The sequence below is a fragment of the Hyla sarda genome, chromosome 12 (assembly GCF_029499605.1).
Source record: "Hyla sarda isolate aHylSar1 chromosome 12, aHylSar1.hap1, whole genome shotgun sequence".
Lineage (NCBI taxonomy): Eukaryota > Metazoa > Chordata > Amphibia > Anura > Hylidae > Hyla > Hyla sarda.
The window spans coordinates 67,943,622-68,015,710 of NC_079200.1; the positions used below are offsets into that span (position 1 = coordinate 67,943,622).

Here is a 72,089-nt window from a genome sequence, read left to right on the forward strand (position 1 = left end):
CCATTTAGTGTCAGTATTCATGTTTTTGAGGACATTATCCCATTTTATATTAAGGGCTTCTGAGTTGATCAACTTTGCCTTCCTAATGTTGGATAAAGAATTGATGCTATGTCACAAATGTCCCCAGTGATGGTGACCTGTAGCTCACAACTCCATTAAGCTGCAGCACTCCTACAGGCAAATCAAAGTATTACACAAATTTCCAGTCAACAGGCTGCCCATGTGATCCATGGAAATGTTGGGTCCTCTGCCACTACAATAGATAGCTTTAGCACAAATTTGAGACAATTGTGTTTTTTTTTCTTTCCAAAATTGAATGATTTTAAACACTACCAATAGACTCAAGTTTGTGTATTCTAGAGTCGGTATACTCCAAGGATTTGCCTACCCCTCACCATCTCGGAGTTGATCCCTAAACGAAGAGAAATTGTGAAAACTGAGATGCTTGCACAAGCGTTAAGTAAAGATTTCCCTGGGCACAAGGTAGGTTCTCTAAAATGGATGGGATTATGGCCAGCTCTGTGGAAGTTCAATGAATTTTACTTGTGTTCCAGGCTTGTTCAAGCTGCTACCGGAAAAGACTCTTCTTCACCTGGCTGTTCTCATGCAAATTATGTGACAGGTACAAAAATGTCAGTGGAATGAATTAAGGGGCAATTGGTTATTTCAGATCTGTATTCGGCAAGATTGGCAACCAATGTTAGATGGGTACCTACTTATTTCTATAAAGACTAGTACCAACGTTCTTGCCCACTAGAAGAGCCATAATGGGGGAGGGGTTGAATGGAGGTGCTTCATACTACTATGCTGGAGTTATGGGAAAAGCTGGATTCCATAGCACCTATGGGACTGCTTAAGCTCCAACATCAAAGGGTGAAAAAAAAAAATTATGTAGATCTCATGTGTAAATCAAGTTGCAGTGTAAATTATTATTTTTATTTTTTTTCAGGACTATTTGCCCCGATTGTAATGTTGAGGTAAGATGATATAAAATTTTATCTACCTAAGGGTTGAGGGCCCACTGATTTTAGGGATCCCAGGAGTCTTTCCCCTGCAAGCAATGGTTTTCCAAAACTGCGCCACACCTGTCCACGTGTGGGGTGTGTGGCATTGCAGCGCAGCCCCATTGTCTTCAATGGATACATGCTGCAATACTTCACACAACCATAGACAGGCATGGTGCTGTTTCTGGAAGAAGGCAGCTGTGCCCTAGACAACCCAAACTAATTTCTGGGATAGGGCAATAACTTCTGTGTGTAAACGTGGCACTTACATTGTTCAGGGATTTAATTCTTATTTAGAGTACCTGTCATTAAACCATATTTTCTAAACTAACGCAGATTATATTCCCTATCTACTCCTACCCCTCCTGCACATTGTGTGATCTCCCGGCAGGAGAAAGTGGGCGTTCCCAGTGGGTATAACATCACTGAAGCTTGTGAGAGCTGTTCCTCCCCATGCCCTGCATGCTCTTCCTGATTTTGGTCTCCTGCAAGACTGAGAAGACCAAACTGATTTGTGGCAGGGAACAGAGTCACCTAGTGGTCATTCTTTCAATCACATTAAAAACCTATGAAGGTTGAGTATTTTAACTGCAAATAAATAGCAAAGTGTCTTTATAATTACACAAGGAACCATATATTGAACGTTTAGTTTGGTGACAGGTACTCTTTAAGCAGAGTTTTCAGTTTATATTTTATTAATCTGACAGACATTGTTCCAAACAGTGGACAATTTAAACCTGCCACTTGCAGTGGCAAATACCATGCTTTTTTTGGGGGGTGTACTGTTCTAGTAACTGTGTGCTCTTCTGTGCAGATGTTGATGCCTTTCAAACAATGCATGCATCTGCCAGTCAGCTTCTTTAAAGTTCTAGTGTTGTCTGGAGGCAATGATCCTTTCTCCCAAGCACAGAAAAAACAGATGTTGTATCGGGAGGTCATGCACTGGGATTGCTCCAGGTAAGTCCTAATGCATTTTTTACACATCACATTGGAATTCATGGAGATTGCAAGATGTTCCCAACTGTTCAGCCTTATATATCAAGGTGTGGTATACTCTGCTGAAAATCTTACAAGGTCCCCTTTCTGTTGTGGCCTAGCACAGCTGAACCAGTTGCTTCAAGGAGTTCAGCTCAGGTGGCTGTACTCTTCCTAAAGTGCATGACAGCCCTAAAAGGTCTAGAGCAATGTTTCCTAACCAAGGTGCCTCCAGCTGTTCCATAACAACTCAGAGAATTGTTCAAATGTACATGTATTGTTTATGCAGCCAATGTTAAGAGAAACAGGAACACGTTTAGTTCTGTCAAATAGTTTAGCTCCACCCCTATCTCCAGGATAGGGAGTGCAAACCCAGATTCTAGTCAGTCTTGTTAGCCCTGGTTCAGCCGGAAGCCCAGCTCCTCATCTCTGCTATTCTGAGGTCTGAGCCACAGGTGTAGCACAGGTCATGCACACCTTTACCTAGAGAGGACACAACATCCCCACAAAATATCAAGAAAAGCTTCCTGCTTAGAAAGCCCTGCTACAAGGGTGGAGGCATTCGAGAGAAAATATTTGAGCCCAATTGCAGTGAAGAACTAGGTGTGTTATCCTAAAGACCTGATAAATGATAAACTTGCCCTCTAATCTCCATTGGGATATCATGCGGCTGTGTACAGGGGTCAAGTCCTGGGAAAAAGTGTTTGGAACTCGCCCAATGTGTCCCTTTAAGGGCCGATCCTGCTGATGGGAACAGTGTTCCTGCTGTGGACAAAGGGCAGGAACTACATTCCCATGCATGCAGAACTGCCCTGATTGTGTATCATATTGCCCTTAAAATGAAAGGGATTATTCAGTGAATTTTTTTTTTTTTTACTTGTGCCATAAAGTTACAGTTTTGTAAATTACTTCTATTAAAAAAATTAAGCCTTCCAGTACTTGAATCTCCTTTGTCTGACCACAGTGCTCTCTGCTGACACCTCTGTCCAGGTCAGGAACTGTCCAGAGCAGTAGAGGTTTGCTATGGGGATTTGCTTCGACTCTGGACAGTTCCTAAAATGGACAGAGGTGTCAGCAAAGAGCATTGTGGAAAGACAAAAAGGAAATTCCTCTGTAGCATACAACAGCTAAGTACTGGAAGGGTTAAGATTTTTTAATAGTAGTAATTTACAAATCTGTGAACTTTCTAGCCCCAGTTGATTTAGAAAAAAAAAGTTTTCCAGCAAAGTACCCCTTTTAAGCTACATGCCCAGGCTTGGTTAAAAAAAACCTTGTACATGACTCCCTCGCTTCCCACTGGGCTCCTGTATCAGTGGCCGCTGACACTTCCCTTTTTGGAGCTTGCAGTGCTGCGCTGCCAATCACTGTCCACAGCAGTGTCCCGCCTCAGTCATAGACTGGTAAAGCAACACTGAGCTACATCATCTGCAGACTCTATGCTCTGCAACTCCAAGAAGGGAAGTATCAGCAGCCACAAAGGGGACCACCTGATACCGGGGAGCAAGGAAGGTGTGTAATTTTATTATGCAGCCTGGGCACATAGTAAGAAGAAAAAAAATTAAAAATTAAAATAAATCGCAGGATAACTTATTTTTTAATAAAAATAAATAAATAAATTAAATAAATAAATTCATATAGAAACAAGAATTTAACCCTACTAGAAATTAATTGTGGTAAAGGTCTTCTGCCCTAAAGGCTTTTGTATAGAAAGTACTCAACCCTGCTATTATATAAATTCCCTTCATTACGCTTGCCAAAAAGTCTACTTTCAAAAATAACACTTTCTTTTATGGTCCAAGTCACAATCTTGTTTGTTCTTTAGTGTCCCCCTGATCTTTGACCCCAAAGACGAAGCGGAAGACCATTCCTTTCGCAAAAGGCTCACTCACAACTGGACTTCCATGGACATTTGTATAAAATGTGAGGAATTTATCTTGGATGTTCTAGAGAAAAGCCACCAAAGGGAATTCCCAGACAGCTTCTGGAAGTCTCGAAGCATCTCCGAATCTTCTGCCATCCTGTTAAGACATTAACAAAAACAGTCAAGAATTGGGGCCTTCACTTCAAGTGTAGATTTGTTCCAGAGTAACCTTGTTTTATGAACTCTACTGACCTTAATCAACTCAAAAGATGAAGGTGACCTGACCACAAGGGTCTTTTTAAAGAACTTTGTAGCTTTATTTGTCACGTTCTGATGAGGTCCATCTGAATAAAATTTTGACATTTTTACTTCAAGATAGTCAGAAAACCCCAAAACTTTTTTTTTTTCTTCTTTGACATTCCCTACACCCTGGTGGGTTGAAGGGTCCATAATTCCAAAATGTAAATTATTTATTTATTTATAGCCTAAAGGTCCATAATGGCTACTTACTGACAACACATGAGGGTGGGGTGGGGGTAATAACCTGGTGATGGGGCGGATAACGTCAGCAATATATTCACAATATTTAGGAAATGATAATAATAATTTGTCTAATATAATATAAACGCAAATTCATTGTTTTTTTTTTTGCACTTAAAGTCTGGTTCTAATGTGTGAATCGCTGGACACAACACCTGCATGAGGGGGGGGGGGGGGGTGCAATGGCAATTGGAAGGATTTTGGATGTAACTTTTTTCCCTCTTTTTTTCACTTTTTGTTTTATGGCTGTTTTCGAAGTATTTCTACTGCTTTTATTCTGACCTTTATGGTAAATGCTTGAGTAAGAATGTATATTCTGTTAACTGCAATCTGGGAAAATAAAGCGTATGATGAAGAATATGACGGTCAATGTGTGGAGTTGGTACCATGTCAAGGTAAATAAAAATTGAGGGTAGGATCACATGTGACAAATCCATAGTGTTTTATGCTGCGCATCCGCCGGAGACCTGACCCATATTGTACCTCCAGCTGTTGCCAACCCCTTGCCTCTCCTCCTGGCCTGCTCGCAGCAGCAATCCGCCACTCCAAGCAGCCACACTGGGGGTCTCCAGGTCGCCAAGTGCACTCAGACATTGCAGAGCTTTTCCTCTGGACAGGTTTTTAGAAATCCTTTTTTTTTTTTATTTGGGGTCTTTCCTCAGGAGAATGGTCTTTTTACCAGATCACTCTCTAGTGGGGTATGCCATAGGTCTCATGGCAACAAGATTTTACAGGGAGGACAACCCTGGCATGCATATTCCCTCAGATTTCCTTGATACCCAAGATACTGATGAAAATCCATCACACTCTGGCCGCAGAGATTTTGCTTTGCCCAACTCATGCAGAGGAGTCAAGGGCAATTTTATAGGCTTCCCATACAGCAATTGCTTTTGTCGAGGGACACTCCCAGATCTTCGCATTTTAACATGACAGCCTGGTGGTTGACCGGTCCCTTCTAATAACAAAGGCTTTCTACCATTTAACCCCCTTCCCGCAAATGGATATAAATGTACATCCACTGCGGGCTCCCGCTGTATGACGCGCACTCAGCAGGTGAGCGCGCATCATACCCAGTGGGTCCCGGTTGCTATCAGCAACCAGGACCCACGGCTAATGCTGGACCTCACGGATTTGGGCTTATGTCTGGCATTAACCCTTTAGATGCCGCAATCAAAGTTGATCGCTCAATCTAAAACGTGAGAAAACAGTTGCCTGATAGGCTCCTTTCACACTAGTGACTTCTCGGTTATAGAAGTTCCGTCGCATGTTCCGTCACGATTTTCGGCGAAACCCGGCCGTTACAAAACCCCTGACAGCCGAGACTAAATCGCATTGCAGCCTATGGGATTTTGTAACTGCCCGTTTGCAGCCGTATATGCCCGTAATTCATTGCGGACGTTATACAGTGACGTTACATCGTGGCGGAAAAATTACTGCATGAAGCAACTTTTCCGCCACGATGTCCCGTCACTGTATAACGTCCATAATGAATTACGGGCATATATGGGTGCAAACGGGCAGTTACAAAATCCCATTGGCTGCAATGCAATTTAGTCTCGGCCGTCAGGGGTTTTGTAACGGCCGCGTTTCGCCGAAAATCGTGACGGAACATGTGACGGAACTTCTATAACGGAGAAATCACTAGTGTGAAAGGAGCCTTAACTCAGTGGGCTTTTCAGGACCACCACGATGAAATCGTGGTGTCCCGGACAGCGGGAGGCTTCCTACTTTTGCTCCTTGCTTTCCGATCAATCTATTGCTCCATGCCTGAGTGTAGGCAGTCTAAAGACTGCATAGTATATTTTTTTTATTTTTATTTTTTGAAAAAAAAGCCTTCCCTAATAAGTTTAAATCACCACCTTTTCCCATTTTTCAAATAAAAGTGAAAAAAATAAAACCTAAACATGTGTGGTATTGCAGTGTGCATAAATGTCCTAACTATTAAAATATAATGTTAATTTAATTGCACGGTCAAGAAATGAGCATCGGTGGGGTCAGAAGTGGACTATTTTAAAAACACAAATTTTGGTGCATGTTTTATTTTACCAAAAAAAAAAGGAAAACCTATATAAATAGGTAACCTAGTAACCATATGGACCTACAGAATAAAGATAAGCTGTCATTTGTAGAGATGAGCGAAGTTAGGGATTCAATTCGTCACAAACCTCGCGACTCGGCTGTTGCTCGGCCTGCATAAATTAGTTTAGCTTTCAGGTGCTCCGATGGGCTGGAGACTCTCTCCTAGGACTATATCCACCTTTTCCAGCAGTCCGGAGCACCTGAAAGCTGAACTAATTTAAAGGATAAAGTCAGTAACTGCCAAGCCCCGAGGTTCGTGACAAATCGAATCACTGTAACTTCGCTCATCTCTAGTCATTTGTACTGTATAGAATTGGAAGCCCCCAAAATTTACATAATGGCGGGTTTTTATTTTATTTATTTTTTCCTTTTTCTATTTTTTGCCCCACATTTTTTTTTTTTCTGCTTTTGCCATAGAAATTGTGGTGAAATAGTTAATGGTATTACAAAGTAAAATTTGTGGCACAAAAAACAAGACGCCCATATGGGTCTGTGTAGGCGGAAAATTAAAAGTGTTATGGTTTTTTAGAATGTGGTGAGGAAAAAACTAAGTGCAAAAATGAAAAATGGCCCAAGTGGGAAGGGGTTAAAGGTACATTCTGTGGCAATTTCTGCACTACTTGACAGACCAATATCTCAAGACCCTCTCATAAGGAGGTTCCTAAAAGGAGCCATGAGACTAAGACATAATGGGGAGATTTATCAAAGGATTTAGACTGGTTTTTCCCATCTAAAATTGTTGGACAGAAAGTTGCAGTCTAAATACATGCAACTTTCTCTTTTAGAGGATGCATATGCTATTTTAGATGGGGGGGGGGGGGGGGAAATGAATTGGTGCTGAATCTATCAATAGCAACTTTTTATCGAAAATCCGCATCGGGCGAAAGTACGCTGAAATGTAAACCTGCTTCAGTATTGTCTAAGTACAATCTAAACCGTAGATCCCGAAGTCCATGCGCAGAATATATCAAGAGCCTTGCAACTTTTGATAAATTAGGCACACAATAGACCGGCCTTACACTATGCAGGTTGGTCTACATTGATCCGGAAAGTAGACAACTTTGATAAATCCCTCCCCCACTGTCTTAAAGCCTATTCCAGAGTGTGACCTATCAGTGGTTCTCAGGGGGTTGTCATGTCCCCCCTTTAAACCCTTGGAGGAAGTAGACTGGAGATTTTTAGGCTGCTAGATACTGTTCTTTCTGGCAGTGACTTAGAACTGTTCACCCAAAGGCCACTCTTCATCGAAGTTTAACCCTGCATGAGAGCCCCACATAGGGATTCTTGCTGAAGTCCCATCTGTGCTGCTGGTAGGATGCAAGGGAATAGTAATTTTCTTGTTTGTTTTTTGTTTTCCCTTACCTCTAACAGCAGGACACAAACTTCCCTCCCTATTCTATTCAGTTTACTATAAAGCACTGGAATGGGGTTGGTTTCCCTTTTTTAAAGAAAGTTTGTTTATGTATTTCATTGCCTTTACTACTTTTTATAAGTTCTACCAGTTTACCGAAGGTAGATTAACCCAATCTGTGCTGCTGTTAGAACTAAAGTAAAACAAATTATTGTTAGAAATTAATGATTCTATCCTGGGGGGATAGAAATATACTGTTTTTTTTTTTTTTTGTTTTTTTTTATAATCCTTTTCATAAGTTACTACAGTTAAAGGGTACTCCACAGGAAAACTTTTTTATTGTTTTGTTATTTTTATCAAGCGTTGCCAGAAAGTTAAACAGATTTGTAAATTTACTTCTATTAAAAAAAATCTTAACTTCCTCTGTAGTATACAGCAGCTAATGAGTGCTGGAAGGATTAATTTTCTTTGAATTTTTTACCATAGTGCTCTGTTGACACCATTTTGGGAACTGTCCCAGAGCAGGATAGGTATTTGCTATGGGTATTTGTTCCTACTCTAGACAGTTCCTGACAAGGACAGAGGTGTCAACAGAGAGCACTTTTGGTCAGGCAGAAAGGAAATTCAAAAAGAAAAGAACTTCCTCTGTAATATACAGCAGCTGATTTGTACTGAAAGGATTAAGATGTTTTAATGGAAGTAATTTACAAATCAGTTTAACTTTCTGGAACTAGTTGATTTAAAAGAAAATGTTTTCCAGTGGAGTACCCCTTTTAATCTTTGGGTCAGGTCCTCTGACCTGACCGTCTGGTCACTCCCTGTGAAGGATAGGATAAGGCTTTCATGTTATGTGTAAAGCTCTTTCATACTGAAACATTTATGATCTTAGGGAAAAGCAGTTACTAAAAGGGCCGGCATTGGAGTCAGCAAGCTGGGCAATATCCCAGGATCCCCATACCCAGGAGGAGGTGCTCTAGGAAACTTGGACATCAGCCTTTTGGCCCTAAGACCTGCATGAAGTTGAAATCTGTCAAAGCAGGAAACATTTGGGGACATTTTTAAACCTTTGCAGAGGAAAAGTTGAGATCAGATTTGCTTTTAATTTTCGGAAGCCTTTTAAAAAATTGAAGTAATGTGGTTGCTTTGGTCCACTTTCCTCTACACAGGTTTTGATACGTATCTCCAAATAAGCTTCCTGTCCTGCAGTCTATAAAGAACATTAGGCAGGATTGTCTATTCTTTCTGTAGAGACCTGAATCAGGATTTCTGCAGCAGGTGTTTCTTCCATGGAAATTCCACCATGTGTGCGGTAGCATAATCCCCCTTGAAAACAATAGGACTATGCTGCAACACTTAGCTTGGAAACTCTGTTGCGTGAGCATGGCCTTAAAGGGGTTCTCCTTGGGGATGAAGCCCATTAAGACCTTAAGGACCCGGGCATTTTTTGCTAATCTGACCACTGTCACTTTAAGCATTAATAAAGCTGGGATGCTTTTACTTATGAATTTGATTCAGAGATTGTTTTTGTTTTTTTTCGTGACGTTCTACTTTGTTAGTGGTAAATTTTTGTTGATACTTGCATAATTTCTTGGTGAAAAATTCAAAAATGTCAAATTTAGAAAATTTAGCATTTTTCTATCTTTGCAGCTCTCTGCTTGTAAGGAAAATAGACATACCAAATATATTGATTCACAAATACAATATGTCTACTTTATGTTGCCATCATAAAGTTGACATGTTTTTACTTTTTGAAGACATCAGAGGGCTTCAAAGTATAGCAGCAATTTTCCAATTTTTCCCGTAAATCTCAATCTGAATTTTTCAGGGACCAGTTCTGTTTTGAAGTGAACTTGAGGGTCTTTGTTAGAAATACCCCATTATGAAAACTGCACCCCTCAACATATTAAAAATGACATTCAGAAAGTTTAACCCTTTAGGTGTTTCACAGGAACAGCAGCAAAGTGGAGGCGAAAATTCAAAATCATATTTTTTTTCTTTTTTTTCTTTTTTTTACACTAACATGTTACTTGTAGACCCATATTTTGAATTTTTACAAGGGGTAAAAGAAAGACAAAAAGATAATTTCTCTCGTAAGGAAATACCTCATATGTGGATGTATAGTGCTTTGTGGGTACACTAGAGGACTCAATGGGATGGAGCGAATTTTGCTGTAATGGTTTTTGGGGGGCATGTCACATTTAGGAAGCCCCCCTGGTGCTAGAACAGCAAAAAACACCCCCCATGGCACACTATTTTGGAAACTACACCCCTTAAGGAATGTAACGAGGGGTACAGTGAGCCTTAACACCCCATATGTGGATGTAAAGTGCTCTGTGGGTGCACTGCAATGCTCAGAAGAGGAGTGCCATTGAGCTTTTGGAGAGAGTATTTGGTTGGAATAGAAGTCGGGAGCCATGTTTGTTTACAAAGCCCCATGGTGCCAGAACAGTGGACCCCATTTCGGAAACTACACCCCTCACCGAACATAACAAGGGGTGCAGTGAACTTATACACCCCCACTGGCATTTGCCAGATCTTTGGAATAGTAGGCTGTGCTTACATTTTTCATTTTCACGGACCACTGTTCCAAAAATCTGTCAGACACATGTGGGGTGTAAATGCTCACTGCACCCCTTGTTAGGTTCCGTGAGGGGTGTCGATTCTGAAATGGGGTCACATGTGGGTTTTTTGCATTTGTCAAAACCCCTGTAACCAGCAGCCACCCCTGCACAAGTTTAGGCCTCAAATGTACATGATGCGCTCTCACTCCTGAGCCCTGTAGTGCACCCGTAGAGCATTTTACGTCCACATATGGGGTATTTCCATTCTCAGGAGAAATGGTTACAAATTTTGGGGGGCTTTTTCTCCTTTTACCTCTTATGAAAATAAAAAGTATGGGGCAACTCCAGCACGTTAGGGTTAAAAAAATAAAAATAAAACATTTACAATAACATGCTGGTGTAGACCCCAACTTTACCTTTCCATAAGGGGTAAAAGGAAAAAAAGTCCCCCAAAATTTGTAGCGGAATTTCTACTGAGTACAGAGATACTACGTATGTGGGACTAAACTGTTGCCTTGAAATACGACAGGGCTCAGGAGTTAGAGCACCATGCGCATTTGAGGCCTAAATTAAAGATTTGCATAGGGACCTCCGCCACAAAAAGAATACCCTACGGCAGTGTTTCCCAAACAGGGTGCCTCCAGCAGTTGCAAAACTCTCAGCATGCCTGGACAGTCAATTGCTGTCTGGCAATGCTGGGAGTTGTTGTTGGGGGGCAAACCTGCAGCTGCTGCAAAGCTACAACTCCCTGCATGCACTGACAGACCATCCATGATGGGAGTTGTAGTTTTACAACAGCTGGAGACACACTGATGGAGGGGCTCAGTTTGGAGACCACTGTATAGTGGTCTCCAAACTGTGGCCATTCAGATGTTGCATAACTACAACTCCCAGCTTGCCCTTCAGCTGTCAGTGCATGCTGGGAGTTGTAGTTTTGCAACAGCTGGAGACACACTGATGGGGAAACACAGTTAGTCTGTTATCTTAGTGTTTCCCAACCCTTGTGCCTCCAGCTGTTGCAAAACAAACTCCCAGCATGCACTGACCATGCATTCTGGGAGTTGTAGTTTTGCAACAGCTGGAGGTACACTGGTGCGGAAACACAGAGTTAGGTAACAGACCCCAACTCAGTGTTTCCCCATCAGTGTGTCTCCAGTTGATGCAAAACTACAACTGAAGGGCTACAGCGCCCAGCATGCCCAGACAATCTTTTGCTGGGAGTTGTAGTTTTGAAACTACTAGGGGGCCACAGTTGAAGATTAGTGATGAGCGGCATTGGCCATATTCGAATTCGCAATATTTTGTGAATATATACACAAATATTTGTCCTATATTTGTGAATTTCGTGTATTAGTTATATTTGCATATTCAAGGAAGAAATCGGGGAGGGGGTGGGTACCTTTATTATTGGTTGCTAGGGATGTTGTTGAGAAGTGTGTATTTGCATCTTTCGAATTGGCCCACAAGTGAAAAGAAGGAATATGCGCATATTCATATGTGGAAAAATGAATATTCGCAATTTCAAATATATAGCGAATATATTCACAATATTTGCGAATTTGCGATATTCGCAATAAAAATTTGAAATGCAAATATTCACGCCCAACACTATTGAAGATCACTCACCTTGATCTTCAGACTGTGGCCCTCCTGCGTCGTCCCCGCCGGTGACATGCGCCGCTCCTGGTGGTCACTTGCACCGCCACTGCCACCACCGCAGCCAGGTACACCTGCAGCCAGCCATTACCACGGCAACCCCACTCTGCCCAGACTTCCAGGAGTGGGCAGAGCGGGGGATTATGACTTTTGACATATGGTAGGGGATAGGAGAAGGTGGCACCCCTGCCAGCAACCCGATCGGACTGAAAAAGCTGTGATTCGCAGGTAAGAATTGATAAATATCAGCAGTCATCCCATTCCGATCACTGCCCCGTGTGCCGTAGGGACCGGAATTTCCATGGGCGTACAGGTGCGCACTTGGTCCTTAAGTACCAGGGAGCAGGGCCGGCCTTAGGTGTTCAGGCGCCCTGTGCGAGTTAACCTTGTGGCGCCCCGCCCCCCTATTACCCCATAAACATACACAAAGAGGAAAAAAAATCTTTGTAACAATTTTTTTTTATATTTAATCATTCCCCTGCCCCCTTAATCAGTCCCATGTCCCCCTTAATCAGATACAGTATAGTTCCCCCCACAATAGGTGCCGTATCGTTCCCCACGTTAGGAAGAAGCAGGTTCCCCACATTAGGTGCAGTGTAGCTCCCCACATTAGGTTGGCAGTATAGCTCCCCCGCATTAGGTTGGCAGTATAGTTCCCCCCACATTAGGTGCAGTATCGTTCCCCCACATTAGGTGCAGTATCGTTCCCCCACAATAGGTGCAGTATCGTTCCCCACGTTAGGTGCAGTGTAGCTCCCCCACATTAGGTGCAGTATAGTTCTCCCCACATTAGGTAGTAGCAGGTTCCCCAAATTCGGAAGCATTGTCTGGTTGGAGCACCCTTCTTCAGATTGGTATCTGACTAAGACTGAGCAGAAAATACAGAGAAATATCAAGGTAAAACTAACAAATAATAAACAACCCCCTACCTTTATTTTTTATCATGGTGGGGCAGTGAACTGGGAGGATTATAACATTTTACAAGATCATGACAGGTACTCTTAAAACAGATTTGTAAATTACTTCTATATAAAAATCTTAATCCTTCTTGTACTTACCAGCTGCTGGATGCTCCACAGGAAGTTCTTTTCTTTTTGAATTTATTTTCTGTCTGACCACAGTGCTCGCTGCTGACACCTCAGGAACTGTCCAGAGCAGGAGCAAATCCACATAGCAAGCCTCTCCTGCTCTGGACAGTTCCTGACATGGACAGAGGTGTCAGCAGAGAGCACTGTGGTCAGACAGAAAAGAAATTCCTGTGAAACATACAGCAGCTAAGTACTGGTAGGATTAAGATACTGGCTCCAAATGATTTAAAAAAAAAAAAAAAAAAAATAGTGTTCCACCGGAGTACCCTTTAAGCTTGCAGCTTCTAAAATTAGAATGGGCAGAACGATAAAGCTTTAGCCATAATGGTCTTTGTGGGCTGCCTACTGTATTTTTGGACTATAGGAACTAGTTATACCTTCTAAATACTATCACCAGACTGTGGCCAGCAACTTGTGTTCTATACACAGTGCCTATATTAGGCTGCACTGATTCTCCATTGAAAACCATATGCCAGAAGATGCATCAGGTTGTGTTGGTTTTGCATCCTGTACGGTTTTGTCAGTTCCCCCGCTCCCCAAAACTGTAGCCTACCACGGTTTTTGGTCCGGGTGAAAAACTGTATTGAAATGTATACGTTTATTTTTTTGTTTTTGTTTTTTTACCATGAGAGTCAATGGGAACCGTATGTGCGCACGGTTCCATCCGGTTTTCACCATACGGTTTTTGACTTTACACAGTTTTTTTTTATTGGAATTTCAATCAAACAAGTGAAACTTTATTGATAATGGAATGAAAAGTTCAAAACTTATAAGTTTTTTTTATTTTTTAAACGGATGCAACCTGACATAATTTTGCAAATTGTATGTGGTTTTCAACCGTGTACGGATTAAAATTTGTACACACATTTTGATATATTTTAGTCAGGTTTTGAGGAATCCATTACGGGAACTGTATTGCAAAAACATGGTGTGAGTCCAGCCTTAAAGGGATTGTTCAGTATTAGAAAGATGTTGTGTGTGTGTTTTTTTTTTTATATATATGTAAAAAACAGCACCACTTATTTCCTCTTCAATTTAATGAAGCTGAGCTGTAATACCACACACAACCTGTGCACAAGAGTGGTGCTGTTTTTGCAAAAAATAAAAGTTGCATCTTTCTAATACTGGTTAACTCTTTTTAAAGTGCATCCACCACTGTGAGGTTGGAGGCTCCATGCTATAAACCTCTTCATCAACAAATAAACCACCAGATAGGCAGGGAAACGCTAAAAAGTATTTCCTTCCTCTGCTGCTAATTTTGCCATAATATGTCAAATCAAACATGTCCTGTCAATGAAGACCACCAGAGATTGCGAGGCATGTCAATGAATTGAGGCCACCACCATTGAATAGTGCAAAGTGACTGCGGTGCGCCAGTGATTCTGTAGCCGTTTGGCTTCACTTTTCTTCATCCGTAATGATGGCACTACTACCAAAGTCAATGGGACTATCTGCCCTATCATTTAGTACATGCATCCAGCCACTAACCTTGGTGCATGCTATTGGTCATAAAAGTCAATGCTGCATCTCAAAGCCAGATTGTCCAGCAGCATCACACAAGGCTTGTTGGGTTATTGCACTTTGTTGGCAGCCCAGCAGTGATGGAGTTAACCTGGACAAGGAAGAGGCCTGATCACCTTAGCTGTGAAGAGATACACGGAGCAGGTCCAGGTCAGCAATGGGATTGCAGGCTGCTGGGGTAAACGTAGGATCATTTTACCACTTTAGGCTGTAACTTGACATTCTAACTGGATGCGCTGACTAGAGATGAGCGAACTTACAGTAAATTCGATTTGTCACGAACTTCTCGGCTCGGCAGTTGATGACTTTTCCTGCATAAATTAGTTCAGCTTTCAGGTGCTCTGGTGGGCTGGAAAAGGTGGATACAGTCCTAGGAAAGAGTCTCCTAGGACTGTATCCACCTTTTCCAGCCCACAGGAGCACCTGAAAGCTGAACTAATTTATGCAGGATAAACATCAACTGCCGAGCCGAGAAGTTCGTGACGAATCGAATTTACTGTAAGTTCGCTCATCTCTAGCGCTGACCTAGGAGCTGGGAAATGATCATCCTGACTACTTTTGCTCACATCATATCCTTTACCAATAGTGTTATGTATTGTCTGTTATGTATGTCCACTGCCACTAGATGGCTCTGTAATTCTGGAATGGTATAGCAATGTCAGTAATTTTTATCCTTGTTGTCACATGTAAAAAAAAAAAACAAAAAAAATAAAAACTCTGGTTTCTTGTTCAGTGTCCATTTTCTTTGACCAGTAAAAAGACATACCAATGTTGTTGCATCGTATTAATTATCTATTATAATTAAGTACAAGACATAACACATAGGTGTAGTGAAATCTTATGTCTTGTGGAGGATAGTGGGGTATAAGGCTGGAGCTGACTAGTGTAAAACAGTTAATGTATTGTAAACATCTGACACATTTCAGAAGTAAAAGTTTGCAAAAACATATTGCCATCAGGAGGTAACGGATCTGGTCAGGGGCACTGACTGGCGGATGTGCATTTGTCCATAAGGTTATGGAGTCCTCAATGGCTGTGCAGATCAGAAATATATACAGTCTGTGGCAGTGAAGTATGGCGGGGTCACCATAGGCTCTCTGCAGATGAGCTGATGACCACATGATCTTCGCAATTCTTGTCCTGCTCATCCAGGGCCACGTTTCCTAGGTCTTCACAAATCCCTGAGATATTTAAGGTATACTTGTTGTTGCTGGAGGGCACAGGAGAGGAGGTACGCGGAGCACCAAAGGGTCCTAAAGTAAAAAATATATATATTTATGTAATATATCAGAATCACCAGAAGATGCTGCCAAAGGGGCCACATCGTTAAAGAGTAGCTCCCACCATCTGTTTTTTGTTTTCTTTTGTCCCTACCTACTGTTAATCTATCCCTAACCCCCTCCCTGCCTTTAAAAATTTTTTTTTTATTCTATTCTTCTAAAGTCGTCATCTTCATCTCTTCTTTCTTGCTGCGCTGTCCTCTCCTGGAAGCCGGCCTGCTGGGCAACGACTTCCGCCCTCACTTCATCTATGCTGCGCTGAGACAGGCAGGGAGCGAGCGCAGCCTTGATGAATAAGGACAGATTACCCTAGTGGCCGGTTTTCAAATGTAAAATACACCATGTTAATAAAAAATAAAAAAAATAATGAAACTATATTAGAGATATGTTGTAGTACATAAGTACTATAACATATAAAAAAAAAAGTTGGTGACAGTGCACATTTAAGCCTTCTAATGTGGTGATGGGAGCATCCAAACAGCAGGACCAGCAATCAAACAGAGCCATGCTGCTGCCAAAAGAGGTACTGTTATATGGGTACCAATTCAGCTAATACTATTTTATATAGAACAAAATGAGGCAATGCTTTGTGGACACTAATATGGTGGATACTATTACATAGACCATAAGATACACATTTGGGTTTATTTACTAAGAGTGGAGTGTAGTTTTCTTTGGCTTTTGAGGCATTTTTCCATGGTATTTACTTAGCTTTCTCTACATTTTGTACTTTCCCCTACGTTTTGCTTTTTTTTTTTTAAACAACTGTTCTGATCAGCTCAAATCCACCACATTTTCTGTGGAAACCTTAGTAAATATGTTGGGATTTTTTTTAAACTGCCAGGGGCACATCTCTTTTGGTGGGACCACGCCCCTTCTCTGTGGCCAAACCCCCTTTTTGGGTTTTTCTTGTGTAATGGAGGATTTGGGGTTGTTGATCGCAAATTGTGCAATTTGTGCTCAAAACCCGAGAAAAAAGAGTCGGGATCACGTTATTAACTAAACCCCATTGTGTTGAAATATACATTTAATGTTATAATTACTATAAAATCACAGTAATAAACGTGATTTGACAGCACTGTATGAATAGACAGTAGTATGGTGAATACTATTAGGCTTTGCTCACACACTTTTTTACTGGAAAAATAATTAAATTATTTACAGAATTTTTTTTTGGTTTAAGAAGTTTTTTCAGGAATTATGCAGCCATTTTAGCTGCCATATGAATTATGGCTGTAAAATGACTGGGAGGGATTTATCAAAACCTGTCCAGAGTTAAAGTTGCTGAGTTGCCCATAGCAACCAATCAGATTGCTCCTTTCCTTTTTGAAAAGGCCTCTGAAAAATAAATGAAGCAATCTGATTGGTTGCTATGGGCAACTCAGCAACTTTTCCTCTAGACAGGTTTTGATAAATCTCCCCCACTGTGTTTTAACAAAGGGCCTTTTTTTCTAACGAGTTCAATTGGACTCAACAGTAAAGTAAAATTTCTGTTTCACAGTTTAGAAAATGACCCAAAATACTGTATGGGAACATGATCTCATACTGAAAATGATGTGGAGGTGATGTTATATTGAAACTGATTTGTGGCTGGTGCCTATGTGTGGGCACAACAGTGGTGGATCCAGGGGGGGGGGGGGAATAGGGCATCAGTAGGTGGCATCAGTATTAGGAGACCATATAGTGGCTGAATGACACAGCGTGGAGGTAGCGGCAGCATGAGGAGACCATATGGTGGCTGAATGACACAGCCTGGAGTTGGCGGCAGCATGAGAAGACCATATAGTGGCTGAATGACACAGCCTGGAGTTGGCGGCTGCATGAGGAGATCATATAGTGGCTGAATGACACAGCGTGGAGGTGGCAGCAGCATGAGGAGACCATATAGTGGCTGAATGACAAAGCCTGGAGTTGGCGGCAGCATGAGAACATATAGTGACTAAATGACACAGCCTGGAGTTGGCGGCGGCATGAGGAGACCATATAGTGGCTTAATGACACAGCGTGGAGTTGGCGGCAGCATGAGGAGACTATATAGTGGCTGACACAGCCTGGAGGTGGCAGCAGCATGAGGAGAACATATGGTGGCAGAATGAGACAGCCTGGAGGTGGCAGCATCAGCATCAAGAGTTCTGAAAGTGACCCGGTGACAGAGTGGTGGGGTGGGTGGCAATACCAGTACCCGGTGACGAAGGTGGGTTAAAAAGGGAACTTGGCATCAGATGTGTGGCATCAGGCAGGTGGCAGGAACAGAATAGTAGCTGAGGCAGGTAGGCAGAAGAAAACGGTACTGAGGATATGCATTACGTAAAACGTAACTTTTAATAATATGTTTAGGATAAAATATATGGACCCCAAAAAAATTTTTCAATAAAAAAAGGAAAGCTGTGCAGGAAAACACCATGTGCCACCTACACCACCAAGTATTGATGTGATGCAAAGACTTCTAAAAGGTGGAAGGGAACAACGTATGGTCCGTTGTAACCGGTGGGGGTAAAAACTTCCCCTGTAAGGCCCTACTCTCGCATTATTAATTCCCTTCTTGGCAAGTGTTAATCGCCCTAAGAAGGGCGGCCCCACACAGGAACCTCTCCCTATTTCCACCTACAAACACTGCCATTTCCCAGGGTTTTCAGGTGGAACCTTTCCTTTTGTTTGATTTAAAAGAAATGTTGGGGTTCATATATTTTATCCTAAGCATATTATTAAAAGTTACGTTTTGGGTAATGCATATCCTCAATACTTACTTGTGGTCTGATGCGGAGGAATATCTGTAACTGGGGAGCAGAACCTAAAATATGTTTAGCACTATCCATATTTGTGAAGTGTTGGTGTGGCACCATGGTGAATCTACTCTGATGCATCAGGCATTGGTGGGTGGAAATCCTGGCTGATCCATGCCTGATTCATCTTCACAAAGGTCAGTCTCTTCACATTTTTTGTGGACAGATGAGTTCTCCTTGGGGTTACTACGGCCCCCGCCGCACTAAACACCTGCTCTGATGGCACACTACTGGCCGGGCAGGACAGCTTTTCCAGGGCAAATTCTGATAGCTGCGGCCACAAATCAAGGTATGCCACCACCTGCTGGTTCAGGTCCTGCTCCAGGTCTACCTGCTGCTGATTAGTTGCTTCACTATGCAGGTGAAGAAAGCTACTCATCAGCGACTGAGACTCAGGCTGCTGCTGATGTAGCTGGTACTGCTCCTGCCACCCCACCCCTCCTCAGCAGCCATGGCAGTGGAAGGTGAGTGCAGAGGGCCCCCCGAGTCAGATTGGCATTGGCCAACTGACTACATAGGATGTCTCTGTAGTAGGTCAGTTTGTCCTCCTTCTCAGTGGGTGTAAAACAAAGGCCCCCATTTTCTGCCGGTAGCGAGGGTCCAATAAGGTGGAGAGCCAGAAGACATCCACTACCGAATGGTGACAATTCGGTGGTCACTACGCAAGCAAGTGAGCATGCATCGTACCATTTGTTCAAGTGACTAAGAGGGACTTCCTGCCTCCATCTCCACTGCATACTGCCACAGTGTGTCTGGGTCCTCTCTCTCACCTTCCTCATAACCCTCTAGCTCCTCTAGCTGCTCCTGTCAGATGATTAGAAAAACCGCCCATCTCGAGAAACCTAACTGTGCCCCTCCCCTTCCTCCTCTAGTTCAGCCCCCACAGGGCTCATGTTTAAGTGAGATGTAGGCGCCATCATTTTCAACACGTGTTGTAGTAGATGAAGCAGTGGAATGACGTTGTTCATCCCGTAATCCTGGCGACTAACTAATAATGTGACTTCCTCAAAGGGCCTGAGAAAACGGCAGGTGTCACGTATGAGCTTCCACTGGTGAGACATTGAAGTTACACAGGGGAGTCCCCCTATCTGCTTGGATCATCAAGAAATTGGTGATGGCTTTTCTTTGTTCGTTCGGTCCAAAATATGGAGTGTGGAATTCCAATGTGTGGAAACGTCGCAAATCAGACTATGTTAGGGGATGCCGTTCTGAAGCTGCAGCTCAAGGAGGGTGTGCTTTGTGGTGTATGAGTGGCTGAAATGCATGCAAAGTTTCCTTCCCATTGTTAGGATGTCTTGCAGATGGGGGGAACACTTCAGGAACAGCTTCACAACCAGATTGAACACGTGTGCCACGCAGGGCGCATGTCTCACGCTTCCTTGTTGCAGCGCAGACAAGATGTTCTTCCCGTTGTCGGTCACCGTGGTTCCCATTTCCAGTTTTCGTGGAGTAAGCCATGATTTGATTTCTTCATGAATGACTTTTAGCAGTTCCTCCCCAGTGAGACTCCGTTCACCAAAGTAAACCATGTGAAGAATAGCATAACCCTGCAGTGTCCTGCACACATGGTATGCTGGAGGGGCACTGAGACTTGTCCGTGCATTGGAGGCTGAGGACACAGTGGAGGATGAGGAGGCAGAGTCACACATTGTCACAGGACCAATGGTCTCAGAGCGTTGAGGCCCAAGCGGCGTTACCTGTACAAGTTGCTGTTGTGGCTGTGCAGGAACCACATTCACCCAGTGGCCCGTAAAGGGCATGTATTGTCCCTGACTGTATTAACAGCTCCACACGTCGGTGCTGCCATGCACTTTGGTACACACCGACAGGCTCAAGGACTGGCCCACCTTCTGTTCCACAAAATTGTGCAGGGCTGGTACTGCCTTCTTCACAAAGAAATGACAGCTTGGGACTCTCCATCTCGGCTTGGCACAAGCCATCAGTTCTATGAAAGGTGCAGAGTCCACCACTTGAAAAGGGAGGGACTGCAGCACCAGCAACTTGGACAGGTGCAAATTCAGCTTCTGCACCATTGGATGAGTGGGTGCATACTGTTGCCTCTTGGACATGGCTTCGCCGATGGATTGCTGGCGGAATGGCTGACTCAAAGTAGGAGGAGCATCTGGAGCGACAGAAGATGGGTATGACACACAGCTCCCTTCAGCTGAGGTGGTGGAACCTTGGCTGGCTGAAACAGGGAGCGGCCTGCCACTGGGTAATGCAGCAGGCTGGACCACCACATCGGAGCCAGGGTTCTCCCAGGACGCTTTATGGTGATGCTGTATATGTTTACGCATGGCCGTGGTACCAACAGTCCGCCCTGATTGACTGCTACTGCCGCCGACTCAAGGAACCCGTTTCACTACCTCCCGGGAAGGTAGGCTGCTGCGAAGCAGGTGGTCTCCCCCGGGCACGTTTGGTTCCAGACTTTCCACTTCTGTCACCATGCTGACTGCCAACCATGCTACCACTTTGCTGGCTCAGCTGCTGCCTCACGGGCAACCTGCAACCCTCTTTTCCTGAGGATGATGAAGCCCCTTCTGCACCTGGCTCCCAAGTGCGATCGGCTCCATCATCATCGAGTTAAGTCTGCACGTCACTGATGTCCTTCACAGGTTCCTCAACAGTGTCTGCTTCAGGAGCCTGAATGCTCGCAACAGCACCTCCCACGCCACTCTCCTTATCACTACTTGCCCGCCTAGCGGAGGAAGCGGCGGATGTCTCCTCCACTTCTTGGCTGGGCAGTAGCTGCTGACTGTCCTCTAGATAGATGTCCTCACTAAATACTGGAGCTGAACCCACAGCATAAGATACTTCTGTGGGGGAGGGAACAGCATAGGACAGAGGCAATGGGAGGACAGGGACTTGTGATGAAGTGGATGACCGTGTTAACCAATCGATGACGGCAGATGGGTTGCTGGTTGAGACACGACCACTATCTGATACCGGGAGCTCAGGCCTCTCGCAACGAATCCTGCTGCCACTCACCCCTAGTCTGCTACATCTGCCTGATGAATTAAGGCCTCTGCCACTCCTCTGTGCATGTTCTGGCTCTTCTCTTCCTGACATACTTAGTGCGTATATGAGGGGAGTACAATACGCTCAACTACGCTTAAAACAGTATTTGTCTACAACACCAGCAGGTGTGTACTTTACCTGGCCTTTCACAGTATCTAGGCCCTTAAGACTTTAACAGGAACAAAATAGTACACCTCTTAGATGTACGTATGTGGTATGCACTTATAAGGGGAGGACAATGTGCTCCAGTATGCTTAAAACAGTATTTTTTGTACAACACCAGTGGGTGTGTACTTTTGGCTGGCCTTTCACAGTATCTAGGCCCTTAAGACTTTAACAGGAACAAAACAGTACACCACTTAGATGTACGTATGTGGTATGCACTTATGAGGGGAGGACAATGCGCTCCAGTACGCTTAAAAAAGTATTTGTGCACAACACCAGCAGTACACACCAGTGCTGCAACACACAGTCACTATGTACTACACCCAAAATTGCACTCTCTCTCTCAATCTCACTCCCTTCCCTATCAGTGCTTCTAGGCAGGATTCGGGCTTGAAGTGAATCGCTGCTGTTCTGTGCAACACACTGCTCTCTGACCCTCTCTATAATAGAACGCTGTAGTGACTGGGAGGTGAATTGCTGCTGTAAAAATGCTTTTTTGTACAACACACACTGCTCTCTGTCCCTCTCTGTCTGTGCAACAGAATGCTGATGTGACTGGGAGGTGAATCGCTGCTGCAAATTAGCTTTTCTGTGCAACACACAGTGCTGCCTGTCCCTCTCTATCTCTCTGCAATAAAAGCCTGAAGTGACTGGCCGCAGGATGGCTGCCGATTGTATATGGCTGTGACATCACAGGGGTGGCTGCTGATAGGCTGCATGTGATTCAGGGTCATCCCGCTTTCCCAGGATTCCTTGCCCCATGTTCTCACAATTTTAGATGCCCTGGAGCCTGGACCACACTAAATGGAGTTTAATGAAGCATTTATCGGCGATATTCGAATTTTCCTGAAATTCATAACTAATTCGGATTTGTCAGAATCGATCCGCTCATCCCTAGTTGTGACGTCAAAGCCACGCCCCTTGTGACGTCACACCACGCCCCCTCAATGCAAGTCTATGGGAGGGGGCATGTCGACCACCGCACGATACTCTGATACAACAGGGGCTATACTGTCCAATGCAACCCAACTGTACTAGTAAGTAGATAGATTTCAGGGGCCTGGGAATGTTGAGCACTGCTCTTCTCTATGGGACTTTTATTGCGATTGTCATATTGGCTGTCAGCTAATTCATGCAGCTGTGATTTTCCCTCACCCCTTCAGTGTTTAAGTGTCTTAATTCACTGATTAAATTGTCTGCGGATTGTTGACTGTGGCCGAGCACTGAATTGTGTTGTTGCTCCGCCTCCTGCACTGAGGTGTCTGTATCACAATATTCATGTTGTGAACGAATCTCTCCTGCAGTATAGAAGTTCATAATGTATTAGTTGTGTATATTGTACAAGGTATAAGATGAGCTCAAAAGTCCTAAACCCATTGAAAAGGGCCAAATAAGTTCCCCTTTTTTATTAAATTAGATAAATTAGATAACCTATAACTATTTATTTATCTTCAATAGTTTATCTATGAGGCCTAGTAAGTCTGGGCAGCAACTGTTTCCTTCTTGCGGCGTCAGAATGTATGCTCTATAGATTGGCGCTTCTTCTTACCTATTTCACTGGGTTGATTGACAACCCAATCTGCGACTTCCCATGGCGGGCCTGTCTGGTGTGCGGGCATCTCACTGGGCAGTGGTTGTGAGTTGCCACCAGGTCCATGCAGGAAAGTATCTGGAGGTAAAACTGTAATAATAAGATACAGATTAATGTAGTGTATCATGTGTTATACTGTCTGCTAAACTGTATCTGAACCTATTTTATGATGTTGTGCTTTGTATCAAAGCCTGTTTATTGTGATACTGTCTGCTGAGCTGCTGTATCTATTCTGTGTCATACTGCCTGCTGGGTCATGTATCTAAGGCTATCCTGGGTTATACAGTCTGCTGAGCTGTATATCTAAGGCTATCCTGTGTAATACTGTCTGCTAAGCTGTGTATCTAAGGCTGTCCTGTGTTATACTGTCTGCTAAGCTGTATATCTAAGTCTGTCCTGTGTCATACTGTCTGCTAAGCTGTATATCTAAGGCTATCCTGTGTCATACTGTCTGATAGGCTGTGTATCTAAGGCTATCCTGCGTTAAAATGTCTGCTGAGCTGTGTATCTAAGGCTGTCCTGTGTCATACGGTCTGCTGAGCTGTGTATCTAAGGCTATCCTGTGTCATACTGTCTGCTGGGCTGTGTATCTAAGGCTATCCTGTGTCATACTGTTTGCTGGGCTATGTATCTAAGGCTATCCTGTGGCATACCTGTATAGACTGTCTCTGCATCCCCTTTAGTCTGCAATGCTGTATCCCCAATGGTGATGCCAGTACACTGAGATAGGTTGATATAGTAGTACTTCATTACATTCTGTTGTGAATTCGACATCTGGGATTCTGCAATAAAAAAAAATGGTTTTAAAGACTACCTCTCATTTAATCCTCCCAGTTCACTGCCCCATCATGATAAACCACTCCCTGCCTTTATTTTCTATTATTTGTTAGTTTTCTACCTTGATTTGCTCTATATTTCCTGTTCAGTCTCAGTCAGATTCACACACTGGGAAGGGGCATTACCCAGCAGGAGTGACATCATCTGAAGCCATACAGGGGAGAACTTCTTCCCTCTTTCTGCTACACACAGCCCAGAGCAGTTCAGTGTGTGATGAGCTATGATTGGCTAAGCACTCCAGTCTGCATTTCCTGATTTTGGAATTTTGCTAGGCCAGCAGGAGTCCAAAGTCTGTGCAAGAGGAGGGGGGTGGGTGGGTGTTGGACGGGAAGGTTCAAATGTGCTCTGGACAAGTAGAGAGGCACCTAGTGGCAGCTTCTTTAAACATAAATAAAACATGGAAAACTTAATTTTTTTAAACAAAGTACATTAGAAAGATTTTTATAAGGAGTGCAATAGCAAAAATGTGTTTTTATGACAGTGCACACAACTTCATTCATAGTGTAGAATTCCCTTATGACTTTTTTTTCCCCCCATACTACCCCCTTTCCATTGTCAAGGATAAATAAGAGAACAAAATGGGGAGTTTGTGTCCTTTAGGAGTCATTAATCAAATGGTGGCCCTAGGTGATACTGTGATATAAAAGATTTTTGGCAATTTGAGAAGTTTTCCTTGCTATGGATCTGATCACATACAGACATACAACTCACCATATTGCAGATGGCTGTCTCCAGTGGGAACTCCGGTCAGATTTGACTCATCCTTTATTGTATTATTGGGAGATGGACTATTTCCTTCTGTATGCACAAAGAATGTTTGGCTTAGTGACCATTGATTCACAAGCTCTGCCCCATATCTCCCCAAAGGTTGGATCCCTCATGAGCATCGGAGACAAATACAAAATGGCTGTCCTTGGAGATGAAGAACAAATAAACAAAGCACAAATTTGTGTATTTAAGGTGCCATCATCCCATGGTGGTCATTGGCGGTGATGTCAAAAAAGAAGTTTTTATGGCTGTTAATATAGAATGGACAATGGACAAGTTTTCACTGTATCTGACCGCATTCAAGCACACAACTCACCATACTGCAGGTGACTCTTTCCTGTGTGGGGTCCAATCAGATTCGACTTATCCCTTATTGTATTATTGGGCAATGGACTCATCACTTCTGTATGCACAAAGAAATTTCAGGTTACCAATCTTTGATTCACCACCTCCACCACTGCCCTTCCCAGGGGGGACAAGCCTTCTCTCACCGATGCCACTATCTCTTCTGATATCTTTATTGTCAGAGAGATTGCAGACGTCCATTTCAATGTAGGACTGGCTGAGGACTGAGTCTTCTGAACTGGGGATTGAAGATTCACTTAATTTCTGACTGCAATCTAAAAACGACAAAAAACCTTACATGTATATATTGTTCCTTTGGTCGTTCAATATGCATCTATTGCATAACAATCTCCTTTATACCTTCATTTATACTCCACAGCCTCTCATTGTAGCTGAGGAAGTTTAACTGCTTCATCTTGTAGAGATCTGGGTTCACGTCCTTCGCAAATGTTTTCCCCACTGCCTTGGCGATCATTGTTGCTTTCGATGGCTTATTCAACTTCAAGAAGGCAAAGATCTGTTTTTCTGTGATGGTGGAATACATTATTGGGAGACATGAGTGGATTTGCTGCACAGTCATAATTTTAGAATATATGGGTGTACTCTATTTGGGGTGTGGAGGGCTTTGTGGTCATATCCCATTAATATTCCATTACAAATTGCCCGATTTCCCTCTATTCCTTCAGCCATAGAGAGACATAATAACGTTCTGGTATTCTGGTTTCCAGCAGTCACCACTAGAGGGAGCTTACTGCATACAGAGTTATACAGCTCCCAGTGAACTCAAGTAAGTCCAGCATCAGTAAGCTGCCTGTAAAGTTGGTTGCATCATGGAGGAGCTTTATTTATTTATTTATTTTAATGGTGGAAAATGGGGCATGAAATGAATTTGGTTAAAACTAACCCATATACTTACGCATTTCTGTTAACAGGATCATCTTCTCAACTGGATCTGTCCCTCCCGTATCAGCTTTTCCTTCGGCATCTAAAGTTTAATAAAATTTTAAAGTTCCTTACAGTAAATTCAGCAGGTTAACACTCTGGTCTATTGGATGGTCATAGAAAGTTCCTTGTATAGGTATAGAGCTGTGAGAAACACCAGAAGCTCAAACACAGATGTCTCTGCTTCCACAGCAGCGCATTTTGCATTAACACTTGGTAGATTATAATATAATACAAGACTAAAAGAATTTGTATCTATTGAGGTAACGTAGTGAAATAAAATATTTTAATACTATCTGTGGCCAGCAGGTGGTACTGCAGACTTTAATCTATCCTCCAGATATGAAAAAAAAGTTTGTGTCCCAATTTGCTGTCAGATCTTGGTTACTGTGGATACGGGTATCTCTAGGTTTTAGACTGAGCAGGTTTTTTGGGAAACTGTCATTGCAATTTTTGAGCCAAAGTCAGAAGTGATCCAGTAGTAAGGAGAAGTATAAGTCTTTCCTTTATATTTCCTATGACTAGGGGATATTATAGCTGCTGTGTACCTTTACCCACCCACCTACACCATCCCTTACTTACTTACACCATAAACCCTCCCCTTCCTTAAGCAAGACAAGACAAGGTGTTGGTGCAAAAAAGGCCACAGCAGCCCACTTTATTAAATAACCAATTCAAACATTGTAAACATAACAACAATTGTATGAACATCATACATAGAACCAGAACCCACTTATAAATTATCCCTAGCGCAGGAGAAGAACCTGAAGGCACGTTACTGAACCAAAGGGGCTAAGGCTTCACCTGCTCCTAGCCATAGCTCACCTGCACAGGAGCATCATTTGTGAAGCCCACAAAACTTTCCATGCCCATGTCCACATGGACATCACCATCGGGCTGTGAATCGCTCCCAGTGACCACCTTACTTATCGCCGTTCCTCCACAAATGAACAGTCTGTTCCACCGCCTCCTTCAACTCCAAGATCCAAAGATCAATCCCCAGCTTGTTCAGGTGCACCCCGTCATCCGCAAGAAACTCCTGCGCCCCCTCCTCCAAATCCCTATATCTTCCCACCAATCCCCCATTCCGCGCCACAAACTTGCTCACTACCTTGTTCACCTTGATCCTAGACTTTTTCAAGGCCACAACTGAACGAGCCTGCCTCCATTACCACCGAGCCACCATCTCCGACCACACCCCGACCATCCTCGGGAACGAAGACCACAAGCGGAGCAAATCTAATTTGATATCCCGCATTAAATCCTGGGACCTCCGAAAACCCAAGTCATTCCCCCCCCCCCCCCAAATGAATGACCAGTACATCTGGGGACCTATCCAACTGGACAAAAAACTGCACCCTAGCTAACAGCTCCAACCACTTCATCCCGCCCTTCCCCAACCAATGCACCTACCCCTCCAAAGTAGCCAAGCCCAGCTGTCTACCAGCCCGCCGAACTCCAGCCTTACACCACCCCTCACAACATAAAAACAGGAAAATACAGGCAAAACCCACACCCCGGAGAGAAAAACGAAGACCATTATAACAAATGAGAATGGACATAAACTTTGAAACGCTCCGACTCCCACCACCCTATGCGCATAATCACCCCCAGCCACAGGCCCCACTGAGATGCCTCGGTAGCCGCTCCAATGCGAAAGGAATTGGAGCTGTAATCATCTGCAGCACACCCAGCCTCCCAAAGACATTTACGAAACACCCCCACAAATTGAAAATGAGATAAAAATCCCCCATCCGCATGAACCAGGAGGGGGCCCACCACCCCCACCCCAACCTCCAAAAAAGCATTATAACAACTCACAGGGCACATCTCCAAACCCTGCAATGGCGCCAAGCAAAACACCGCCCCTCGGTCCAATTGATCAGTCTTAGAGCGCCGAAGGAAACACTGCAAAACCCCATCCACCAGACCAAAAAAAGTAAACCCCCCACCCGACTCCGACTAGGGGCCACCAGTTCCTAAATCAGGAACGCCCCAAGAAATGCAAGCGCAAACGCTAAACGAAATAAGCGCAACTCGTAGTCTGACAAACACATCCAAGCCAACAAAACACCCAAACGCATCAGAAGAGTAAAAGTCACCGGCCTCATTTTGTCCCGGGAAACCGCCCCTTTCTGAAAACCCATTAACGCATGATGGACCAAAAACGTCTTAGTCACATCTGGCAAACTCTGGGCCTTAAACCAGAAGGCCAAAGCCACCATCTGGCGACTAATACCCGACGGGGACACCCCTTCACAAAAAGCTCTGCCCACATAGATCAAAAGAGCAATCTGAAGAAGCGCCCGTAATGGCCAACTGCCCAACCAACTGCTCCCAATCAGCCCACTATCGACTATAGGACTCCCAGGTAGCCCGGCTCAGCGACCAACAAACCAGGCCCAGCGCAATCTCTACACCAGCTGCCACAGTCACTCCGGGCAGGGAATTCCATTTTCCTCATCCTCCGGCGCCACCTCCCGAAAGCGGCCCAACTGCAAGCGAGAAAGAGCGTCAGCCACGGAATTAGACACCCCTGGTACATGCAAAGCAACTACATGCGAATTGAGCTTCAGCACCCGCAACACTAAGTGGCGCAGCAACGTAACCACCGGCGGAGAGTTCGCTGTCTGATTGTTCGCTGTCTGATGGCCAACACAACCCCCATACTATCACAATGGAAGCAAACCTTCCGATTGCGAAACAACTCCCCCACACTTCCACGGCCACCACAATCAGTTCCAGCAAAGCCAGGTTCCGAGTAAACCCCGCTTCCCTCCAAGCCTCCGGCCATTGCCCAACTCACCACTGACCTTGCAAGTACGCGCCGAAACCGCAGCCACCAGCCGCATCGGTGAACAGCTCCAAGTCCCGACTAGAGACTGGCGCCTCCATCACCACCGACGGCCCGTTGTACCGCCCCAAAAATTCCTGTCATACCCCCAAATCCGCCCTCAAGCCCGCCAAGAGACGCACAAAATGATTGGGTCGCTGGACCCCCGCATAAGCTGCAGATAAACAACGGCATAAAACCCTCCCCATAGGCATGATCCGGCAAACAAAATTGAGATGGCCCAGTAAAGACTGAACCTCCCATAAATGCAATTTGCGAACCCTACATGCCCTCACCACTTCCTCCCGCAGCTCGCCCAGTTTGTCCTCGGGCAGCCGACACTCCATGGTCACTGTATCAATAACAATACCCAAAAACTTAACCGACGTAGCTGGCCCCTCCGTCTTCTTGGGCGCCAACAGTATGCCAAACCAAGCCGACACCCGCTCCATCACCTGTAACAAAACAGCACATACCCGTGACCCCGCCAGGCCGAGAAACAGGAAATCATCAAGGCAGTGCAACATGGAGTCTAACTGAGACTCCCTCCGCATGACCCACTCCAGGACGGTACTGAACTGTTCAAAGTACGCACAGGAAATGGAACATCTCATCGGCAGACAGAGGTCAACAAAAAAACGCTCCACCAAACAACACCCCAACAACAAAAAACTGTCCGGATGGACCGGCAACAAACGGAAGGCCGCCTCAATATCCGTCTTTGCCAAAAGAGCCCCCCAGCCGCATCCCCGCCAGCGCAGCATCAAAGAGTCAGATCAATGCTATCATTCACTGACCCACCAGGTGGGAGAGGTGGTGAATGAGACAGAATTTATTGGGCTCCTTCTTGGGCACCAAACCCAACGGCGACACTTGCAACCCCTCTAACGGAGGAAACGCAAGCAACCCCGCCATCCTGCTCAGAGACACCTCCTTAAGCAGTTTGTCCTCCACCAAATCCGGGCGAGCCAGCGCCGAGACCAGATTCCACGCCATCCCCCCGTTAGGGCCGACCCCAAAAATAGAATGCGAAAACCGTCCGCAAACCCACCCAGTAACATCTCCGCCGCCGCCCTATTTGGGTAAAGGGGGAGGAAAGGCTCCATCCTTTCCACCCGTACCGGCGTTGCCCCTCTTCTGCTCAGCCTCTCCTTGCCGCACCTCCCTGAGGAAGCCAAACGGCGAAACAATGTTGGGGTGCTGGAGGCTATTTATTCAGTGACCTCCTTACTTAGGTTAGTGTTGTTTTTTGTGCAATTTTTACATGACTGTCATGTGTAACTTATAATTTTTGTTATACTGGTGGCCCTACTCTTTAGTTAGGAATAACTATGTCATGTTTTGCATTTTTGCATTTATACTAACTAATGATATATTATCTGCCTTACCAACTCCTTTTTGTCTGGCTATACTGTCCTTTTTAATTGCTTTTATCTAACGATGTTCTCAATAAAGTTTATTACTTATGTATAGAATAGTGTTGCTCGCGAATATTCGCAATTCGAATATTATTCGCGAATATCGCATATTCGCGAATTCGCGAATTTCGCGAATATAGCGCTATATATTCGTAATTACGAATATTCGGTTTTTTTTTTGGTTTTTTTTCTTCACAGTACACATCACAGTGATCACCCCTCTCTGCTTCCAGCTTGTGTGATGTAAAGAAGGCTGTAATACTACTCTGTGAGACTGGCGTGTGATAATTCACATATGCGAAAATTAGCATATGCGAATTTTCGCGTATGCTAATTTTGTATATGCAAATTTTCACATATGTTAATTTTCGCATACGTGAATTTTCGCATATGCGAAAATAAAACGAGGAGATAACGAATATGCGAATATTCGCGAATATATGACGAATATTCGTCCATATATTCGCGAATATTCGCGAATTCGAATATGGCCTATGCCGCTCAACACTAGTATAGAATTGGTGTTCTAGTGTGTATATAGGATTTCTTTTCACCTTCCCTCGGCAGAAGTATCGCGCCAGGCCATTCCAGCCCCCACAGCTGGAGCACTCGTGCTTGAAGCGACAGTTGGCCCCAAACTTGCAGCTCCCTTCGTTGAACTGGAAGCAACTCCACGCCCTGACCCTGCCGGCCGCCAAACCCAGATCCTGAGCCGCCGGCAATGTCCTGAAAGGACAGCTGACTACCCCCATCTCACGGAGCCGTCATCAGCCGCATCCACAGACCAATGTCCTTATGGTCCCACCTAAAATCAGGGCGGACCTCCATGTGTTGCCGGAACTGCTCATCGTACCGCAGCCACGCCATGCCCCCGTAAACCCGGTACACCTCCCCCACCACATCCATATAGCAGAAGAGCCCGAAACAGTGTTCCGGCGTCTTCTCCCCCAAAACGATAGTCAATATCGCAAAGGCCTGCAGCCAATTGGAGAAAGTCTGCGGTATCAGCCGATACCACCGACACTCCTCCTCCTCCACCTTTTCCATCCATTTGGACTCATCAGACCGAACCCTATCCAGGTAAAACTTTTCTGACGGTAGCAGCGAAAAAATATCAACGTACTCCCACTTCCAAAGGGCCCTCAAAACACGTAAACCTCACCCCTAGTGGCATCTGCCAGGCGCACACCGTCCCCCCGCCCCCAAAGTCGCCACCACAGGAGGAGACCCCGGAAGGCCCGCTCCAATCTCGCCACTAGGAACAACACCCGCTGGCAACAACCCCCCTTGCCCCCGCGGCAACAGCTGGAGCCACCTCGTTCCTGGCCCACCAGCTCCCCCTAGAGGAGAGGCCGCAGGCAGAGGATGGATGCTGGCCTGGGTCACCACCAGGCCTGCAGGAGCCCGCCCCCCAGGCTGAGTTGCGGAGGATGCCGGAGCACGAGATGAAGATCTGCGCCGGGCCTGCCCCCTCACTGCGGCCTCCACCTGGTAGCAGGCCGCACTGGAACCCCGCTCCACTCGACGACCCTGGGACATGCCGGCCCCACATCCTGCACCTTCAACAGGGCCGCCGACAGAAGTCCCCCCAGGCTGGCCACCTCCAGACACACCAGCCCAGCGACCTGCAGGCACTGCGGACAAGGAGAGGATGCAGGCGACAAGCGCTCCGGTGGGCGAGAGCGCCATCCACTGGACCGGGGCCTGGGCTCCCCCGCCGACAGCGCGACAGGAGCAGCCAGATATGAAAATTGCGCCTCCGGCCATCCAGGACTGCACCGGAGGGCCTCAACCCTAACCCATTCTTAGAATATCCTCCAGGTACACCGAAGGTAGGGAGCTCTTCGCCAACATTCAGCTGGCCACGTGCCGATTGAAGACACTCCCTCTAACCCCGGCCTTTTAACCCTTTCTTGACTCCTCCCCTCCCTGCTGCAAAACTCCACCCATTAACCCTTTCCTACCTACCCTGCTGCAAAACCCCAGCCATTAATCCTTTCCTACCTACCCTGCTGCAACCCTGGCCATTTAACCCTTTCCTGGCATAATCTCCCTGTCATGTGCCCCTCCGGTCCTATTCTATCCCCTCCAGGGCTTCCTTTCCTTTTGCATACACTTCTGGCTTTGGCCTAGTAACTGCAGTGGCAGAAATCCAAAAAACGTCAGAAAAAAAACCTGTGTGGAAACCTACTCGTACAGGAATATATAAGGAACCCTGCAAACCTCTCCCCAAATATCATCTTTTATGACATGGAAGTTGGATAGGATAATAGGGATAAACAGGTTGTTCATGTGAATTATACTCAAGTAGATCAGGATTAAGCACAGTCTGGGGGACATTTTCTATTGCATTGATGCCGATTTTGTGGCGACAAAAAAGCGCATCTTTGGGTACAGTGTGTTCATGCGCCTTTTTGTTGCGCCTTTTTGATATATGCCCTTTTTTAAAACTGACTGTGAAATCTACCTGTGTGCACTTTCCGAAGCAATGGACGATATTTACTATTTGCTTCTTTAGGAGAAAGGGTGCACAAAAAGACGCATTGTCCTTACACAGCCAACGAAATCAGAAGGTTAAAACCAAAAGCTGCAATATTTATTAAGGTTGTGCACCTTTATAGTATATATGACACAGGACAGCCAAAATAGGCCCCCTCAGTCTACATTTCTGCAATTATTTCTCTACATAGGAGCTGTATGTAAAAAAAGCTTTCATATACATATTTTTGCTTTAAAGCCTTTAAGGGTATGGTCATACTTACTATACATGCTGGGGAGTTTGACTTACTAGCAGGATATCCTAAGTGTATATATATATATATATATATATATATATATATATATATATATATATATATATATATACATATACCCTAAGAGCTAGTAGTGCATAAAGTCACATGACACTTACTATTGTCGCCGTTACTGAGTGACACTCCAGAATCTTCTGCTATTTTATCTCCTGTCGGTCCATCAGTATCTAATTCAATTAATTCAATGACAAAAAAGTTATTGAGGATTTTATATTTCTTTGTTGTCACCGAGAAAAAGTGGTTAGAATAGTAATCTTTACAAAAGATCAGGATTAAAAAAAAAAAAAAAAAAAAAAAAAGCATACCGTATATACTCGAGTATTAGCCGTTCCGAATATAAGCCGAGGCCCCTAATTTCCCCCCAAAAACCCAGGAAAACCTATTGACTCGAGTATAAGCCAAGGGTGGGAAATAAATCATCCCCCCCGTCATCATTCGTACCCCCCCCCCCGGTCATCATCCCGCCCTCCTCTGTCATCATCCCGACTCCCACTGTCATCATCTAGACCCCCCCCCCTCATCCCTCCTGTCATCATCCAGACCCCCCTCATCCCCCATCATACGGATCCCCCTTGCCCCCATTTCATTATCCAGATCCCCCTCATACCACCCTGTAATCATCCAGACCCCCTCATCCCCCATCATACAGATCCCCCTTGCCCCCCCATATCATTATCCAGATCCCCTTCATACCCCCTGTCCTCATCCAGATCCCCCTCTCTTGTTGTCCACTCACCTCCCCAGTTGCAGCTCTGTCTGTCCTTCCCTAGCAGCCATCCAACGTCGCTGCAGGGACCGTCCGACTTCTGGTGGGGAGGGTGAGCTGGTTTGGGCCATCCATCTTGACCGAGAGGCCCTCTTCTCCGCTGCGGGCTGGCCCCGGACTAGTGACGCTGCATTCATGCCGCCGCATAAGGACGCCCCTGACGTCACGGACATCTGCTGCGCACGGACATCCCTGCACGGCGGCGTCAATGCAGCGTCACTAGTCCAGTGCCGGCCCGGAGCGGGGAAGAGGGCCTCTCGGTCAAGATGGACGGCCGGGACCGGCTCACCCTCCCCACTGGAAGTCGGACTAGTCCAGGGCCGGTCCGCAGCGGAGAAGAGGGCCTCCTGGTCAAGATGGACGGCCCTGACTGGCTCACCCTCACCACTGGACGTCGGACGGTCCCTGCAGCATAGATGGGCGACGACGGACGGCCCGGCCCATCCCCTCGCCACCCCCACCGGTATGCCTGAGATTTTTTTTCCCTATCACTCGAGTATAAGCCGAGGGGGACGTTTTCGGCACGAAAAATGGTGCTGAAAAACTCGGCTTATACTCGAATATATACGGTAGCTGTTATCTTCCCAAGAAAAAACAGCGCCATCCCTGTACTCAGGTTATGTGTGGACTTTAAGCTTAACTTCCTTCACTTCACTTTTTAAAAGTTGGTGTGGGCAGAGTAACCCCCCCCCCCCCCAAAAAAAAAAGCAGGTGTAAGAGTCTATTCACATGTACAGTATTCTGTGCAGATTTGATGCACAGCATTTGAAGCTGTGTTCAGCCATTTAGCTTACATTGGAATCTGCAGCAGAAAATCCTGCACATCAAATCTGCGCAGGATCCTGTACATGTGAATAAACCATAAATGTATAATAATAAATCCCCCCCACTCCACAGTCTACAACCAACCTCTGGTTGCCAATGCTTTAATCTTCCAGAATTTGCCATTCTGCTCCAGCAAGTTCTTTTTCAACATTCTATACAGGTCTGGATTTACATCTCTGGCATATTTTTTCTTTACAGCTTTTGCGATGTTCAGAGCCTTCTGCTGTCCATTATCTTGCAGGTAACAGTAAATGTCCTTCTCTGTAAAAGAAATAACTTGACATTTTCCTGATACAATGTAGTGGATTCTCATGTCCGCAGACATCTCCATCCATGTCCACGTGTTTGTGATGGACAACACAGCTCTTCCACATGGCTGAGCGTGAGCAAGGTCTTTTTTGTTTATGATATTACAGATATACGTGCGCACCTCTATTTCCCTCTGATTTTACATAAGTGCCATATTAGGGAAGTACACAGACCGTAAGGTAGGGTCATACGCGCCTTATTTTTCTACTCATTTTCCTACCCATTGAAGTAAATAAATAGAAAAATCAACTGCAGAAAACATGCAGCAAAATACAGCATGTGTGACCCTACACTTTGGTTACATATACAGTATATCCAATAAGTGAGTCCACCCCTCATATTTTTGTAAATATTGTATTATATCTTTTCATGTGACATCACTAATGAATGACCCTCTGCTACAATGTAAAGTAGTGAGTGCACAGTCTGTATAACAGTGTTTAATAGCTCAACACTCAGTGTTTAATAACCCAACAAAGCCATTAATGTCTAAACCTTGGCAAAAAAAAGTGAGTACACCCCAAAAGTTGAAATGTCCAAACTGGGCCCAAATAGCCATTTTCCCTCCTTGATGTCATGTGACCCTTGTTACAGGGCCTCAGGTGTGAGAGGGAAGCAGGATTCTCAACTTTAGTGTGATGGCACTCACACTCTCCAATACTGGTCACTGGAAGTTCAGCATGGCACCTTATGGTAAAGAACTCTCTGAGGATCTGAAAAAAGAATTGTTTCACTACATAAATATGGCCTAGGCTATAAGCAGATTGTCAAGACCCGGAAACTGAGCTGCAGCATGTGGGTAAGATAGGTTCCACTCAGAACAGATCTCCATGGTCGACCAAAGAAGTTGAGTGCATGCTCAGCATCATATCCAGAGGTTGTCTTTGGAAAATAGATGCGTGAGTGTTGCCAGCATTGCTGTAGATGTTGAAGGGGTGGAGGGTCAGCCTGTCAGTGTTGCAGAAGTTGAGAGGGTGGGGTTTTTTCCTGCGAGTGCTCAGACCATATGCCGCACACTGCATCAAATTGGCCTGCATGGTCATTCCAGATGGAAGCCTCTTCTAAAGATGAATCACAAAAAAGCCTGCAAACAGTTGGCTGAAGACAAGCAGACAAGGACATGGTTTACTGGAACCCTGAGACCAAGATAAACTTATTTAGTTCAGATGGTGTCAAGCGTGTGTGGTAGCAACCAGATGAGGAGGACAAGACAAGTGTGTTTTGCCTACAGTCAAGCATGGTGGCGGGAGTGTCATGGTCTGGGGCTGCATGAGTGTTCATGGCACTGGGGAACTACAGTTCATATAAGGGAACCATAAATGCCAACATGTAATGTGACCTACTGAAGCAGAACTTGATTTACTCCCTTCGGAGACTGGGCAGCAGGACAGTATTCCAACATGATATTGTCCCCAAAAACACCTCCAAAACAACTGCTGCCTTGCTAAAGAAGCTGAGGGTAAAGGTGATGGACCGGCCAAGCATGTCTTCAGACCTATACCCTATTAAACATTGATGGGACATCCTCAAACAGAAGGTGGGGGAGAGAAGGTCTCCAACATCCACCAGCTCAGTGATGTCATTATGGAGGAGTGGAAGAGAACTCTAGTGGCAACCTGTGAAGCTCTGGTGAACTCCAAGCCTTAACCTCTTAAGGACGCAGGGCGTAGCTGTACGCCCTGCGCCCGGTCCCGGTATATAAGGTGGGGTCACGCCGTGACCCCGCATCATACCGGGTCGGTCCTGGCAGCTAATGACAGTTGGGACCCTGGGCTAATAGTGTGCAGCACCGATCGTTGTGCCGCGCGCTATTAACCCTTTAGACGCAGCGTTAAAGTTGATCGCCACATCTAAAATGACAGTAAAAGCTTCCCGGGTGTGAAATCGCGATGTCCCGATCAGCTAGAACGTGAGCAGAGGTCCCCTTACCTGTCTCCGTCGCGTCCGATCGGCGATTGATTGCTCCAAGCCTAGAATCCAGGCTTGAGCAATCGACCGCCGATAGCACTGATCTTTGCTGTTTCAAGATGACAATTGTAAACGTATAAATTTTCCTGCATGTAGTTATGATTTTTTTTAGAAGTACTACAAAATCAAACCTATATAAGTAGGGTATCATTTTAACCGTATGGACCTAGAGAATAAAGATAAGATGTCATTTTTACCGAAAAGTGCACTGCGTAGAGACGGAGGCCCCCAAAAGTTACAAAATTGAATTTTTTCTTCAATTTTGTCGCACAATGAATTTTTTTACCGCTTCCCCGTGGATATTTTGGTAAAATGACTAATGTCACTGCAAAGTAGAATTGGTGGTGCAAAAAATAAGCCATAATATGGAATTTTAGGTGCAAAATTGAAAGCGTTATTATTTTTGGAAGGTGATGAGGAAAAAATGAAAATGCAAAAACGGAAAAACCCGGCATCCTTAACCCCTTCCCGACCTATGACACACCTGTACGTCATGGGTGGCAAGGTGTTCCCGACCCATGACATACAGGTACGTCATGGACATTACTGCCGCTACTCGCGGCATCCCGCAGCGCCCGGAAAGATGGTGGCTATCACTGATAGCCAGCCATCTTACCATGCGACCACGGGGGGTTTCGTCCCCCCCCCCCCCCCCCCCAGCGATCGCTGCTATCAGCTGGTCAAATCTGACTAGCTGATAGCAGCGTTTCGCTATCAGAATACTTAGCAGCGCGGTGTGTGAGTTCCGATCACGGGGATCGGGACACACACCGCTCTGCTAAGTGTCCCTGACCCGTCCCCCGGCGTCACTTACCCGTCGGAGCGGTGTCCCGAGCGGTCCCGGCGTCCTCCGTACGGTCCCGGCGGCGCTGCGTCCTGGAGGTGAGTTTCCGGCAGCAGTGCGGCATCTTCATTGGCAGCAGTGAGATCGCCGTAAAGCGATCTCACTGCTGCCTCTGAGAGTTTCAAAACTGCAACTCCCAGCATGCCCAGACAGCCTTTGGCTTTCTGGGCATGCTGGGAGTTGTAGTTTTGCAACATCTGGAGGTCCACAGTTTGGAGACCACTGTATAATGGTCTCCAATCTGTGCTCTTCCAGATGTTGCAAAACTACAAATCTCAGCATGCTCAGTCTGTCCAGGCATGCTGGGAGTTGTAGTTCTCTAACATCTGGAAGAGCACAGATTGGAGACCATTATACAGTGGTCTCCAAACTGTGGACCTCCAGATGTTGCAAAACTACAACTCCCAGCATGCCCAGACTGCCCAAGCATGCTGGAAGTTGTAGTTCGGCAACATCTGATCCTTCAGATATTGCCGAACTACAACTTCCAGCATGCCTTGGCAGTCTGGGCATGCTGGGAGTTGTAGTTTTGCAACAACTGGAGGCACACTAGTTGGGAAACATTGTCCGTTTCCTACCTCAGTGCCTCCAGCTGTTGCAATTGTTGCAAAACTATAACTCCCAGCATGCACTGACAGACCATGCATGCTGGGAGTTGTAGTTTTGCAACAGCTGGAGGCACACTGGTTTGGAAACACTAAGTTTGGTTGCAAAACACTTGAAAGTTTATTACTTAACTTAGTGTTTCCAAACCAGTGTTCCTCCAGCTGTTGCAAAACTACAACTCCTAGCATGCACGGACAGCCAAAGGGCATGCTCGGAGTTTGCAACAGCTGGATGTTTGCCCCCTCCCCCCAATGTGAATGTACAGGGTACACTCACATGGGCGGAGGTTTACAGTGAGTGCTGCAAGTTTGAGATGGCGCAAATTTTGCGCTGCAGCTCAAACTTCCAGCGGCAAACTTGCTGTGAACCTCTGCCCATGCGACTGTACCCTAAAAACACTACACTACACTGACACTAACCTAAAATAAAAAGTAAAAAACACTACATATACACATACCCCTACACAGCCCCCCTCCCCCCAAAAAATGAAAAACATCTGGTACGCTACTGTTTCCAAAACGGAGCCTCCAGCTGTTGCAAAATAATAACTCCCAGTATTGCCGGACAGCCATTGACTGTCCAGGCATGCTGGGAGTTTTGCAACAGCTGGAGGCACCCTGTTTGGGAATCACTGGCGTAGAATACCCCTATGTCCACCCCTATGCAAATCCCTAATTCAGGCCTCAAATGTGCATGGCGCTCTCTCACTTTGGAGCCCTGTCGTATTTCAGAGCAACAGTTTTGGGACACATATGGGGTATCGCCGTACTCGGGAGAAATTGCCTTACAAATTTAGGGGGGCTTTTTCTTCTTTAACCCCTTATGAAAAGGTGAAGTTGGGGTCTACACCAGCATGTTAGTGTAAAAAAATAAATTTTTTACACTGACATGCTGGTGTTGCCCTATACTTTTCATTTTCACAAGAGGTAAAAGGGAAAAAAGACCCTCTAAATTTGTAACGCAATTTCTCCTGAGTACGGAGATACCCCATGTGTGGACGCAAAGTGCTCTGGGGGCGCACAACAAGGCCCAGAAGGGAGAGTGCGCCATGTACATTTGAGGCGATTTGCACAGGGGTGGCTGATTGTTACAGCAGTTCTGACAAACGCAAAACAATAAATATCCACATGTGACCCCATTTTGGAAACTACACCCCTCACGGAATGTAATAAGGGGTGCAGTGAGCATTTACACCCCACTGGTGTATGACAGATTTTTGGAACAGTGGTCTGTGAAAATGAAAAATTAAATTTTTGATTTGCACAGTCCACTGTTTCAAATATCTGTCAAACGCCAGTGGGGTGTAAATGCTCACTGCACCCCTTATTAAATTCCATGAGGGGTATAGTTTCCAAAATGGGGTCACATGTGGGGGGGGGTCCACTGTTCTGGCACCATAGGGGCTTCCTAAATGGGACATGCCCCTCAAAAACCCTTTCAGAAAAACTCACTCTCCAAAATCCCATTGTCGCTCCTTCCCTTCTGAGCCCTCTACTGCGTCCGCCGAACACTTTACATACGCATATGAGGTATTTCCTTACTCGAGAGAAATTGGGTTACAAATTTTAGGGTGATTTCTCTCCTTTTACCCCTTGTAAAAATTCAAAAATTGGGTCTACAAGAAAATGCGAGTGTAAAAAATGAAGATTTAGAATTTTCTCCTTCACTTTGCTGCTATTCCTGTGAAACCCATAAAGGGTTAAAACGCTTACTGAATGTCATTTTGAATACTTTCAGGGGTGCAGTTTTTATAATGGGGTCATTTATGGGGTATTTCTAATATGAAGACCCTTCAAATCCACTTCAAACCTGAACTGGTCCCTGAAAAAAAGCGAGTTTCAAAATTTTGTGAAAAATTGGAAAATTGCTGCGGAACTTTGAAGCCCTCTGGTGTCTTCCAAAAGTAAAAACTTGTCAATTTTTTAATGCAAACACAAAGTAGACATATTGTATATGTGAATCAATATGTAATTTATTTGGAATATCCATTTTCCTTTCAAGCAGAGACTTTCAAAGTTAGAAAAATGCAAAATTTTCAAAATTTTCATGAAATTTTTAGATTTTTTACCAAGAAAGGATACAAATATCAGTGAAATTTTACCGATAACATAAAGTAGAATATGTCACGAAAAAACAATCTCGGAATCAGAATGAAAGGCAAAAGCATCCCAGAGTTATTAATGTTTAAAGTGACAGTGGTCAGATTTTCAAAAAATGCCCAGGTCATGAAGGTGAAAATGGGCTGGGTCATGAAGGGGTTAAGGGGTTAAAGGGGTACTCCGGTGGAAAACTTTTTTTTTTTTTAATCAACTAGTTAAACAGATTTGTAAATGACTTCTATTATATTAAAAAATAGTAATCCTTCCAGTACTTATTAGCGGCTGTATACTACAGAGGAAATTCTTTTCTTTTTTAATTTCTTTTTTGTCACGACCACAGTGCTCTCTGTTGACACCTCTGTCCATGTCAGGAACTGTCCAGAGCAGGAGAAAATCCCCATAGCAAACATATGCTGCTCTGGACATTTCCTAAAATGGAAAGAGGTGTCAGCAGAGAGCACTGTGGTCGTGACAAAAAATAAATTCCAAAAGAAAAAAGAATTTCCTCTGTAGTATACAGCCGCTAACAAGTACTGGAAGGATTAAGAATTTTTAATAGAAGTCATTTACAAATCTGTTTAACTTTCTGGCATCAGTTGATTTAAAAAAAATGTTTTCCACTGGAGTACCCCTTTAAGGCAGTGCTGCAAAATAATGGTGGCAACACTAAATATTTACCCTTTGGGCCCAATTTGAACATTTCCATTTAGGGGTGTACTCACTTTTGTTGCAAATGTTTAGACATACTGTCTGTGTGTTGAGTTATTTTAAGGGGACACAACATTAAACACTGCTAGGGTGTATTCACACATACAGATTTGATGCGCAGATTTGATGCGCAGGATTTGAAGCTGTGTTCAGTCATTGAGTTTACATTGAAATCTGCAGCAGAAAATCATACGCATCAAATCTGCGCAGAATACTGAACATGTGAATAGACCCTTAGGCTGTGTACCAAGCCCTTAGGCTAGGTTCCCACTACGAAATCTCCAGGCACTAAGACCGCGCGGACACTGCAGTCTCCAATAGACTGCAATGTGTTCCGCGAGGATTTCCGCCTGAAGAATGAGCAACGCCATTCTTCAGGCGGAAATTTCCAAGCGGATTTTCCGTTCACAAATTCCGCTTCACAAATTCGAAGTGTAAATTTGAGAATGGAAAACCATTCACTAAACTATACATTTTAGTAAGCAGAATTTCTGCCTGCAATTACTAAGCGGAATTGCAGGTGGAAATTCCGTAGCGTGAACTTAGCCTTAGGGTGCATTCATACCACGTTTGCGAGATCCGGCTGCCGGACCTGGCTGGGAAATTCCAGTATCCCAGCCAGACCGGCGCTGAATCTCATTCATTTAAATGCGCCGACCAGTGTCTGATAGTAAGGCTGCTTTTACACTATAAAATGTATCCGTTTTAAAGATCCGTTCAATGTTCCATTATAAAAACCCTGAAAATTGTCCGTTTAACGGCCATTACAGAATCCCATACGGCCTTTAGAAAATCCCATTATAGTCTATGGGACTTTTACATTATCTGTTTTAACCTGTTATAGCCCTTTATTAATAACGGGCATGTCTGATCGCGGGGTGTCCGGCCGCTAGGACCGCTGGCAACCTCCGGCCCGGCACTGCAGCGTTATGAACACAGAAGCCTGGGGCTTATGTGTACGTGACATCACACCACGCCCCCTCTATTCACGTCTATGGGAGGGGGTGTGACGGCTGTGTACACGTTATATCCTATCCTTTGGATGGGGCATAACATGTCTAGGAGCGGAGTACCCCTTTAATGCATAATGTTTGCTGACTGTGAACAAAGACATGGGTCTAACAGAGACTTCAACGGCAGCTTGTTGACTGTTTCAATGTAGGACAAAAACACACAAATACAAAGCGAAACTATAATAAATGTATACGTTTTCTAATATTTGTTTGTACGCTGTGCTGGGTATTTACACAAGTAAGAGTTATAATACAAACATAGGGGAAGATTTTTCATAATCTGTTCAGAGGAAACGTTGCCCAGTTGCCGATAGCAACCAATCGGATCGCTTCTTTCATTTTTGAAGAGGCCTGTGAAAAATGAAAGAAGCGATCTGATTGGTTGCTATTGGCAACTCAGCAACTTTTCCTCTGGACAGGTTTTGATAAATCTCCCCTAAATGAATACACAGCAAAGGCTGGACATGTACTCACCTGAAATGGTGAGAACACGGACTATTTCTGGTAAATTTGTATCCGCTGTGGTCAGAGACTCGCTTCTTTCCATCGTTATCTCTGCTTTTGAAAATCAAGGAACATTCCATGAGAAAAGAGCAATGATGATCCATTTCGTTACCCAGCTTACCTATACTCCTGAGAGGTCAATCTACAGAGAAATATATCACTACTAAGCTACCATGATAGAAAAGCTGAGGGGCATCAAACATGGCAAGACAATACAATGAATGAAGTTAGCTTGAAAAGTCTTACAACTGCTGCAGACCTGCGACTCCCAGCATACCTTATAGTCCTGTTAGGATGTATCTGAACCTTATCTTGTGCTGCAGGATCCTTCTGAGTTTCTCCCAGAGCTTGAGGGCTTTTCTCCATTACCCGGTTTCTGTTCTCATTCATCGGAAACAAAACTGAAACTGAATTCTGAACTCAAACCGTCCGGAGACGTCAGCAAGATACTCCCTCCCCTGGAGCCAGACAGAGGAAGCGTGTGTCACATATGAGAACCTTAGATACAGTATAGTGTCCTAGTACATTAAAAGCATACACAGAGGAAAAATTGAAGAGTAAGGGTTAAAAAAAATTGCATACTGCTGCGGACTCCAATTGCAATTACTGGTCGCAATACCTTCTTCACAGTTCCCTGCTTTAGGCCGGTTCTCAGCACCATTCCAGCCTCCGCAGCAATCCGGATCTCTGAGGAAGGTCTGCTATTGGATGGACATGTCAGTAAATTATCTGTTTGATTGCTGAATTGCGGAAATAAATTAAAAATTACCAAAATACACTGCTCAAAAAAATTAAGGGAACACTAAGATAACACATCCTAGATCTGAATGAATGAACTAATCGTATGAAATACTTTCGTCTTTACATAGTTGAATGTGCTGACAACAAAATCACACAAAAATTATCAACGGAAATCAAATTTATCAACCCATGAAGGTCTGGATATGGAGTCACACTCTAAATCAAAGTGGAAAACCACAATACAGGCTGATCCAACTTTATGTAATGTCCTTAAAACAAGTCAAAATGGGGCTTGCACGTGCCCGTATGCCTGTGTGTGTGGCCTCCACGTGCCCGTATGACCTCCCTATAATGCCTGGGCATCCTCCTGATGAGGTGGCGGATGGTCTCCTGAGGGATGTCCTCCCAGACCTGGACTAAAGCATCCGCCAACTCCTGGACAGTCTGTGGTACAATGTGGCGTTGGTGGATGGAGCGAGACATGATGTCCCAGATGTGCTCATTTGGATTCAGGTCTGGGGAACGGGCGGGCCAGTCCATAGCATCAATGCCTTCCTCCTGCAGGAACTGCTGATACAGTCCAGCCACATGAGGTCTAGCATTGTCTTGCATTAGGAGGAACCCAGGGCCAACTGCATCAGCATATGGTCTCACAAGGGGTCTGAGGATCTCATCTCGGTACCTAATGGCAGTCAGGCTACCTCTGGCAAGCACATGGAGGGGTGTGCGGCCCCCCCACAAAGAAATGCCCCCCCCCCCCACAACATTACTGACCCACCGCCAAACCGGTCATGCTGGAGGATGTTGCAGGCAGCAGAACATTCTCCACAGCGCCTCCAGACTCTGTCAAGGCACTTACATGTGCTCAGTGTGAACCTGCTTTCATCTGTGAAGAGCACAGGGTGCCAGTGGCGAATTTGCCAATCTTGATGTTCTCTGGCAAATGCCAAACGTCTGCACGGTGTTGGGCTGTAAGCACAACCCCCACCTGTGGACATCGGGCCCTCATACCACCCTCATGGAGTCTGTTTCTGACCATTTGAGTGGACACATGCACATTTGTGGCCTGCTGGAGGTCATTTTGCAGAGCTCTGGCAGTGCTCCTCCTGCTCCTCCTTGCACAAAGGTGGAAGTAGCGGTCCTGCTGTACTGGCCTGTCTCCTGGTAGCGCCTCCATGTTCTGGACATTACGCTGACAGACACAGCAAACCTACTTGCCACAGCTCGCATTGATGTACCATCCTGGATGAGCTGCACTACCTGAGCCACTTGTATGGGTTGTAGATTCCGTCTCATGCTACCACTAGAGTGAAAGCATCGCCAGCATTCAAAAGTGACCAAAACATCAGCCAGGAAGCATAGGAACTGGGAAGTGGTTTCTGGTCACCACCTGCAGAACCACTCCTTTATCGGGGGTGTCTTGCTAATTGCCTATAATTTCCACCTGTTGTCTGTTCCATCTGCACAACAGCATGTGAAATTGATTGTCAATCAGTGTTGCTTCCTGAGTGGACAGTGTAATTTCACAGAAGTGTCATTGACTTGGAGTTACATTGTGTTGTTTAAGTGTTCCCATTATTTTTTTGAGCAGTGTATTTGAGTGCCAGGTTTCTTTCTACTATTGCTAATACCATCATACTGTTATTATATAAAAATCACTATATAGCAACCAATGACACCACTATACAAGGGACATTAGGTGCAGTATAGTCCCCCACATGAGGTTGGCAGTATAGTTCCCCACATTACGTGCAGTATAGTTCCCCACATTAGGTGCAGTATAGTTCCCCACATTAGGTGCAGTATAGTCCCCCACATTAAGTGCAGCATAGTCCCCCACATTAGGTTGGCAGTATAGTCCCCCACATTAGGTGCAGTATAGTTCCCCACATTAGGTGCAGTATAGTTCCCCACATTAGGTGCAGTATAGTTCCCCACATTTGGTAGGCAGTATAGTTCCCCCAAATTAGGTAGGCAGTATAGTTCCCCCACATTAGGTTGGAAGTATAGTTCCCCCACATTAGGTTGGCAGTATAGCTCCCCCACATTAGGTAGGCAGTATAGTTCCCCCACATTAGGTTGGCAGTATAGTTACCCACATTAGGTTGGCAGTATAATTCCCCCACATTAGGTTGGCAGTATAGTTCCCCCACATTAGGTTGGCAGTATAGTTCCCCCACATTAGGTTGGCAGTATAGTTCCCCCACATTAGGTAGGCAGTATTGTTCCCCCACATTAGGTTGGCAGTATAGTCCCCCCCACATTAGGTTGGCAGTATAGTTCCCCCCACGTTAGGTTGTAGTTCCCCCACATTAGGTTGGCAGTATAGTTCCCCCACATTAGGTTGGCAGTATAGTTCCCCACATTAGGTTGGCAGTATGTTCCCCCACATTAGGTTGTAGTTCCCCCACATTAAGTTGGCAGTATGTTCCCCCACATTAGGTAGACAGTATAGTTCCCCCACATTAGGTTGGAAGTATAGTTCTCCCACATTAGGTTGGCAGTATATTTCCCCCACAATAGGTTGCAGTTCCCCCTAATTAGGTTGGCAGTATGTTCCCCCATATTAGGTTTGCAGTATAGTTCTCCCCACATTAGGTTGGCAGTATAGTTCCCTCCCCCCCCCCACATTAGGTTGTAGTTCCCCCAGTTCCCCCACATTAGGTTGTAGTTCCCCCACATTAGGTAGACAGCATAGTCCACCCCACATTAGGTGCAGTATAGTTTCCCCACATTAGGTGCAAACTATGACTAAGGCCTTGTCTTAAGGCCGAAACGCATCACTGTACCTGTACCTGTGTTCCTGCATGTGCCATCTGGTGAAATAAACGTTATCCTCCGAGTTTTGGATGCTGGACTTCCTTCTTTTGTTCTTATCTGTTGCGGGCAAGGTCCACGCCCAGTCCGTGCGCACCTGGGGTGAGCTGAAGCATTCTCTTGTTTCTTCCACATTAGGTTGGCAATATAGTTCCCCCACATTAGGTGCAGTATAGTTCCCCACATTAGGTGCAGTATAGTCCCCCCACATTAGGTGCAGTACAGTTCCCCCACATTAGGTACAGTATAGCTCTCCACATTAGGTTCAGTATAGTTCCCCCACATTAGGTGCAGTATAGTTCCCCCACATTAGGTGCAGTATAGTTCCCCACATTAGGTGCAGTATAGTTCCCCACATTAGGTGCAGTATAGTCTCCCACATTAGGTGTAGTACAGTTCTCCCACATTAGGTGCAGTATAGTTCCCCACATTAGGTGCAGTATAGTTCCCCACATTAGGTGCAGTATAGTTCCCCACATTAGGTGCAGTATAGTCCCCCCACATTAGGTGCAGTACAGTTCCCCCACATTAGGTACAGTATAGCTCTCCACATTAGGTTCAGTATAGTTCCCCCACATTAGGTGCAGTATAGTTCCCCACATTAGGTGCAGTATAGTTCCCCACATTAGGTGCAGTATAGTTCTCTACATTAGGTGCAGTATAGTTCCCCACATTAGGTGCAGTATAGTTCCCCACATTAGGTGCAGTATAGTTCCCGACATTAGGTGCAGTATAGTCTCCCACATTAGGTGTAGTACAGTTCTCCCACATTAGGTACAGTATACTTCCCCACATTAGGTGCAGTATAGTTCCCCACATTAGGTGCAGTATAGTCTCCCACATTAGGTGTAGTACAGTTCTCCCACGGACATTTAGTGTCTGTTTACTGCCCCACTTCAGTGTTCCGACCACTGCTTCGGGGTCACGATCTACTGTTATGGCCTCTGAGCCATAACAGTAGGTCCCTGGACTGGAGGAGGGGTGGAACACTGAAGATGATGTGCTGCTGGTGACTTACCATGCGCGAGCGTCCTCCTCACTGCTCCGCTCTGCTCTTATTTGGGCTCACGCACGGGACGTCAGTGACGTCCCTGCGTGCGCTACCTCCCGGCGGCCCCTGCGTTTTTAAAGTTAACGCGGGGCCGCAGAGAGGTAATCGGGGCATCCTTCTATCCTGAAAAGACTTTTTTGGGACACAGAGATTTCCCGAATGTGGGGATAAGTTTTTCACCACTGGACTACCCCTTTAAACATGAAAGTGGTAGCTCTGCACATAGATCACTTCATCACCCATGCTGAGATATACTATCTTTGCACACAGTATCACACATGCTGAGCTTAGATACACTCATCTGATAGACCAAGTAGCCCAAGCAGCAATGGGTGGTGCTTTTAGCAAACTGTCACATATATTTTAAGCAATATCACTACCCAATTCTATATAAGCTTTATCTTCTCTATTCTACGACCTATAAATCTATATATGAGCTCAGTATAGAATAAATGTGTTTGGTAAAGCTGTATCTCCAGAACTACAGTACTTGGTTCCGTGCAGCACTGTTTTTGTCAGCAGATGAGAAATAAAGCTGTGGTCACAGCGCCCTCTTGTGGACTATGTAAAAGTTTTTGCTGCAGGAAAACTTTTAGGACTTATTAAAAGTTTCGATGGAATAGTGACATCTGGTGGCAGAACTGTGTTTGTGCAAGGTGAAGAATCCCAGTGTTGAGACTGCAGATACAGGAGCTGTGGGCATATCGGGGGAATTGATCAAAAAAGGTTGTTATACAATTTTTAGCTGATTTTCTTGTGCTGATTTTGGCGGACATGTGCCAAATATTTTAATCTGGTGCAGACATGTAGATTTGGCACAGATTAAAGGGGTATTCCGATGGAAAACATTTTTTTTCTTAAATCAACTGGTGCCAGAAAGTTAAACAGATTTGTAAATGACTTCTATGAAAAAATCTTTACCCTTCCAGTACTTTTTAGCAGCTGTATGCTACAGAGGAAAATCTTTTCTTTTTTAATTTCTTTTTTGTCTTGTCCACAGTGCTCTCTGCTGACACCTGATGCCCATATGCTGTCCAGAGCAGGAGAAAATCCCCATAGCAAACCTATGCTGCTCTGGACAGTTCCTGACACAAACAGAGGTGTCAGCAGAGAGCTCCGTCCCCGTGATCGACAGTAATCAGACCCAGAGCGAACACGATTTTAATGGGGTTTGGCGTGAAAGATCACGGGGGTCCCCTTTGGATAGCGGATAATATGTCTAAGCGCCGGAGTACCCCTTTAAACCCAGGACAAGAAGATTCAGTCTCTGGCCCTTTAACCCCTTAAGGACCTAGGGCGTATGGATACGCCCTGGCTTTCTGGTACTCAGGACATATCCATACTTCCGTGGGAATTTCTGTCCCCGCCGCGCGCCGGGCGGGGACCGGGGTACCTGCTGATATCGATCAGCAGGCACCCCGCACAAATGTCAGCGATCGGCGCAAATCGCAAGTGAATTCACACTTGAGATTTGCGCCGATTCGGGTCTGTGGTGACCCGATGACCCGGAATAGAAGGGGGATCGCGGGTGTCCAAGACACCCACGATCCCCCTGAAGCGATAGGAGTGAGGTGGCAGGGGTGCAACCCCTCCTATCCATGCTATTGGGCATCAAGATGCGATGACCAAGGGCAGATCGGGGGCGGGGGGCTTTACTTTCGGTTTCCCCGTCCTGCCCACCCACAACAGGCGGGGCAGAACGAGGAAACGACACAGGACCGGCGCCAAAGTCCACTCACCCATCGGTGACGGCAGTGGGCGACGATCGACAGCAGCAGCGGGCAACGATCGACAGAAGAGGACGGCGACGCAGCTCCGTGGATCCTACGGAAACCAGTGAGTTGCTTAGCAACATCTGGAGGGCTACAGTCTGAGACCACTATAGAGTGATCTCTAAACTGTAGCCCTCCAGATGTTGCAAAACTACAACTCCCAGCATGCCCACATAGCAGTTTGCTGTCTGAGCATGCTGGGATTTGTAGTTTTGCAGCATCTGGAGGTCCACAGTTTGGAGATCACTGTGCAGTGGTCTCTAAACTATAGCTCTCCAGATGTTGCAAAACTGCAAATCCCAGCATGCCGAAACAGCAAACAGCTGTCTCGGCATGCTGGGAGTTGTAGTTGTGTACCTCCAGCTGTTGCATAACTACATCTCACAGCATGCCCTTCGGCGATCAGTACATGCTGGAAGTTGTAGTTTTTCAAAAGCTGGAGGCACACTGGTTGGAAAATGCTGAGTTAGGTAACTGAAGGTTTTCCAACCAGTGTGCCTCCAGCTGTTGCAAAAGTACAACTCCCAGCATGCACGGTCTGTCAGTACATGCTGGGAGTTGTAGTTTTGAAACAGCTGGAGGTTTGTCCCCCCATGTGAATGTACAGGGTACATTCACACAGGCAGGTTTACAGTTAGTTTTCTGCTTCAAGTTTGGGCTGCGGCAAATTTGTCGCCGCAGCACAAACTCCTAGCGGTAAACTCACTATAAACGCCCACCAGTGTGAAAGTACCCTAAAAACACTATACTACACTAACACATAATAAAGGGTAAAACACTACATATACACCCCCTTACATAGTCCCCCCCCCCCCCCAATAAAAATGAAAAACGTATCGTACGGCAGTGTTTCCAAAACGGAGACTCCAGCTGTTGCAAATCACCAACTCCCAGCATTTCTGGACAGCCACTGACTGTCCAGGCATGCTGGGAGTTTAGCAACAGCTGGAGGCACCCTGTTTGGGAATCACTGGCGTAGAATACCCCTATGTCCACCCCTATGCAATCCCTATGAAGTCCTCAAATGCGCATGGCACTCTCTCACTTCAGAGCCCTGTCGTATTTCAAGGAAACAGTTTAGGGTCACATATGGGGTATTTCCGTACTTGGGAGAAATTGCACTAATTTTGTTTTTCCTTTTACCCCTTATGAAAAGGAAAAGTTGGGGTCTACACCAACCTGTTAGTGTAATTTTTTTTTTATTTTTTAAACTAACATGTTGGTGTTGCCCCATACTTTTTATTTTCACAAGCGGTAAAAGCAAAAAAAGACCCCCAAAATTTGTAACACAATTTCTCCTGAGTACAGAAATACCCCATATGTGGGCGTAAAATGTTCTGCGGACGCACAACAAGGCTCAGGAGTGAGAGCGCACCATGTACATTTGAGGCCTAAATTGGTGATTTACACAGGGGTGGCTGATTTTACAGCGGTTCTGCCATAAACACAAAAAAATAAATACCCACATGTGACCCCATTTTGGAAACTACACCCCTCACGGAACGTAACAAGGGGTATAGTGCGCCTTAACACCCCACAGGTGTTTGACAAAATAGTTGGATGGGAAAATGAGAAACAAAAATAGTTTCGCTAAAATGCTGGTGTTACCCTAAATTTTTAATTTCACAAGGGAAAATAGGAGAAAAGCCCCCCAAAATGTGTAACCCCATTTCTTCTGAGTAAGAACATACCCCATATGTGGATGTAAAGTGCTCTGCGGGTGCACTACAATGCTCAGAAGAGGAGCGCCATTGGGATTTTGAAGAGAAAATTTGTCCGGAATTGAAGGCCACGTGTGTTTACAAAGCCCCCATAGTGCCAGAACAATGGACCCCCCCCACATGTGACCCCATTTTCGAAAATACACCCCTCACGTAATGTGAGAAGGGGTACAGTGAGCAGTTATGCCCCACAGGTGTCTGACAGATTTTTGGAACAGTGATCTGTGAAAATTAAAAATTACATTTTTCATTTGCACAGCCCACTGTTCCAAAGATCTGTAAAACGCCAGTGGGGTGTAAATACTCACTGCACCACTTATTAAATTCTGTGAGGGGTATAGTTTCCAAAATAGGCTCACATGTGGGGGGGGGGGTCGACTGTTCTGGCACCACGGGGGGCTTTGTAAACGCACATGGCCCCCAACTTCCATTCCAAACAAATTCTCTTTCAAAAAACTCAATGGCGCTCCTTCTCTTCTGAGCATTTTAGTGCGCCAGCAGAGCCCTTGACATCCACACATGGGGTATTTCCATACTCAGAAGAAATGGGGTTGCAAATTTTGGTGGTCATTTTCTCCTATTACCCCTTGTAAAAATGTAAAATTTGGGGAAAACACAGCATTTTTCGTGAAAAAAAATTTCTTTTCATTTACACATCCAAATTTCACAAAAAGTCGTGAAATACCTGTGAGGTGTTAAGGCTCACCGCCCCCCTTGTTACGTTCCTTGAGAGGTGTAGCTTCCAAAATAGTATGCCATGTGTTTTTTTTTTGCTGTTCTGGCACCCTAGGTGCTTCCTAAATGCGACATGCCCCCCAAACACCATTTCAGCAAAATTTGCTTTCCAAAAGCAAAATGTGACTCCTTCTCTTCTGAGTATTGTAGTTCCCTCGCAGAGCATTTTACGTCCTAACATGGGGTATTTATATACTTAGAAGAGATGGGGTTACAAATTTTGGGGGGCATTTCCTCCCATTACCCTTTGTAAAAATGATAAATTTGGGGGAAAAACTGCACTTTAGTGAAAATTTTTTTTTTTTTATTTACACATCCGACTTTAACAAAGTCGTCAAACACTTGTGGGGTGTTAAGGCTCACTGGACCCCTTGTTACGTGCCTTGAGGGGTGTAGTTTCCAAAATGGTATGCCATGTGGGGGTTTTCTGCTGTTCTGGCACCATAGGGGCTTCCTCAATGTGACATGCCCCCCAAAAACCATTTCAGCAAAATTCCCTCTCCAAAATCCCATTGTCGCTCCTTCCCTTCTGAGCCCTCTAGTGCACCCACCGAACACTTGACACACACATATGAGGTATTTCCTTACTCGAGAGAAATTGGGTTACAAATTTTGGGGGGATTTTTCATCTATTACCCCTTGTAAAAATTCAAAAACTGGGTCTACAAGAACATGCAAGTGTAAAAAATGAAGATTTTGAATTTTCTGCTTCACTTTGCTGCTATTCCTGTGAAACACCTAAAGGGTTAACAAACTTTCTGAATGTCATTTTGAATACTTTGAGGGGTGCAGTTTTTATAATGGGGTCATTTATGGGGTATTTTTTTTTTTATAAGAAAGCCCTTCAAATCCACTTCAAAACTGAAGTGGTCCCTGAAAAATTCTGATTTTGAAAATTTTGTAAAAAATTGGAAAATTGCTGCTATACTTTGAAGCCCTCTGGTGTCTTCCAAAAGTAAAAACATGTCAACTTTATGATACAAACATAAAGTAGACATATTGTATATGTGAATCAATATAACATTTATTTGGAATATCCATTTTCCTTATAAGCAGAGAGCTTCAAATTAAAAAAAAAATCAAAATTTTCAATTTTTTCACCAAGAAATGATGCAAGTATCGACAAAATGTTACCACTAACATAAACTAGAATATGTCATGAAAAAACAGTCTCAGAATCAGAATGAAAGGTAAAAGCATCCCAGAGTTATTAATGCTTAAAGTGACAGTGGTCAGATGTTAAAAAAATGGCCGGGTCCTTAAGGTATATTTGGGCTGGGTCCTTAAGGGGTTAAGATGATGCAACGTTTGCAGACTGTTTTTTTAGCAGGAATATAACTTTGGTGCTTAGACAGATGTGTGACTCTGATGCACTAGCTTAACCCCTTAAGGACACAGGGGGTTCTTTTATTTTCATTTTTGCACTTTCATAACTCTTTCAGTTTTCCACCTACAGACCTATTTGTTTTTTGTGCCACCAATTATGCTTTGTAATTACATCAATCATTTCACCACAAAATCTACAGAGAAAGAAAAATATATATTTCTGGGACAAAATTTTGGCGATTATCTTTATTCTGTCGGTCCATACGATTGAAATGATACCCAACTTAAATAGGTTTGATTTTGTTTTACTTCTGTTAAACAATTATGACCTTTTGCATGAAAATTTGTATGTTTAAAGGACATGTCCGGTGTTCACTTTCCTTATTGTACCTGTTTCGGGCTGCAAAAAAAATGAAAACAAACTTTGTCTTACCTGCCTACGCTCCCCTGGTGCTCCGGTACAGGTGTTCGGTCCCCAGGCTGTATTCTTCTTACTTCCTGTTCGCCCGGCACGTCACACGGAGCTTCAGCCAATCACCGGCCGCAGCGATGTCCCGCCTCGGCCAGTGATAGGCTGAAGCTCCGTGTGACGTGCCGGACTAACAGGAAGTAAGGAGAATACAGCCCAGGGACCGAACACCTGTACCGGAGCACCGGAGGAGCGTAGGCAGGCAAGAGAAAGCTTCTTTTTTTTTTTTTTTGCAGCCCGGAATGGATACAATAAGAAAAGTGAGCACCGCATATGTCCTTTAAAGTGTACCTGTCGTATTGCCTGTGTGTCTCTATGAGTAGTCCAAATACAGGAAGTGAGGGTGGACAAGCAGGGCTCTGTACACTGAGGGCAAACAGGGCTCTGTGCACTGAGGACAAGCAGGGCTCTGTATACTGAGGACAAGCAGGGCTCTGTACACTGAGGACAAGCAGGGCTCTGTGCAGTGAAGACAAGCAGGGCTCTGTGCAGTGAGGACAAGCAGGGCTCTGTACACTGAGGACAAGCAGGGCTCTGTGCAGTGAGGACAAGTAGGGCTCTGTGCACTGAGGACAAGCAGGGCTCTGTACACTGAGGACAAGCAGGGCTCTGTGCAGTGAGGACAAGCAGGGCTCTGTGCCGTGAGGATAAACAGGGCTCTGTGCAGTGAGGACAAGCAGGGCTCTGTGCAGTGAGGACAAGCAGGGCTCTGTGCAGTGAGGACAAGCAGGCCTCTGTGCACTGAGGCCAAGCAGGGCTCTGTGCAGTGAGGATAAGCAGGGCTCTGTACACTGAGGACAAGCAGGGATCTGTGCAGTGAGGACAAGCAGGGCTCTGTGCAGTGAGGACAAGCAGGGCTCTGTATACTGAGGACAAACAGGGCTCTGTACACTGAGGACAAGCAGGGTTCTGTGCAGTGAGGATAAGCAGGGCTCTGTGCCGTGAGGACAAGCAGGGCTCTGTGCAGTGAGGACAAGCAGGGCTCTGTGCAGTGAGGACAAGCAGGCCTCTGTGCACTGAGGCCAAGCAGGGCTCTGTGCAGTGAGGATAAGCAGGGCTCTGTACACTGAGGACAAGCAGGGCTCTGTGCAGTGAGGACAAGCAGGGCTCTGTATACTGAGGACAAGCAGGGCTCTTTACACTGAGGACAAGCAGGGTTCTGTGCAGTGAGGATAAGCAGGGCTCTGTGCAGTGAGGACAAGCAGGGCTCTGTGCAGTGAGGACAAGCAGGGCTCTGTGCACTGATGGCAAGCAGGGCTCTGTACACTGAGGACAAGCAGGGCTCTGTGCACTGAGGACAAGCAGGGCTCTGTGCAGTGAGGACAAGCAGGGCTCTGTGCACTGAGGACAAGCAGGGCTCTGTGCAGTGAGGATAAGCAGGGCTCTGTGCACTGGGACAAGCAGGGCTCTGTGCCGTGAGGATAAGCAGGGCTCTGTGCCGTGAGGATAAGCAGGGCTCTGTGCACTGAGGACAAGCAGGGCTCTGTACACTGAGGGCAAGCAGGGCTCTGTACACTGAGGACAAGCAGGGCTCTGTACACTGAGGACAAGCAGGGCTCTGTGCAGTGAGGACAAGCAGGGCTCTGTACACTGAGGACAATCAGGGCTCTGTTCAGTGAAACTCTGCAACATGCTATGGGCTCAAACATGAGGATGCTTGACAAGCCAGGAGCCTGCACAGGGCTCAGCTTGTCCACCCTCACTTCCTGTTTTTGGACTCCTCACAGAGACACACATGGAATAGCTGCAGGGACAGCATTTTTTCCAATGTATATTACAAATATACATATAATTGTATTATCTACATTATATAAAAAGTTTTTGTTCACGACAGGTAGACTTTAAAATTGACATCTTCTAACCCCTATATTTTTTTTATTTTTCCATATACAGGGATGCGTGAGGGCTCATTTTTTGCATTGTGATCTGTAGTTTGTTTTGATGGGACTTTTTGATCGCATTTTATAAATTATTTTAGGGTATACAAAGTGACCAAAAATATGCAATTTTGGACTTTGGTATTTTTACGTATACGCTATTGACCGTGTGGTTTAATTAACATTATATATTTTATAGTTCGTCGTACATTTACGCACGCAGCAATACCACATATATTTATGTTTATTTTTGTTTAAATTTTTTTTATGGGAAAGGGAGGGTGATTCAAACTTTTATTAGGGAAGGGGTTAATTCACATTTATTAACTTTTTTTTTTCTTTTACTTTTTTTATATTATATTTTTAGTCCCCATAGGGAACTATTAATTGCAATCCTTGGATTACATTCACTGTTCAATGCTATGCCATAGCATAGCATTGATCAGTGTTATTGGTGCTCTGCTGCTCCAGCCTGCTATGGCTGGCTGGAGCATCAGATCATCGATCGGACGGCAAGGAGGCAGGTAAGGGCCCTCCCGTCCTCATCTCAGCCCCCTAGATATCTTATCCCCTATCCAAAGACCCCCAGTGATCTCCAGGCTGTCCCTGCGAGGTTCTGAACACAGAGGCTTGGAGCTTCCGTGTTTATGATGTTACGCCACGCCACCTCCATTTATGTCTACTGGAGGGGGTGTGACATACATAGCTGTCATGCCTCCTCCCATAGACTTGAATAGAGGGGTTGTAACGGCTGTGGTCGCCCGTCATCTGGTAAGGAGTAAAGTTTGCTCTGTGCACCAGATGACTCGGGTGCAGCACCAGAGATCGTGGGAGGTCCCAGCGCCCGGACCCCCACGATCACACATCTTATCCCCTATCCTTTGGATAGGGGATAAGATGTTTAGAGGTGAAGTACCCCTTTAACCCCTTAACCACCACGGACGTAAATGTACGTCCTGGTTTGGCGGGACTTCCCGCACCAGGACGTACATTTACGTCCTGTATATGACCGCGAGCATCGGAAGGGTGCTCGCGTCATACATGGCAGGTTCCGGCTGCTAGCAGCAGCCGGGGACCCGCCCGTAATTGCTGACATCCGCGATCGCGTGGATGTCCGCCATTAACCCCTCCGATGCCGTGATCAATATAGATCATGGCATCTGCGGCATTGCGGCACTTTGATTGGATGATCAGATCGCCCGCAGCGCTGCCGCAGGGATCCGATCATCCAGCATGACAGCCGGAGGTCCCCTTATCTGCGATCGAGCAGACCAGAGCAGAAGATCACCGATAATACTGAGCAGTGCTGTGTCCTATGAATAGCACTGCACAGTATTAGCAATCAAACAATTGCTGTAGATAGTCCCCTATGGGGAAATAAAAAGTGTAAAAAAAAAGTTGAAAAATGTAAAAATAAAAAGTAAAAAAAAGTGAAAAATCCCCTCCCCCAATAAAAATGAAAATTGTCAGTTTTTCCCATTTTACCCCCAAAAAGCATAATTTAAAAAAAAAAAAATAAACATATTTGGTATCGCCGCGTGCGTAAATGTCTGAACTATCAAAAAATAATGTTAATGATCCCGTACGGTGAATGGCGTAAACGTAAAAAATTCAAAAAGTACACAAATGCTGCTTTTTTGTCACATTTTATTAAAAAAAAATGTAATTATGAGCCCTCATACCACCCTATATACGGAAAAATGAAAAAGTTATAGGTGGTCAAAATAGGGCAATTTTAGATTACTGATTTTGTACAAAAAGTTTTAGATTTTTTTTAAGCGGTACAAAAATGTAAAAGTATCTAGCCATGGGTATCATTTTAATTGTATTGACCCACAGAATAAAGAACACATGTCATTTTTACCGTAAAGTGTACAGTGTGAAAACAAAACCCTCCAAAATGTGCAAAATTTTGGTTTTCGCTTAAATTTCCTCCCTAAAATTTTTTACATTTTATGGTAAAATGAGAGGTTTCATTACCAAGTACAATTGGTCACGCAAAAAACAAGCCCTTATATGGGTCTGTACATGGAAATATAAAGGAGTTATGGATTTTAGAAGGCGAGGAGGAAAAAACGAAAATGCAAAAATAAAATTGGCCTGGTCCTTGAGGTGAAAATGGGCTTGGTCATTAAGGGGTTAAGCTAAATTAACAAGGATTCTCACACGGGGTGAACTGTGGCTAATAAGACTGAAGAACTCCATTTCACTTACTTCTGTTGCAAACTGCAGCACAACACTCAGAGTGTGGCCAAGTGAGATTCTCCCCTGACTTAACAGGTGAGCAATGGCCAAGGCTAACACTGAGCTGGAGAAAGGAAAAGGAACCACCTCCATTTCCAGGCATGCTAGGTGAAGTTGGGACAACTCCTGCATCATTGGCTAGGAGTCTTAGCCATGACTAGATTCTGCTTTCTGCTGTACAGAAAAAATACATTTGCAAATGCAATGCAAGACAAGTTATACAAGCCTGCAGCACCTGAAATACACACATATTGTCCAGCAAACCCTTTTTTTAATCGGATCTTTTTTTTATTTGTATTTTTTAAAGAAAATCTTTACATCCAGCAAACCTATTCATAAATCAGCCACCTGACTGGGTTCAGTGTAGCAGCTGGTACAGCTGCGCTGGGCTACGTATATACCCTATAGGTTTCTGTTCCTGCTGTGTGCCATGTTTGGGTTTGGCCGATGCTGTGCGGTGCTCACTACACAGAATCTCTCCTTACAATGATTTTACACATAGCAATCACTGCATTAGGAACACCTACTCAACAAGGGTGAACTTACTATAGTGACAGACTATACAACTGTTACAAAGCCCTTGGAGAGAGGGGGCCCTGCCCTGGCTTGTCACTTTTATTTTTCTATTGGTAACTGTGCAGATCCCTCTCTCCAGGGAACTGCATTGTCAAAACGTTAATGGAAGGGGGTATTAACCAATGGGTCATGGAAAGCAAATCAACACCAGACCTTTCTGTCCTGTGGGGACAAAATCAGATGCCATAATTGGAGACCCACTTGCTATGGGGCCCTGATTCTTCTATGTACACCTCTGCCACTCAAAGACAGGTTGGTTCATCTTTTTGGCGTTTTCTGATGATATGGGTGCAGATGGTCAGCTAACGGGTCCCTACAGTGCTCACCATTGAAGGATTGTAGTATGATGACCAATGGTCCCAGAGCATGTCAGAAAATGCTCACTGCCGCCTTTGGCCTGTTGAACCCCAGTTTTGTACCCATGTGATATGGCTTCATGCTGTTTATGCCAGATGTGGGAAAAAGGGACTTGTCACTCCACACAACTGTGTGCCAATGCTTACCTCTTTTATCAACCACACTAGTGTTGAGCGGCATAGGCCATATTCGAATTCGCGAATATTCGCGAATATATGGACGAATATTCGTCATATATTCGCGAATATTCGCATATTCGTTATATCCTAGTTTTATTTTCGCATATACGAATATTCGCGCATGCGAAAATTAACATATGCGAAAATTTACATATACAAAATTAACACACGTGAAAATTCGCATATGCGAAAATTAGCATATGCTAATTTTCGTATATGCGAATTGTTGCACGACAGTCTCACACAGTAGTATTACAGCCTTCTTTACACCACACAAGCTGGAAGCAGAGAGGGGTGATCACTGTGATGTGTACTGTGAATAAAAAAATAAAAAATGAATATTCGTAATTACGAATATATAGCGCTATATTCGCGAAATTCGCGAATTCGCGAATATGCGATATTCGCGAATAATATTCGAATTGCGAATATTCGCGAGCAACACTAAACCACACATGGTCTGCAGCTGTATTATTTTCTGTTGGATGTCTGTCCATGGTTCATCCTATTATAGTACACCCTTAGCATGGTTTGGGAACCACCATCAAGTGCAGCTGTTACAGATATAGTGGCACAACATCTCCAGGCCTCATCAATCTGCCCGTGGTCAAAGACACTCACGCCACCATGTTTACCCATAACTAGCAAATGTTGCCTTGTAATGAGAGATGAACACATTATCTGAGAGTTACTTGTGACACAACCACCACGTGGTATCCATTATTGGTCACAAGATGTCAGGCGCCAGCTGTTCATAAGGCATTGATTGTTCAGTGTATTTCTGTAATAATGACACTTTCTAATGTACTTTGTGTGTCAACACATTGTAAAGATATCTGCTTGCTATCAGTGACTAGGAACATTCTGGTTTAACCTGCAGCATCCCAGCTGAGAGTTTAATATACTTGTGTACACCCTAGACTAGCAGTACTCAACTGGCAGACCATGGCCTACATTGTCTTCTCTAGACCTCCAGCCAGTTTAGGGAACCAGCAGAAGGAGGCATCAATTACAATCGATTGTATTAGTGCACACTTGGCTCCCTGCCCAGCCGCCCAGGGTTTCCTGGTGATGTAACTGGTACAATTATCACTGCCCTCATAATTCTGCTCTGAATAGACCTGAATAGAAGAGGCCAGAGCCACAATGAGTGAGAGCAGGTGAGTATTCTCACGGGGTAAGGTTATTTAGGGTTGTGTTCCTCAACCTGTGTCTCTCCAGTTGTTGCAAAACTACAGCTCCCACTATGCCATTTTGTGAGTGCATCGTGGGAGTTGTAGCTTGGAACATCTGAAGAGTCACAGGTTGGAAAACAATAGTTTAAGAGCACAGTGGCATAGTTCATTAGGTGGGGACAGTGAAAGAGTTTGTGGGGTGGGGTGGGGGGAGTAGTGGCACAGTTCATTAGTGGGACATTTGGGGGGGCAGAGTGGCATAGTTCATTCTGGGGGGGGGCAGAGGGGAGCAGTTCATTCTGGGGGGCAGTGGGATGCAGTTCATCATGGGTGGGCAGAGTAGCACAGTTCCTTCGGGGGGGCAGAGTGGCACAGTTCATTCTGGGGGGTGGGCGGAGTGGCGCAGTTCTTTCTGGGGGGCAGAGGGGAGCAGTTCCTCATGGGTGGGCAGAGTGGCATATTTCATTCTGGGGGGGGGGGCAGAGTGGTGCAGTTCATTCTGGGGGGTGGGTAGAGTGGTGCAGTTCATTATGGGGGCAGAGAGGCTCAGTTCATCCTGGGTGGGCAGAGTGGCATAGTTCATTCTGGGGGGTGGGTAGAGTTGTGCAGTTAAGTATTGGGGCACTGGCATTATTCATTGTTTTAGAGGACACAAAGACACATACTTTAAGAGGCACATTGCTGTAATTATGCGGTGCAGGGAACAGTGTTTGACAATATAAAATTTAGGGGGCAAAGCTTGTTGCATTTAGGCTGCTAGGTATAGACCTACACCTGATGGCAGACCTGAATAAACCCTTACTAAAAGTAGTTGACAACCCCTGCTCTGGACTAGTGTTTCCCAACCTGTGGCTCTCCAGTTGTCTCAAAAACACTGATACAGTGTAACAAACCATCAGGATAGGAGAAAGATTTATGTGTAACTCACCAAGGATTGTCTAAACCAGTGATTCCCAACCGGGGTGCCGCGGGATTTTGCCATGAATGATTGTACACCCATGTAAACTCCTCTACACCCCTCTGCCATCCATGTACACTCCTCTACACCCCTCTGCCACCCATGTACACTCCTCTACACCCCTCGGCCACCCATGTACACTCCTCTACACCCCTCTGTCACCCATGTACACTCCTCTACACCCCTCTGTCACCCATGTACACTCTCCTACACCCATCTGTCACCCATGTACACCCCTCTGTCACCTAATACACCCGTAAGTCACCCATGTACACTCCTCTACACGCCTCTGCCACCCATATATATACTCTTCTACACCCATCTGTCACCCATGTATGCTCCTCTACACCCCCGTTACCCATGTATACTTCTATACACCCCTCTGCCACCCATGTACACTCCTCTACACCCCTCTGTCACCCATGTACACCCATGTACACCCCTCTGTCACCCCCTACACCCCTCTGTTACCCATGTACACTCTTCTACACCCCTCTGCCACCCATGTACACTCTTCTACACCCATCTGTCACCCATGTACACTCCTCTGTCACCCCCTACGCCCCTCTGTCACCCATATACACTCTTTTTCACCCCTCTGTCGCCCATGTACACCCCTCTGCCACCCATGTACACTCCTCTACACCCCTCTGCCACCCTTGTACACTCTTCTACACCCATCTGTCACCCATGTACACTCCTCTACACCCCTCTGCCACCCTTGTACACTCTTTTACACCCATCTGTCACCCATGTACACCCCTCTACACTCCTGTCACCCATGTACACTTCTGTCCATCCCTAACACCCCTCTGTCGCCAATGTCCATCCCTCTATCACCACCTTTTCCCCCTGTCACCCATGTACATTCTTTTACACCCCTCTGCCACCCATGTACACTCTTTTACACCCCTCTGCCTCCCATGTGCACTCTTCTACACCCCTCTGCCACCCATATGCATTCTTCTACACTCCTCTGCCACCCATATGCACTCTTCTACACTCCTCTGCCACCCATACGCATTCTTCTACACCCCTCTGCCACCCATGTACACTCTTCTACACCCCTCTGCCACCCATGTACACTCTTCAACACCCCTCTGCCACCCATGTACACCCCTCTGTCACCCATATAAAAAAAGAAAAAAGTGTGTAGCCTAATTGGTTTGTTTTGCAGGTTTAACTGTGAAGAATTGTGGCTGGAAGAAATTGTCATGATGGCCGGGCCAGATGGAGTATAAAAGGGTTGGGAAACACTGGTCTGGACCATACACAATTGGAACAAAACTTCAGCTGAGGAAAGTGTTAGGTCAGGACAGCTTAGAGTTTGTCATAAGTTTAGACCATCCTCTGTGAGCTCAACATCCTGGCTTCCATACTGATACACGTTACCTGCACTGATACATTGTAACAAACTGCGTACATCAGCACAATATAAAGATTTGTACTTGGCTCACTGAGTATTGTCCAGACTGGATACAATTGGAACAAACAATCAGCCATGGGAAGTATAAGGTCAGGAGTAATACAGAAAATCTTCCCACTCACTGGAAGCAAGCAGAGATTTTGAAAAAGGTGAGGAATGAAAAAACTAAGTATATTAGAAAGATGTAGAACTTTTCCTTCTCCAATAATTGATCTTCATATAAGAGCCATGATGGACAGCAGAGTATTTTTGGGCATCACCTCTGCTGTCTATTGGTGATGCTATAGACAGTTCAATTCCCTTTGCAGTCTGCGCCCCCCCTGGGCCCAGTTCCCTATGACCTGAAGTGTGAAATCTCAGTCACAGATTTAGTATTACCCCTCCATTAGGTGGCCCCAGTGAGGCGCCATGTGCCTTTAGGAGCCGGCATCTCCTTGGCCGCTTCTCTGTTCCTCCTCAAGGCCGTGCTGGAAGAATAGGGTCAGTCTAACCCAACCTGCGTGAGAGCCACAAAGGTTTTTTTCTGGCTCTTATGTAACCGCTCTGCGCTTATTGGTTCGCGAGGAGAAAACTGCTCTGTGGCCTAAAATGTTCCCTGCCTGGAAATATATTTTTGACACAGAACGCTGCGCACAGAGCGGCATCTGTTCAAAGTGTTAGCATATCATTTCCTCTGGAAGCAAATCCTAAAAATAAGAATTCTTCAGCTGAAACATCCTGTGCGGCCTCCTGCGGGATCCAGAGCGAGCTTTAGAGAGCTGCGCTGACCCCCTTTAGCGCAGTCTGATGTACGGCGCGGGTTAACCCCTCACCAGCCTAAAATTCTTTACTCATGAAAAATCTATTCCATTATCTGCTCCTGGGAAATCTGGGTGATTATTATTATAGCTCCAACTGGGGTAGTCACACAACTTTCCCAGACTCCTGAATGGTTATCCAGTGATGCATAACATAATTTTACACAGCCGTGTAATACGGCAGCTTTGCAACTCAGGAAAGCTGGGTGACAAGCCCAAAATACAACTCCATCCAGATTTTTTGTCATCCTAACGGGTTTTGCAGATGTATGCGGTTGTGGGACATATTGCCACATACCTAGTTAGAATTGCCATTCAGGAGTCTGGAAGAGCTAAATTGGAAGCCATATTGGTCACTACTCATCTTTCCCAGAAGCAGATAGAAAGATTTGACAGGTGAAGAGGGTAACTGAAAGACAGAGGTTGTATAGCTCCTGGCATAGCTGTTATGCTGGGACATGTAGTTCTCCTTATCTATGCTATGAATCACATGAGTTAAAGAATAAAGACAGGTAAGAGTTGGAAAAAAACTGGTTTTACTCAGCTGTGCAGAGTATTTAAGGAAAGGAGTGTACTGGTCCTGTGGGAAGTCACAGGCTGAAAATGACATAATGAAAGGAGCAGAGTCCCCCAGTAGCACAGAGTATTTTAGGAAAGGATGAAACTGATCTTGTGGGTGGTAGGGTTGCCACCTGGCCGGTATTTTGGCCACCCTGCCAATATTTTTATATTAAAAGTACCGGCAATGCAATGGCCGGTATTTATCCAACCAATCCTTCAGATCCCGGAATGTTGCACCATAAACTATACTATACCAGAGCGCCTCCAGCTGTTGCAAAACAGTTGTAGTTTTGCAATAGTGTTGCTCGTGAATATTTGCAATTCGAATTTTATTCGCGAATATCGCATATTCGCGAATTCGCGAAAATTAGTGAATGTAGCACTATATATTCGAAATTACGAATATTCGCTTTTTTTTTCACAGTACACATCACAGTGATCATCCCTCTCTGCTTCACGCTTGTGTGGACTAAAGAGGGCTCTAATAATAAAAAAAGTTATAGGGGTCAGAATAGGACCAAATTCCCCCCTGCATATGTGTATCCTGTGATGTTACGCATTTGTAATTCATTATGCAAATTAGCATGTTGTATTTTTTTTGCAAGAAAGGTGGCAACCCTAGTGGGTGGCCAGAGGTTGAGAATCACCCGAAGGTAGCACCGCTAGTCCTAGTTTAGGCAGGGCAAATAATAGTCCATGGCCAGGTTAGGGTTCACGGTAGCTTTACTGAGGTAGACAGATGGTACAGTCTTTACAACTAGGTCAGGATCCCAAAGAGATGACCAGTAACACAGGGGACCTCACAGCTTGCTGGAACTTGCAGTGACTTTGACAGACATTAGGACAGCCACGCTGACTATAAGAGACTTTACTTGACTGAAGATAATGACAGCAGACAGAGATGACTTGACTTACTGACTTGTGGCTGTAATTTAGGCTTGAGGCTTCCAGGTGTGCTGGACACTGGCTCTGAGACATCTGGACTGGACTTGACCTCAGGATCCAAGAGCAATAAATGAGAAAAGAGGCAGATTGCAGCTCCTCCCTTCCTTATAAAGGGGGGCTATGCAAGGAGCCCATAGGCTAGCTGTGGGTCATCTGGTCACCTGGTGCTCTCCGGGTAACAAAACATGTGACTTTAACATGTGACAACCTATATCATGTGACTAACAACCATGTGAACATATCAAAGGTTCTTTACACTTTATGTACAACCTATACACTTTGTGGGGGAACACTGCAGGTGAGCCCTGAGGACATACAGGGACTCAAGCTGATAGGACTGTGGAAAGATATCCTGTACTGGGACATCACACTTTTACCCGTGCAGATGCCCCGATACCTAATATGATAGGCAGGTATCATGGAGGTGCAGTAAGCCGCCTATACTCTCCGCTCCCGAGCTGTGCAGCTGAGTGCGCCTCATAGCCTGCGTCTAAAAGTCCTGAAGTTAACTGCCGGTTAGCTCAGGGATGCTGATCGGGATCACCACGATGTAATCGCGGTGTCTCAATCAGCTGTGAGGACGGCCGGAGGTCCCTTACCCTGCTCCATGTGTCCGATCATCACTTCTTTACTGCCATGGCAGGCATTAGTAAAGGAGCACAAATAACACTGATCACTGTTATGCTATGGCATAGCATTGATCAGTGTATACAATCTACAGATTGCATGTTAAAGTCCACTGTGGACTAAAAAAGTGGGGGGGGGGGAAATTGTAAAAAATAAAAAAAGTTAATTAACCCCTTTCCAATAAAAATTTTTTATCACCCCCCTTTAAAAAAAAAAAAAAAGTTTAAATAAAATAAAAAATGTATATGTTTTAATATTTTTAAAAAAAGCCCTTTCTCTTATAAAAACAACACCCCATTTTTCCATTAATGGTACGTTCACACGGGCGGATCCACAGTGTATTTTATGCTGTGGATCCGCTGCTGAAGGACCACTAAATGCTGCCTTTAGATGTACCTGCTCGGACCGGCAATACGCCGCTACGAGCACACTGAAGCGATGTGCCTGCAGTGTGTCTGCTCGTAGCGGCGTATTGCTGCTCCTTAAAATACGCTGTGGATCTGTCCATGTGAAATACACTGTGGATCCGCCCCTGCTCCTTCCACTTTATGGGGGACATTTATCAAATCCTCTCCAGACGAAACGTTGCCCAGTTGCGCATAGCAACACATCAGATCGCTTCTTTCATTTTGCAGAGGCCTTGTTGTTAAAAATTAAACAAGCAATCTGATTTCTATGGGCAACTTTTCCTCTGCATAGGTTTTGATAAATCTCCCCCTATGACCTCTCACAAGACAGCACACTGCTCCTGAAATACTCTGCGCTGCATGGGGGGGAGCGCACTCCTCCTTCCATTATGTGACTATGTCTGTGGCCACAAGATCAGCACTCAGTATTTCAGGAGTTTGCTTCGATTTGGGTGCTGTGGTGAGGCAGGAGTTAAGGGTAGTTGCTACGGCAATCAGTGCGGTGCTCAGTGTTTGGAGTCCTTGGCACGCAGACGGCGTTATTGTCTGCCTTTGGCACCGGCAAATGCTGCAGCTGCAGGAAATGGCTATCTTGTCGTCAAGCTGTTTGCAGAAAACTGTCATCGAGAGCCAGTTACAAAGTAAAATGAGTTGACCTCAGCACAGCGCAACCTCAAATATAGCAGCGAGCCAGACTCCGGTAAACGGGAGAGAGCACCCGTAATGACACAGTGCCCGCACCTGTGCTATCTGCTAAGGTATCATGTGAAGGGGTACTGTGTGGAGTCCAAATCTACAGAATAAGAGCAGATACTGAGAATTACACCCAGTATACAGGACAGGAGAAGTGGTACTGTGCAGTGTCCCTATATAGAGAATAAGAGCAGATATTGAGAATTACACCCAGTATACAGGACAAGAGAAATGGTACTGTGCGGAGTCCGAATATACAGAATAAGAGCAGATACTGAGAATTACACCCAGTATACAGGACAGGAGAAGTGGTACTGTGCAGTGTCCCTATATAGAGAATAAGAGCAGATATTGAGAATTACACCCAGTATACAGGGCAAGAGAAATGGTACTGGGTAGTGTCCATATATACAGAATAAGAGCAAATACTGAGAATTACACCCAGTATACAGGACAAGAGAAGTGGTACTGTGCAGTGTCCCTATATAGAGAATAAGAGCAGATATTGAGAAACCAAACATAACAACCATAACAATGATAATCAAACATAACCTTATACAATGATAATCAAAGATAAACCTAATACATAACAAATAATATCACAAACACAAACAAAAATCCCTTCTGGTCCAGGACAACACACACTCCATACCTATATACACACACACCGCCAACCTATATAACTATATACATCACATCCTATATAACTATATACACCACACGTACCTATACAATTTTTTTTTTTATAATATACAATATACATATATATATATATACACACACAAAAACCCTAATCAATAATATACATATATACATACACATATCCATACACTAAATAATAAACACACACAAAAAAAAGAATTTACTTAATAAATATCCCCCACCTTTCCTATAACCTTACACAAAATTATACACAAAAATATACATCAAATTATATAACCTTATTCATTATATATGTACAGTCCCTATACATATATACAACTCCTACACATATATACAACCTTTATACAATATACAATCCCTACACCACAACACCAACCCCTCAGGGCTCCGGTTCGATGTCTGTAAGCCGCCTACATCTTTTCGTCTTTATCAAAACAAAAATCTCTGGTGACAGCTTCAGCCCATCACCAGGGAGGAGATTACTCGGTTAGGGCACCTTAAAGGAGAACCCCCTCCACAGGGTAGAGGCACTAAATGCACCAAACTTTTCATACTCCAAAGAACGAACCTTCACCAGGTCACCGAGCGTGTTCCTACAAACCTCGTCCACGGGGAGGATTTTCTGTCTCGTCGACACTAAACACCTCGCTTGCCATGTGTGATACCTGACCACTGCGCTGACTATAAATGAACATGACACCCAGATCTTTGAAGGCCGCATAAACCCACTCAGCATAGGAAAGGGCAGCCAGCCGCGGCCAGCCGATGGAAGCTCCCACCCTTTGATATACCTCTATATTAAAAGGGCACTGAAGCAGGAAGTGGTCCATGTCCTCCAGCACACCCCCACACTCCTCCCGGGGACAACCCTTTTCATCGGAGTTCCTGTACTTCAGATTGCCCCTTACATATAGCTTACCATGGAAGCCTCGCCAGGTCAAGTCCCAATACTTCAAGGGGATCCTAGGTGAATTTAAAAGAGCCAACCCAATCTCTTGATCCCGACCTGGGCAATCCTTGAGGGCCAGTGGTTTCTGGAAATGGCTCAGCAAGACCCTGTTATCGAGGATTTTCCTCGGCAGAGTTCTTACCTCCCACATCCCCAGCCACCACCTCCTGATGACCTTCAGAACCAGTGCAACATAAGTCGGGAGATGCCCGTGTGACGTGCGAAGATACTTCACTTGACCGCCTCTCTCCCATTCCTGGAAGAAAGGCTGAAACCATCTCCTGCAAGAGACTACCCACGGAGGAGCCCTCTCTGTCCAGAGGTTTGATATATTGGTCTTTAAAAAGGAATTCACTAGGAATACCACCGGGTTGACCATACCCAACCCGCCTAGTCTCCTCGTGCGGTAAGTCACCTCCCTCTTAATTAGGTTCAGTCTATTCCCTCACAACATTAGGAAGAACAGACTGTAGACCCGGCTCCAGAGGGGTTCTGGCAAAAGGCTGACACTGCCCAGATAGATTAACAACGGGAGCAAGTAGGACCTGATCAAGAAGACCCTATCCCTAAAGGTCAAAGACCAACCTTTCCACTGTTCCACTCTTTTGGAGACATCTTCCAGTCTGCTTTCCCAATTTCGTGTGGGGTAATCCCCGGGACCAAATTCGATGGCCAGAATTTTTGCAGATTCCTGGGGCACAGGGAGGGTGTCCGGGAGACAGAACTCAGGGTCTCCCCCTCCCAACCAAAGACTTTTGCACTTTTCCCGGTTGATCTTAGACCTGGATGCCACCGAGTAGCAATCCACCTCCGACATCACCCATTCCGCCTCCCCTTGGGAAGAGACAAAAATGGAGACGTCATCAGCGTACGCCACTACCCTTAAGGCCGAATCCAGCACCGCCGGGTCCATCCTCACCCCCGCCAATGGTTCGCGATCTAGCCTTCGAAGGAAGGGGTCGATCGCGAACACATAAAGCAAAGGGCTTAAAGGACAGCCTTGACGCACACCAGACTCCACCCCAAAAGGGCGGCCCACCCAACCGTTTACCAATGGAAAAGTCTCAGCCCCTGCGTACAATGTTCTCAGCCAATCCACAAACCCCCCTGGCAGACCGTATTTCAAAAGAGTGGACCAGAGATACTCGTGATCAACTCAATCAAAAGCCTTTGCCTGGTCCAAGGACAGCAGAAACCCCTTCCAGTGACCAGCCCGACCCTGCTCCACGGCCTCGCGGACACCCAGCACCGCACTAAAAGTGCTACGACCGGGAACAGAGCAGTGCTGGGACCCCGAAAGGAGCTGGGGCGCAAATTTCACCAACCTGTTGAATAGCAATTTTGCCAGAATCTTTCTGTCCACATTGAGAAGCGCTATGGGACGCCAATTCTCAATGTGGGACGAGTCTTTACCCTTTGACAGGATGATCAGAGCCGACCTCCTCATTGACCTCGGCAGAGTGCCCGAGGATAGACACTCATTTATTACCTCAGTCAAGAGGGGAAACAAGATGTCCTTAAAGGTCTTATAAAACTCGGATGTTAAGCCATCCGGCCCTGGCGACTTTTTGAGGGCAAGCCTCTCAATCACCAGCTTAACTTCCTCTTCTCTGATCTTCTCTGTCAAAACGCTAAGAGAGGGGTCTACTCCTGACTGGGGGATGGCATCAGCCAGGAAAGCCGCCATCTTGCCCGATCTAGATCCCTCTTCCCCAAGAGGTGCGAGTAAAAGGCTCTGACGACCTCCAGGATCCCCGATCTGGACTTGTTCAGAGATCCTGTACTATCGATGGGGCTGGTCACGATCTTACAATCCACTGACATCTTACAGCTCCGGAAAGGGTCGGGCGAGCGGTACTTCCCGAAATCCCTTTCAAAAACCAAAGATGCGTGTCTATCATACTGGCACTTCTTTAGCAAAGATTTCACTCTGGAGATTTCCTCTCGGTCACCTCCAGTCGAGACAAGAACCTCGAGTTTCCTCCTTAGTTCCTGATAGAGGCGATGCCACCTGAGGAGCCCCTTCCCTTTCCCTTTGGCGTGCCTCCAAACGCCTCAGCCTAGAAGGTGTCATTCTTTTCTTCCTTGGACCCGTAGTCTCCCCGCCTCTGCCGGTATCCTCCCCAGTGGAGTCAGCATCTCTGCTAACCCCAGCTGGAGATTCCACCCCATTGGCAAAAGAGACCGGACAGCGGCTGAAGGGGTGACCAAGGTCCCCACACAGGTGACAACGAATGTCCCCACAGGTTGCGGGGAGATGTCCTAACCCTCCACACAACGCGCACTTCTGGACCTTACATTGTGCGCTGAAGTGTGTCGGGTCACCGCACCTATGGCAGACCTTCGGCTGTCCCTGGCAGAAAACCAGGATCCTGTCCCTCCCCAGAAAAGTGGAGGAGGGAATGTGGGTGACAGAATTACCCGAAACCTTCAACTTGACCATGAAGGTCCAGGCCCCTGACCAGATACCAAATTCATCCCTGTTCTTCTGGAAGAAGAGATTCGTTACACGTTAATACCGTCACTTTCTTGATGTTATTCTGGCGAGAAATTGCCTGGACAGCAAAGTCTCGCCACTCGGGTGCTATTTTTGCCAGCTCGTACCGAGACCAAAAGAGCTCGAGCCCTTCAGCCCGGACGAAGCTGACATCGAAAAATGGGGTACCATGAGGATGTATCAGGGCAAAGATGTCACCTGCCCTGAAATCCATCTTGAGGAGGAGCTCAACTACTTTTGTCCTGTTTGGACAGGTATCACTGCCCCTCCACCTAAGACGGACCACATTCCTCCTGGGGACCCCAGACCCGGCTGTGGGGAGTGACCATGACTCCTCTCCTCTCCTTTGCTCTCGGAAGGCCCCGAGGCCGTGCCTCTCTATCCAAAAGGACAGTTCTACCTCTCTACCCTCTACAGTGATAGATTTATCCCCCCTCCGCAAGGCCTCTAGAAAGCGCCTCTGAAGGTCACTATGCCCAGGACCAGAAGGTGCAGGATTCCCTTGAGGCCCACTTGCCCCGGCAGCAACACCGGCATAACTCCTAGCGGGTGCCGCTGCCGGGGGTTCAGATGGACCAACCTCACTCTCCACAGAAGCCATACTCACCCCCCCCTCTCGCACTCACATCCCCTCCATCCATCCTCTCATCATCATTCCCATCCTCCCTCACTCCCTCTACCCCATTCACACCTCCATTCAGTCCTGGACCAGACCCCACAGACAGACCCCCCCATATGTACATTATTTACAGTATTTACATTATGTACACATGTGACCTCAGCTTCATCGGGTGCTCCTGACCAGTCTTGCCCCGCCCCAATAATAGACTCTGACTGGTCAGGAACCCCCTCCGCCTCACTGGTCACAGGAAAGTCCTTTGGGATAGGAGGCCGTCTAGCTGCAGGAACAGTTCCTATTTTGTCCATAGACCCTCCAGTCCCCATGGGTTTGAGGACAGTCCCTTTAATGTTCTCCACTGCTTTAGCAGCCGCCATTGCCAGTCCAGCCTTGGCCGGTTTTATTATCCCTGCCGAGGTGCCACCTGCCCCAACCACAGATGAGGTTCCCCCATGAGAAGCCTCTGCAGGTGACACCCCGACAGCAGACACCACTCCAGCCGCAGACTCCACCGCGGAGCCTACTTTACCACCAAGCGCCTGGTGGCGCTGCTTATCTCCGCCCTCGCTCCTCATCTCTGGCACCGGGACCAAATCTCTTTACCACTGCCCGCCTTGCCCTGTCCCGGTGCCGAAGAAAAGCAGCCTCCCGCTGGGCTGCTGACCTCACCAGACATGTCCGGCTTCACAGCTGAAATCGCCCCGACACTCTTACCGCTACTACAAGCTGAAACAGTGTCACATGACTTTCCCGTAGGGACCTCTATACTCTTCCCACTGCTCTTCCCTTGCACAGAACCCACCGCAGGGCCCTGACTAGGTGGAGCTGGGGAAAGG

The 72,089-nt window shown here is 45.5% G+C and overlaps 2 protein-coding genes across 8 annotated transcripts in view; one reads left to right on the forward strand and one right to left on the reverse strand.

Annotated features, from left to right (window-relative positions):
* Window positions 1–4,789, forward strand: part of LOC130296443 (protein spire homolog 1-like) — a 22,078-nt gene extending 17,289 nt beyond the window's left edge. For 2 of the 3 annotated variants that reach the window (XM_056547965.1, XM_056547962.1), the window contains exons 12-16: window positions 361–483; window positions 555–622; window positions 950–977; window positions 1,819–1,961; window positions 3,802–4,789. In XM_056547965.1, the coding sequence (XP_056403940.1) occupies window positions 361–483; window positions 555–622; window positions 950–977; window positions 1,819–1,961; window positions 3,802–4,012 (573 nt within the window). In that variant the 3' untranslated portion in view covers window positions 4,013–4,789. The remainder of the gene's footprint in view (window positions 1–360; window positions 484–554; window positions 623–949; window positions 978–1,818; window positions 1,962–3,801) is intronic. The other variant, XM_056547963.1, reaches the window with a different exon arrangement.
* A 10,360-nt stretch (window positions 4,790–15,149) lies between these two features.
* ZBP1 (Z-DNA binding protein 1) lies at window positions 15,150–44,467 on the reverse strand. Of its 5 annotated transcripts, XM_056548021.1 has the most exons (13): window positions 43,654–44,467; window positions 43,349–43,529; window positions 43,042–43,125; window positions 35,105–35,281; window positions 33,528–33,596; window positions 26,340–26,408; window positions 25,784–25,948; window positions 25,570–25,698; window positions 25,395–25,481; window positions 25,022–25,108; window positions 24,127–24,255; window positions 23,432–23,563; window positions 15,150–15,889 (listed from the first exon to the last, which is right to left on the reverse strand). In XM_056548021.1, exons 3-13 carry the CDS (start codon window positions 43,112–43,114, stop codon window positions 15,720–15,722), a joined length of 1,287 nt encoding a protein of 428 aa, XP_056403996.1. In that variant the 5' UTR covers window positions 43,115–43,125; window positions 43,349–43,529; window positions 43,654–44,467; the 3' UTR covers window positions 15,150–15,719. The 5 variants fall into 5 exon arrangements, with proteins under 5 accessions (XP_056403996.1, XP_056403997.1, XP_056403995.1 ...); XM_056548022.1 differs by having other exon boundaries at window positions 43,042–43,122; window positions 43,349–44,467; XM_056548020.1 differs by having other exon boundaries at window positions 43,349–44,467.
* Window positions 44,468–72,089: the final 27,622 nt, after the last annotated feature.

Coding starts and splice junctions, on each gene's coding strand:
- ZBP1 (XM_056548021.1), bottom strand. CDS start 43,114: ATGGAAAGAAGCGAGTCTCTGACCACAGCGGATACAAATTTACCAGAA. Junction 35,282..43,041: donor CCGTGTTCTCACCATTTCAG/GTGAGTACATGT, acceptor TTTCTTTTACAG/AGAAGGACATTTACTGTTAC. Junction 24,256..25,021: donor AGACAGCCATCTGCAATATG/GTGAGTTGTATG, acceptor TTTTTATTGCAG/AATCCCAGATGTCGAATTCA.